This window comes from Schistocerca nitens, chromosome 1, assembly GCF_023898315.1.
Source record: "Schistocerca nitens isolate TAMUIC-IGC-003100 chromosome 1, iqSchNite1.1, whole genome shotgun sequence".
Lineage (NCBI taxonomy): Eukaryota > Metazoa > Arthropoda > Insecta > Orthoptera > Acrididae > Schistocerca > Schistocerca nitens.
Window position 1 is genome coordinate 988,961,820 of NC_064614.1, and position 72,089 is coordinate 989,033,908.

The window sequence follows — 72,089 nt, forward strand, 5'->3', positions numbered from 1 at the left end:
AATCTCTTTACCCGGCTCCGAAGCCAGAGACCTCATTCAGGGACATCCTTCCTCAACAATATATAAAACAATATTTTTCACCAGATTGCTCTAAATTACTGCAGTAAGAGCTATTTCCTGAGAGTGAATACGTTGTCTAACTTGCACACTATTTTTGTATTACAGAAATATTAGTTCCAAATTCATATGAAGTAGCAAAAAGTGTACTACCAGAGGAGAAAAATGGGGCTGAAGACACGGTCGGATGTCAATTTAACTACGTAGAAGTACACACCATGGGCAGGTATGTACATGATTAGAATTTTTCAGATAAGTTATGGGAATGCTGCCTGGTGACGACGTCGACAACAGCCGATATTTCGACAGGAGCAAACCCTACAATTCTCAATTAATAACTGGAGTAAGTAAGAGCTGTGAGATTGAATTTAAAACCTTGGTTTGCAGAGCATGGTGATGAATATATCGAGGTGCCACCAAAGCCTACGGTCTTTTTGTCTTACGCAGAGAGCATTTCAAAGGGGACTGGTTGTATTTTGCGGAAATATTATGTGAATCGTGTTTTCCGACCATAATCTGAGATGAGGGTTCTCTTAGGTTCCGTAATGGATGATCTTGGTTTGCATAAGGCTGTTATTTACCGTATTCCTTGCAGTTGTGGTATGTCATATATCGGTCAGACTATCAGGACTGTGGAGGGCTATTGTAATAACCATAAGCCGCACACACGCTTGCAAAAGCCGAGCAAATCAATCGTTGCAGACATTGTCTTGGAACCGGTAGTCTTATGGAATATAACAATATGGAGATTCCGAAACGCACTTCCGGCTGTTGGTATAGTGTTGTTAATAACTGAGTTGAAATTAAATTAGCTAATAATCATATAAATAGAGGTTGCGACTTATGTTTAAATTCTTCATTGGAATCTTGCTCTCTCCCTCGACCAAAAACAGAGGCACTGTATTAATGACACCTCATCTGTTGATTATTTATTTCACTATAGATAACTTTTGACGTCGGTCTTTGGTATGTGATGGCGCTAGTGTTTACAGTGTGTGTGTGTGTGTGTGTGTGTGTGTGTGTGTGTGTGCGTGGTATCTCTACGGAGTTTCAGTGAAAACTGAGGTATTAAGCCGTGCGGTTCTAGGCGCTTCAGTCTGGAACCGGGTGACCGCTGCGGTCGCAGGTTCGAATCCTGCCTCGGGCATGGATGTGTATGATGTCCTTAGGTTAGTTAGGTTTAAGTAGTTCTACGTTCTACGGGACTGATGACCACAGATGTTAAGTCCCATAGTGCTCAGAGCCATTTGAACCATTATTTTTGAGGTATTAAATTCACTTGGACAGTGCTTACTTGGTGCAGTTTTGCCATGAAAGTGGCAGGGTGTGCTCCTGTCGAAACATCGGCGATTGTCAACGACGTCACTCGGCTGTATTCCCGCAAGTTAAGTGAACTCTGCCTACGACGGGAGATGGTTCAAATGGCTCTGAGCACTATGGGACTCAACTGCTGTGGTCATAAGTCCCCTAGAACTTAGAACTACTTAAACCTAACTAACCTAAGGACATCACACACATCCATGCCCGAGGCAGGATTCGAACCTGCGACCGTAGCAGTCGCACGGTTCCGGACTGCGCGCCTAGAACCGCGAGACCACCGCGGCCGGCTCACGCGGGAGAAACTAGTGTTTCATGAAAATAGTTGTAAGGCAGAACAGCCTTCAGAGTGCATTAGTATTGTTTGTTTTTAGTGTTGTTACTAGACGCGGTAGGTTAGGTAAGTTGTGTGAGGAGCGTCCAACGCTACCACTGATAACGACACCTAGATGCCACGTCGGGTGAGGCAACGTTTTCTGCCCCAGAGTTTGAAAGCGGTTTCAGTGTGGGTCTCCATTTGACCGCTCGTCAAATGGTATGGTATCCAGATTTTTTAAGAATTAATATGTGGCGCGATTTTGACCGCTTGGAAATTTGAGAGTGGGTATACTACTCGTCAGAATTCTGATCGGCGGCGTCTCAACACCAGCAAGAAAGAAATATTCAAATGTGTGTGATATCTTATGGGACTTAACTGCCAAGGTCATCAGCTCCTAAGCTTACACACTACTGAACCTAAATTATCATAAGGACACACACACACACCCATGCCTGAGGGAGGACTCGAACCTCCGCCGGGACCAGCCGCAGCAAGAAAGATCAACGCGTTGCTCAGCAAGCACATAGTAACCCCTTCACGTCTGGGACTGCCATCCAGCAACACATAATATACTCCCAGCAGGATTCTATGACATCCCGCAGCCGGCCGCTGTGGCCGAGTGGTTCTAGGCTCTTTAGTCCGGAACCACGCGGCTGCTTCGGTCGCAGGTTCGAATCCTGCCTCGGGCATGGATGTGTGTGATGTCCTTAGATTAGTTAGGTTTAAGTAGTTCAAAGTCTAGATGACTGATGGCCTCAGATGTTAAGTCCCGTAGAGCTTAGAGCCATTTGAACCATTTTTGAACGTCCCACAGCCTTTTTAGAGAAGTACCACCAAATGTGTAGACTACTTTTAAGGTCAAACGGCTGCGTTTGGAGCGGTACTGTGACCGGGAAGCATGTACTGCTGATGAATGGCGTCACATTGTATTCAGCGATAAATCGCCGTTCTGGACCACCTTCGACGGCAAGACCAGGGAAGAGGTCCCATTCTATCACTGTTTTGCAGAGGCACAGCGGTGCTACTACTGACGTCATGATATGGGGAGCCATTGGGTGTGACTGATGGTCCCGGCTGAAGACTAAGAGACACAACGGTACGTCTCCGAACATCCTGCTTCCTCACGTGTTACCTCTCATCCAACAGTATCATGTTGCCAGTGTTAAACAGTACAGTGCTCGTAGTCGCACGGCAGGTTGCTCTATGAACATCTGCGAGATATTCAAGGTACTCCTGTGGCCAGAAAGACTTGCAAATTTTTGTCTGGTAGAACATGTCTGGGACCAATTCGGACCAAATCTGCATTCCGTGATATCAAGGTCCCGTTATAAGAGTTCTGGGATGTCTTGCCTCAGGACAGAACAGAATGTTTTTATGACAGCGTCACCGAATTGATCAGACCATGCATTCAGGCCAGATGGGAGGCCCCGCCATAACTATAAGTGGGCTCATACAGCCAAATTCTTTGTAAATTAGACTCGACTTTGTACTCACTGAAACAACAACACATACCCTCTTAATGAAAGAACTTCCATATCGTTTCCGCCTACCCTTCTAGGTATTTCACCTTTTGGCAGGTAGTGTAGTTATGGAGTTATGTTTGTGGTAGTATAGGTCCAATAGACAGTATGCGGTCCTTCCTGATCTCATTCCTACCTCTTATTCATCAAGCAGGACCGGCATACATTGACGGACCACAGCATTGTGATCGTTGCCAGTCACGAGACCGAGTGCTGATTGGTGCTCTTGGGGCACGGGAAGTGTTAATGAAAGTTTATAAGCGGTGTGGGGAGAGGGGGGCCAATTAGCTATTTTTATAGCGACGGTGCCGCCGTAAGCGGGAAATCCACTGTCATACAGCAGTTTGTTATGGCCCAACGCCTGGGAATGACTACCTCGGAAACGTCGAAATTTGTAGGCTGTTGGTGTGCTATTGTCTTGGACATCCGTGGGAAATGATTGGACGTTGAGACCACTAGCAGACGACAAGGTGTTGGACGTCCACTTGTTATAACAGAACGTGGGAACCGTCGGCGATCTTTAGCTATTCTGGTCACAGAATTAAACACTGGTAAATTTACAAGTTCGTAGGGTCTCACAGTTCCGCGCAGATTGTTAAATGGATCGTTGATGAGTGCGTGAATGCAGAAATGCATTCACATTTAATGTTGCCACAAAATTCTTTTCTCATTTAATGTCAAGTTCGAAACACAAAAATTCCTAAACACCAAAATAATACAAAAGTTTTGTAACCTGATGAATTTTATGAGGACAGCAGCGCTGCCCTTCGGCCCTGTATTCTGAATAAAAAAAGCAAAAATTCTTACCTCAATAAAACTGCAATTATATCTGCTCTTAATTAGTCATTTTTCGACACAGCTTCGTGCAATGCTGGCCTACTTTTATTTTTTTTTATTTTTGCAAGCAATGATAATGCATTGGAAATTCTTTAAATTGAAATGAATGCTTTTCTTTAAAAGAGTTGCTTTATATTATAAAAATTATTATTGGCGCATTTCTTAGAACAAATTAAATTACAATTAACATACATTATTAAATATGTGCAAGGCTGCTTCTTTACCTTCTACAACAATACTCATCCTCCAGAGTCCTGACCAGAGTCGCGAGCAAAGCACACAGCCGACACATGCCGACTCCCGCAGACTAATCCAGACTACACCAGACTACTACTCGACTACTGTCGACTCGCGCAGACAAGCGCAGACTAGCGACAAGCAACAACTAACGATAAACTACTCTCTGGTCAGAGATTCTGTCATGCCTCGCCCATCGCCGGCAAAGCATATGTCTTAGAACCAAGTCCCGTAAGAGTTCGAGTAATATGTGTGCATCCGCACAGAAGAGGAAGGTCATGGCAGGTACTGCCAGAACTGTATACCTGTAGGGGTATGGTGTCTGTTCTTTCGGACATGTCTGAAAGAAGAGACACCATATCCATATAAGTATATGAAGTTAAGTGCTGTCGGGCGTGGCAAGCATTTGATTGGGTGTCCATCCGGACCTGCAGAGCACTGCTGATTACCAGGGTCCACTCAACCGTTGTGAGGGCAATTGAGGAACTACCTGATTTACAGCTGAGAAATAGTGGCTCCCATCACGAAAACTGACAACGGCCGAGAGAGCGGTGTGCTGACAACATGCCCCTTCACATACGCATCCAGTGACGCCCATTAACTGATGGTGACACGACGGTCGTTCGGTATCACTGGGACTTTCGAGGCCTGTCCGGAAGGAATTTATTGTTTAGAACAGTGTTAATCTTTTAATAATATTCCTGCAGTTTGTCACAAAGTAGTTTACGGAAAGTGTGTAACAATGGACAACTCGTTGGTGTATTTACTTGTATTGTATGCGGAACAGATAAAATATTTCGTTTAAGAATCTGTACTGTTTTCTGCGAAGTTTGGCAGGTAGATGGCCGCACTCGACTTAGGTACTGTTTCACTTGCGTCACCGAAGTGGTTTGTTCCACAAGACCTATAAACTTCTCTATGTCCATAGGTCACAATTAACTGAAAAATACCCCTGGACACGAATAGCAACATGCGCTTGTTTCCGAGTAGTCCCTTTTCATTACTATCTGTCTTTGATGTATGCAGTGGGCACTAGCTAGTGACACTACATGTCTTGAGATTAGTCGGCCACGTACGTCCGTATCCGGCTGTCCACACAACTACGGTTTCAGTGGATGCTGAGCATTAGGCGTTAATGGTAGTGAAACGACTGATGCATAAGTGACCTTGAGCCCGAAGCCTTACGGCTAGACATCTAGCGGCCATCAAGTTTATTTCTACTCAACATGTTTCACAAACACCAAGTCAAGGATTAGACACTTCTTCAGGTCTTCAGATTGCAGCAGCAAACATCATGGTGATGGTATCTGTTGGTCACACGAAGGGAATAATCCAGATAATTCAGTGTCAACCAAATTATCCTTAGAACAGTAATTCAAAACAATGCACTCGAAATGCAGAAAACAGCCAAGTTACAAAAGTGCGGTTTGTGCTAGGTAAAAACGTAAGCACAACGCGATTCCAAGTCTCTTGCAACGGCCCGGTAGTTTTAGCTCGGAATTGACGACAGCGACCAGAAACATATGGTCCTGCTCCCCAGCTGACTGCGAATATCACAGGTTATCGATCTCACTGTCATATCACAGCGATACTGCACTTATGATAAGTGAGGAAAAATTCTACATCTAGAGAGAACAAATAACTAAAAATTTCATTCCTATTGTAAACAAAATTGTAAAGTTTATTAAATGTCAATGGCTCAAATGGCTCTGAGCACTATGGGACGCAACTGCTGAGGTCATTAGTCCCCTAGAACTTAGAACTAGTTAAACCTAACTAACCTAAGCACATCACAAACATCCATGCCCGAGGCAGGATTCGAACCTGCGACCGTAGCGGTCTTGCGGTTCCAGACTGCAGCGCCTTTAACCGCACGGCCACTTCGGCCGGCTTTATTAAATGTTTCGCTTCCACTAGACAGTAGTTAGTTTGGCGACTATTGACTAAAGCATTGTGTAGGAACATGATTTTTCTGTTTCAGTAGATGATGGTAGATAAGACTGTTTCCTTGTGGGTATAGGTATGATTCTATTTGGCTGGTCAAAAATCCTTATGATAGACTCTTGTTATAATTCAGAGGTAATTTACCTAGTAAAGTAGTACCGACTTGCTGGAAAGTTAAACTGATATCTTTGGGTGAATTCGGTAATTTATTAAAGCACTTTCTGTTGTGAGCAACCTACACGTTCTCGAACCAATGTGACTGATTATTGCAAACACGCGCATTAATTAATTTATCAAGTAGAGCTGCTGTAATTTCAAGTTTATGAGTATTCCGCTCAATATTAATGAAACGGTACGTGCTGATTGCGTAGATTACGCGACGACTAATTAAATCGGTGCTTCGTGAACTGAACTCTGAGTGACGGCAATTCTGGCGAGTAAACAGTGAAACGTGCCTTCTGTATGAGCCACCATCCGTCACATTGTGTCTAAATATTGATTTTAAAAAAATTTATCCTTTTTTTATAACTTGTGTTCAGTTATAAAGAAAGGACAATTGTGTCACATTTAAATTACCTTTTCTCATTACTTGAAACACCTTAGAACGTAAATTTACGTTATTGTGAATACAACTTGGCTTCCAAAGTTCGCTCAATGCTCACAAACCCTAATTTTCTACCCAAATGATAAGCATACCAGTGGGAAACGTTTCAAATGCCCTATACCTGCCGAAATCGCCACAAGTGAACAGCGTATGCTAATTACAAGTGTTACCATGCAGTCAGCTGCCATTTCTAAATTACGTATAAAGCCTAACAATGAGAGCTTAATACACCTACGACTGCATTCAGTTTTTAGCAAATGATAAAGAAATGAGTCTTTCTTTACAAAAATTTGCGGATGATAATAACGGTAGATTCGTAACCTTTCTATTTTGTTTCTTTCACTTCAGAATCTGATGCTGATGTCTTATAGTAAGTGCTTTGTTGTTGATGTCATATTGTTTAAATTCTTTACTATACTGCATAAGGACATAGCTTTTCGACACTTGGTTATTTAGATATCAATGTACACAGTGCTCTACAAAGGGTATTACGCTTTCTTCTGAATATATCAGTAGCAAATAATATTTTGTAAGTCTTTTTTTTATTCTGATTACTTGTTCCTTTGTCATATTGTTCAAATTACTTACTATAATGGATAAGGATATAGATTTTCGACACTTAGTTATGTAGATATCAATGTACACAGTACTTTACAAAGGGTATTATGCTTTCTTCTGAATGTATCAGTAGCAAATAATATTTTGTAAGTCTGCTTTAATTCTGATTACTTGTTCCTTTTCCAATGCTGAAGTAAAGTAATGTTCTCCAGTACTGATGGAAGGTTTTAAAATAACGAAGATTTTTGACATCTTTGGTTCTGCCGACGGCTTTGTGGATGAGCATTCGAAGTATGAGCCTTTGTGTAGTTGAGTTAAAATGGATACACTGCCATAAGGAACACGAAACGAAACTTAATTTTTATACAGTTTGTTTTTCGACCCGTTTGCCTACTTTCACAACAGGCTCAGAAACATCCAGTAGCAGGATTTTAGTAGCTAATGGAAGCTGTAGAGACTACAGGCAATAAGCAATTCCGTGTATTACGCCGTTTTGCCTCATCTAATAGATCTTTATTCCTGTTTTATGTCGGACGATTCGACATTTCTCGTAGAAACGCTTCTCCCTAGAGGTTAGCGTATGTTCGCCTAGTCTACTGACAAACTGCCAAGACCCTGCGGCTGTTAGTAATTTTCTCTCTTCCCTGTATGAGTGTTATCAGTTCGTGGTACGAGTTGAAAGCCGGCAGCTTCATGCACGTTATGCTACAGGAGAGTGTCCTGAGTGTCTTTGTTTTAATGTCACAATGACCAGTTACAAGGCCGATGTAACGCTTTGTCAAAATTTTCTTACTCTTATTGATTCTATGACAGCCGTTGGCGAACCCGTCTGTCACGTAAATTATATATTTTGCAGACAATTGCGCTACTTCGAAACACTAATAGTGATAAACTGGGCAATTCTAAAGAATCGAGAGAATACGTCGACGACATGATGATAAAGACGCGGCGGAAGGCTAGTATGTCTTCCACTCTGATACGCTTTTAAAAGTCTTAGATGAAATGTATCTGCGCTAAGAAATTCTCGAGATTTTTTCGTTAGAGTTCGCGGCGAAGGGAATTGTTGCCGATAAGCTGAACGCGTCGCGAGTGTAGCGCACTGAAGGACGCTTTTTGTTAGTACACCTGTAACAAGTAGATAAAGAGAACTCTTGTGGTTTCAGAGCTCGGGAGTGCTTGCTCAGAGTGTTACATTTGAACTGCTTTTTCAATAGACATTTCATACTGAAAATAATGCCTTCCCATTAAAGTTTGTGCCAACAACATGGAGACTGATAAGTTAGAAATTCACAGCAATAGTTAAATCGTGAAAAGGTTACTTAACCAGACATTGTGGTTACATAAATTTTATGAACAGTCAAATTAACTTCAACAATAAATAGACAAAATTTAATGATCGCTCTAACTTTTTTTTATTCTAAAAGTAGCCTGAAGTGAGCAAAAGTAAGTAATAATTATCGACCACTTCGAAATAGTTTCCATTCAGGAACTATTATCCCTGTATTTTGAACTAAAATAAAAACTAATGTTAGTTATCTTTTCACTCACAACTGTCTTGCATGTACTGAAGGGACTAAAACATTTTACTGTGAACCATTTCAATCAGAGTCATTTCATAATCATCGCATTCACGATGCAGTTAGCCGGCCGCTTGGCCGAGTGGTTTTAGGCCCTTCAATCTGGAATCGCGCGACCGCTACGGTCGCAGGTTCGAATCTTGCCTCGGGCATGGCTGTGTGTGAGGTCCATAGGTTAGGTTTAAGTACTTTTAAGTTCTAGGGGAGTGATGACCTCAGATGTAAAGTATCATAGTGCTCATAGCCATTTGAACCATTTTTGAGTGATGCAGTTAGCTTGTTTGTTGTTCTGACTTTTGTAACGTAAGTTACTCTGTTCGACTTACCAGCAGCTGGTATGTTTAGGTCTATGTTCTGATATTGTTTGCTCCGTCATTTGGCCTGCGTTTTTGTCTGATAGTTTATATAAACTTTTGGTCTGTTGTCAAAAACAGGGCTATCAGACACTTTACTAATACTGCTAGTCGTCTTGCCTAAACATTTAAATGCGAAGACAACACGAATCAGGCATTCTTTTGATTTAGTATATACGATGTAACGTTGCTTGCCATGAATTATAGGACAAGTGAATATATGTCCTTGTTTCGTCCGCTATGTTCCTTTTCCTTTAGGTCTGTAGTCTACTCCATGTCTGACCATACTTTCCGTCATCGTTTTTTTCCATACGTTTCTTCCGTTTTGTTATCCCGTAGTGCCATATCTCTATAAAGTATATTTAATTATTTCCTGATTTCATATTTCTTTATCTGGCCTCTCAGATGTCATCGTTTTACTGTATTAAATATTTTCGTTTCAATCGACTGTATTCATCTTTGGTCATTCTTAATTATTGCCCATGATTAATTTTAACATGTGAGCGTAGGTATTATTATTACTTTGTAGAATTCAGTCTTTGTGTCTTCCTTGTTTCTTTGGCTAATGCTCTATGTGTAGTACCACGTGTAATGAAAGATCGTTATCACATTCATAACTTATATCACATCATAATAGCTGAAAGTGCGACACCTGTTCAGCTAATTTTGCATGCAGCGTTATTTTCGATCGTGCTGGACTATTTCCTTTTAAAGCCATAACTTTGGATTTATTTTCTGCAATTTTAAACCTATAGATTTGCCTATGAAGTTCAAGGGTTCGTAGAGAAAATTGTAAATCATCCTTCGTCTTTTGTGAAATTAACTGCTCGTCAGCAGATAGTACAGCATTTAAATGTGTGTTTCTAGGAATTATTTTATTCCTGGGTTAACTTCCTGTTTCCATTGTCTCAATTTTCGTATTAAATAAGTGGGTGAGAAGCTGCACCCTTGTCGTACACCCTTGTTAACTGATACGGTTTTCTTTTCTCTCTTTCACTGTATTAATTAAATTTTCGATATTTAAATGAAAAATTTTTATCACTTGTATTAAGTGTAATGTTTAGGATAACCTCGCCTTTCCGTTATATTCCACTGCTTATACCTATTCACTCTACAAAGCTTTTCATAATCTACAAATGCATTGGTTCTCCAGATTTTGTTGTCGTCTCTATTCAGTTATTTGTGTCACTGCTTGGTGGTCCTTTCCTAAAACCATTTTGTTCCTCCAATAAGGGAGCGTCAGCTGTTCTTTTCAGTCTGTTTTTCATTATTCGTACATATGCTGTATTGCCAGTGTACAACAGACTTCTTGTTCTGTAATTTTGTCTAGCGTTTCTTGTTCCTTTTTTATTAAGTGGTGTTACTTCAACCACTCCCCAAGAATCGGGTATCGTCTTCCATTTCAACATTCATTTAATAAATTACCACAGCCTTATTTATAAAATTAATCCCTGCACATTTTACATGTTCTGCAACAATATCATAGGGTCCTCCTTCTTTTCTATTCTTCATCCCCTTTATGGTTCTTGTATATCCTCCAATGTAACAGCGCTCTCCTCGGTACATTTCATCTTTCTGTTCTTTGTCCTTCTCTGTTTCAGTTAGTTCAACTTTATCATTGTTTCCACAAATTGTCTTTGATAACGTTTTATCCAAGCTTCCTTGCTATTACGTGCAATCGTGCAGAATTATTTTCCTGCTTGTTGCATTGTTTCCAGAATTTATAAGCGATCTCTTGGCTACCACGTAGCTCATTTTTAATGATTGCTCTCATTCGATCACTGGATTTTTTATGGGCTTGTATTTTCTTAGGATAGCTACGTTTTCTTTATACTGTGCTGTCGTGTTTTCTGTATTGTGCTCTACTTTCGTAATGTACGCTTTTGGTTCTCTTTAGTTGCAGTTACTGTATCTTCACTCTATATTTTGACACCCTTCCTCTTCCTAAATTTATTTTCCTTCCTTGTTGCCTCCTTTGCTACTGGGATCATATTTACTTTAATGTTTACCCATTCTGTTTATATTGTTTTCTCTAAGTTTACTTTGCAAATAATACACGAGTCATAATTGAAATAGACATCTTACACTTACTTGTTGCAGAAGGTAGGCTTGGAAAACTTTGTCTCCGAGTTAACTTCTCGTAATAACTTATTCCCTCCATCTAGTAGTCAGGTTTACGTTGGCAATCGCCAGGAAATTATCTGACTCTATTCCCCTACCTCTATGAAATCTTACATCTTGTGCATGTACTCCGAGCTTTCTGCTCACTATGATATAGTCAATAATCGATTCATAGTCACTTGCACTCGGCGTGAATTTATAAATATCCGTCATTCAGAAGAGGCTATCATTTTCATTTAGTTATTTTGTTATATGTTGCCAAGTGAGGTAATTAGTGTCCATTACTATTCATTACCTGCTCTCCAAATGTTCATATTTTTCCTGGTACTGGTAAATTCTCAACACGTGCGTTAAGGTCCACCCTTATAATTAATCAGGTAACCTTCTTATGAAATTTATTCACAATTGCGAATTATTTCTGTCATTAACTGCATTATGTATGAAGATATTGTCTATCGGTGACACATGAAAATTTATGCCGGACTGTGACTCGAACTTCTTTCTTACTTTGAGCTACTTGTTTTTGAAGGTCTTCATAGGACAGCTTGTTATCTCTATCTTTTTTCAGAGGCATATACACTTACTATTAAGATACAGCTTCTCTATATTTTTAGCGCTGATGGGGTTGCTCTTTCATTTACAAAGGCATGAGTGTCAATCTTGTTCTTGTATCTGTAGTCAACCGAGGCTGCTACTCGAAAATTCGTTTTGATTATCACTCCACTGTATACACAGCCTTTAAATCCTTTTCGCTTTCAGTTACTTTCTTTTTCAGTGATTACTGACATACTGGTGTTTCTGATCCTTAACTCTTCTCTTTTCTTTTTACTATTCCTGGTAAATTCCAAATTCCCAATCCTTTTTCTGCATGAAATTTCATGTCGTTCCTCCCGTTATGTTTTGGTTATTTTCCTTGAGTTACACCCAGCTTTCTTTTTTGAAGATTTTGAGTGTGTTAAAGTTCCCCTTATTACAGAATACCCGCCTTTGCTACAATAGGCAGGTGGCGGTGCTGCCACCTTTAGGTTTCCTGACCTATTTCTTTTCTGCTAGCGTTTTCTCCTTCAGATGGGGGCCCAAGTTTTAAAGCAGCGGAAACTCGACTTTCACGGTCTACCATCCGCTACACTCCTAGTGAAAGTATGCATTGCCTAGGACCGATACGATTATCACGTTCTCGGACGTGAGAGTAGGATTTGGTGGTTGAGCAATCAAGTGGTCACAGAGGTGTTATCCGAGATTTAACTGCCTCAGTCTATTCGGCATTAGCAAGGAACTGCGAGAGCGTGCCAGCGTTTAGCCCCTTGTGCCAAACTGATGGGTGTATACTTACGGGAAAAAATCGCAACGCCAAAAAGTAATTAACGTACAGCAAGGAAGTTTCGCGAATAGATTTGTCTAGGCAACATATTAAAACGATTAACATTGCGAGGTCAAAGGTTAACGTAAGTGCGAGAAAAGCCATTGCAAATGCGAAATGCAGGTACATTAATAATCGATGTAACCGCTAGAATGTCGAACGCAGGCATGCAAACGTGCATGCATTATGATATCAGGTGCCGGATATCAGTACGTGGGATGAAGTCCCACACATGTCGCATTTGGTTTGCCAATACAGGAACGGCTAATGCTGGGTGTGGACTACACTAGGGTTGTCATCCGATGATGTCCCATATGCGCTCGGCTGGAGACAGATCTGGCGCTCGAGCAGGCCTAGGAAACATGTCGACATTCTGTATATCATGTTGTGTTACAACAGCAGTATGTCGGCGAAAGTTACGCTGTTGGAAAATATCCCCTTGAATGCTCTTCGTGAATGGCAGCACAACAGGTCGAATCGCCAGATTTACGTACGAATTTGTAGTCAAGTTGGGTTGAATAACCACGAGAGAGCTCCTGATGTCATCCGAAATCGCGGCGTAGACTATAATTCCAGGTGTGGGTCCCGTGCGTTTTGCACACAGAAAAGTTGCTTGCAGGCTCCCAATGGCTCTCTTCTAATCAACATACGGCCATTAATGGCACCGAGACAGAACCAGCTTTCATCAGAAAACGTAACAGACCTGCAAGGTGCCCTCCAATGAGCTCACGCTTGATACCACCGAAGTCGTAATTGGCTTTAGTTTGGAGTCAGTGAAACGTACGTTAAGAAGCTTCTCGTTCGGAACCGTCCTTGAAGTATCAGATTTTTAACAGTTGTTAGTGTCACTGTGGTGCCAACTGCTGCTCAGATTGCTGCTCTAGATACACTACGACGCGCCAGAGCCATACGCCGAACACGATGGTCCACCCTCTGGGTGGTGCCACGTGGCCGTCCAGAGCCCGATCTTCTTACGATCACACATTCTCATCATCACCGCTGCCAACAGTCAACTTCGGGGGCTACATTCCTGCCAAGTCTTTCTACTGTATCGTAAAAGGAACACCCAGGTTCTCGTAGCCATATTACATGACCTCTTTCAAAATCAGTGAGGTGTTGTAGTAGTGTCTTTGTGGCATTAAAGGCATTCTTGACTAACATCAACTCACCACGTCAAATTTCAGGCCCGCTACAGGCTGTGTTAAAGCAAACATGATTTGCATCCTCATAGTGGCTCTACTAGCGCCACCCTTATACAACTGGCGCGAAATTTTAAAAGACTTCACACTCCTCACAAATTTTCGTTTATGTCTCACAACTCCTTCTTGATGCTGCGATTTTTTTCCGACAATATGTTTCCACTTGTACTGCTAATTGTTCTTGGTTTTAATCACGTTCCACAGCAAAAGAAATATCTTCTAGGTGTACAATATTGAAAATATGTAAGGGTTATTAGGTATAGTGTCACCAGAGAAGAAATACATACTCTTTGGTGTTATTTTACTTTCATTCTTTTTACCATGAATCCATGTTTGCACTTGTGTTCACAATAATATTTGTGAAATGGTAATTAAATCAAGAACCTAAGCTGCCGACATGCGTTGATACACAGGGTGATTCAAAAAGAATACCACAACTTTAGGAATTTAAAACTCTGCAACGACAAAAGGCAGAGCTAAGCACTATCTGTCGGCGAATTAAGGGAGCTATAAAGTTTCATTTAGTTGTACATTTGTTCGCTTGAGGCGCCAATAAAGTTTTTGGTCCCTTTTCTTCGAAGGTGCTACTGTAACTGGACTACAGTATCTGGAGATGTTAGAGAATTGGCTGTTCCCTCAGCTCGAACAAGAAGCACAACAATTCATATTTCAGCAGGATGGAGCGCCACCACATTGGCACTTATCTGTCCGTAACTACCTGAACGTCAACTACCCGAGGCGATGGATCGGCCGCCAGGCAGCCCGTGACAGAGCACTTCATCACTGGCCTCCAAGAAGCCCTGATCTTACCCCCTGCGATTTTGTCTTATGGGGGTATGTTAAGGATATGGTGTTTCGGCCACCTCTCCCAGCCACCATTGATGATTTGAAACGAGAAATAACAGCAGCTATCCAAACTGTTACGCCTGATATGCTACAGAGAGTGTGGAACGAGTTGGAGTATCGGGTTGATATTGCTCGAGTGTCTGGAGGGGGCCATATTGAACATCTCTGAACTTGTTTTTGAGTGAAAAAAAAAACCTTTTTAAATACTCTTTGTAATGATGTATAACAGAAGGCTATATTATGTTTCTTTCATTAAATACACATTTTTAAAGTTGTGGTATTCTTTTTGAATCACCCTGTACATCAACGGAAACAGTTGAAAATGTGTGCCCCAACCGCGACCCGAAACCAGGATCTCCTGCTTATATGGTAGACGCTCTATCCATCTGAGCCACCGAGGGCACAGAGGATACTGCGACTGCAGGAATTTATCTTTTGCACGCTCCCTGTGAGGCCCACATTCTGAACTTAATGTCCACACACTACACTCGTAGGTCTAGATTTAATTATCGTTTGATTACAGAGATGCACGGTCACCGATGGTATCTGTTATTTCGGACATGTCCGAAATAACAGATACTATCTTCATTTATTGACATTTGTGTTTAACTTTGTCGTGCTTTATGATGTATGGTCAGTAATTTTTTCAGTGTTGCTGCTTATGGACGTGAAAACTATAGATACTACTATGAGAAATGATTGCTTACAGCAAACATTGCTCGTGTAGCTGATGATTATGAATATTTTGTAAATTAACTGAAGTATTTCATTTTCGTTCTCATCTATCTGTAGTCCTTACAGCTCTGTTCATTAATCACATGGAGATAAGGATTTTAACGTCCTCTACACACCAGTTGTAAGAAAAAGTGGTTGCTACTGTCCTTCGATCGAAAGGACAAGCTTGGTCATTTTTATCTTATGTATTGGGTATTGAAACGTTTCAGAGTTGTTAGCCACAGCCTGGTGGATGTTTATAGAATGAAAGTTTCACTCTACAGCGAGGTGTGCGCTGATATGAAACTTCCTGGCAGATTAAAACTGATTGCCGGACCGTGACTCGAACTCGGGACCTTTGCCTTTGGCGGGCAAGTGCTCTACCAACTGAGCTATCCAAGCACGACTCACGCCCCGTCCTCACAGCTTTACTTCTGCCAGTACCTCGTCTCCTACCTTCCAAACTTTACAGAAGCTCTCCTGCGAACCTCGCAGAACTAGCACTTCTGAAAGAAAGGATATTGTTGAGACATGGCTTAGCCACAGCCTGGGGGAGCTTCTGTAAAGTTTGGAAGGTAGGAGACGAGGTACTGGCAGAAGTAAAGTTGTGAGGACGGGGTGTGAGTCATGCTTGGATAGCTCAGTTGGTAGAGCACTTGCCCGCGAAAGGCAAAGGTCCCGAGTTCAAGTCTCGGTCCGGCACACAGTTTTAATCTGCCAGGAAGTTTCATATCAGCGCACACTCCGCTCTAGAGTGAAAATTTCATTCTAGAAACAATTAAGGGTCCTCCACAGTTAGTAGCGACTCTGCTCAGGAATATTTTACGAATAATTTGCACCACGTTTTAACTTTTAACAATCCAGCTGTCAACTGGTTTCGTTTCTTATGAGTCAGTATCAGAATCAGTATCTTGTTACAAAAGTATCACATCGAACGATCAGTTGGTCACTTGACATCAACAGCTACTGGCTGTTTCTAAGAATTTCGAATGTTTACTTTTACTTTTGTAACGAGATACTGGTGTTGATAAGTGTAAAAACCGGCGAACTGTTTCAAGTCCTTCTGATGCTCCCAAGACTACTGTGAATGAAACAATAATTTCGTAAGAGCTCGCATATTCCAGATCGACGGCGTCACATTTCATTTGACTGTCAGTTATTCGGTTTACAGCAGCGGAATAATTATGTCAGCTATTCTGAAACGAAGCAAAATTATAGACGCATGCACTTCAGTCAAAAACAGGTGGTTTTAGTCAGTGCTGCACATGTTCTGTGAAAAGTCTCCCTGCCGGCCGGTGTGGCCGAGCGGTTCTAGGCGCTTCAGTCTGTCCTTAGGTTAGTTAGGTTTAAGTAGTTCTAAGTTCCAGGGGACTAATGACCTCAGATGTTAAGTCCCATAGTGCTCGGAGCTATTTGAACCAAAAGTCTCCCTATTCTAAATTTATTGTGATATGTCCTGGGCAGAAACATATCCGACTCAGATGCTGTGAATTTTAAAAACTGCATACGGAGTTTTAGTTCCTCACTTTTATTAAAGACGATCAATTTAGGACTTTTATATGAACATCCTCGGGGTACAAAAATGTATTAAGCTACGCACTGCGCAACTGCGATCCCAATGAAACTTTTACAGTTTTCCATTCTTAATACCGCTGGCCATGTACGACAGTCATGTCACGTAAACGTCATATGCGCTTGTACCTGTCCTGTTATCTCGGATTAGGAATCATCATACTTGATGTTCACATGATATGAATGTTCTACACGACAATTTAATTAAGAATGGAACACTGTGAGAGTTTCATTGGGTACTACAGCTGTGCAAGCATGCGGTTTTGTGACCCGAGGATGGTCAGATTCATAATCGAAATCGATCGCCTTTGAATTAAGTAAAGAAGTAGAGCTGTGTATTATGGGATGCAGCTTTTAACATTTGTGGAAGTTGTCCAGAACCGTCTACGTGCTGTTCCATTTCAAACCGGATGAAAAATGAAAAGACTGACCTCGTATTTCCTTTACATCTACATCTACATCTACATGATTACTCTGCAATTCACATTTAAGTGCTTGGCAGAGGGTTCATCGACCACAATCATACTATCTCTCTACCATTCCACTCCCGAACAGCGAGCGGGAAAAACGAACACCTAAACCTTTCTGTTCGAGCTCTGATTTCTATTATTTTATTTTGATGATCATTCCTACATATGTAGGTTGGGCTCAACAAAATATTTTCGCATTCGGAAGAAAAAGTTGGTGACTGAAATTTCGTAAATAGATCTCGCCGCAATGAAAAACGTCTTTGCTTTAATGACTTCCCTCCCAACTCGCGTATCATATCTGCCACACTCTCTCCCCTATTACGTGATAGTACAAAACGAGCTGCCCTTTTTTGCACCCTTTCGATGTCCTCCGTCAATCCCACCTGGTAAGGATCCCACACCGCGCAGCAATATTCTAACAGAGGACGAACGAGTGAAGTGTAAGCTGTCTCTTTAGTAGACTTGTAGCATCTTCTAAGTGTCCTGCCAATGAAACGCAACCTTTGGCCCGCCTTCCCCACAATATTATCTATGTGGTCTTTCCAACTGAAGTTGTTCGTAATTTTAACACCCAGGTACTTAGTTGAATTGACAGCCTCGAGAATTGTACTATTTATCGAGTAATCGAATTTCAACGGATTTCTTTTGGAACTCATGTGGATCACCTCACACTTTTCGTTATTTAGCGTCAACTGCCACCTGCCACACCATACAGCAATCTTTTCTAAATCGCTTTGCAACTAAAACTGGTGTTCGGATGACCTTACTAGACGGTAAATTACAGCATCATCTGCGAGCAACCTAAGAGAACTGTTCAGATTGTCACCCTGGTCATTTATACAGATCAGGAACAGCAGACGTCCCAGGACGCTTCCCTGGGGAACACCTGATATCACTTCACTTTTACTCGATGATTTGCCGTCTATTACTACGAACTGCGACCTCCCTGACAGGAAATCACGAATCTATCGCACAACTGAGACGATACCCCATAGGCCCGTAGCTTGATTAGAAATCGCTTGTGAGGAACGGTGTCAAAAGCTTTCCGTAAGTCTAGAAATACGGAATCAACTTGAGATCCCCTGTCGATAGCGGCCATTACTTCGCGCGAATAAAGAGCTAGCTGCGTTGCACAAGAACGATGTTTTCTGAAACCATGCTGATTACTTATCAATAGATCGTTCCCTTCGAGGTGATTCATAATGTTTGAATACAGTATATGCTCCAAAACTGTACTGCAAACCGACGACAATGATATAGGTCTGTAGTTCGATGGATTACTCCTATTACCCTTCTTAAACACTGGTGCGACCTGCGCAATTTTCCAATCTGTAGGTACAGATCTATCGGTGAGCGAGCGGTTGTATATTATGAGGTATGAATCTCTCAATTGCAGTTGCTACTATATCTTTGAATTTGAGCCACATCTCGTCTACATTTGCATAGTCAGTTCGGAAGGAATGGAGATTGTCTCTTAGGAAGGCTTCTAGTGACACTTTATCCGCTTTTTTAAATAAAATTATTTTGCGTTTGATTCTGGTGGATTTGGAAGAAACGGCATTGAGCCTAGCTGCAACGACCTTGTGATCACTAATCCCTGTATCAGTCATGATGCTCTCTATTAGCTCTGGATTGTTTGTGGCTAAGAGGTCAAGTGTGTTTTCGCAACCATTTACAATTCGCGTGGGTTCGTGGACTAACTGCTCGAAATAATTTTCGGAGAAAGCATTTACGACAATCTCGGAAGATACTTTCTGCCTACCACCAGTTTTGAACAAGTATTTTTGCCAACATATCGAGGGAAGGTAGAAGTCCCCACCAACTATAACCGTATGAGTGGGGTATTTATTTGTTACGAGACTCAAATTTTCTCTGAACTGTTTAGCAACTATATCATCGGAGTCTGGTGGTCGGTAGAAGGAGCCAATTATTAACTTAGTTCGGCTGTTAAGTATAACCTCCACCCATACCAATTCGCACGGAGTATCTAGTTCGAGTTCACTACAAGATAAACCACTACTGACAGACACAAACACTCCACCACCAATTCTGCCTAATCTATCTTTCATGAACAGCGTGTGAGACTTCGTAAAAATTTCTACAGAACTTATTTCAGGCTTTAGCCAGCTTTCTGTACCCATAACGATTTCAGCTTCTGTGCTTTCTATTAGCGCTTGAAGCTCAGGGACTTTCCCAGCACAACTACAACAATTTACAACTACAATTCCGACTGTTCCTTAATCCAAGCTCGTCCTGTATTTGCCATGCACCCTTTGAGATTGCAGCCCACCCCGTACTTTCCCGAGGCTTTCTAACCTAAAAAACCGCCCATTCCACGCCACACAGTCTCCGCTACCCGTGTAGCCGCCAGATGAGTGTAGTGAACTCCTGACCTATTCAGCGGAACCCGAAACCCTACCACACTATGGCGCAAGTCAAGGAATCTGCAGCCAACACGGTCGCAAAACCGTCTGAGCCTCTGAGTCAGACCCTCCACCCAGCTCTGCACCAAAGGTCCGCAGTCGGTTCTGTCAACGATGCTGCAGATGGTGAGCTCTGCCTTCATCTCGTAAGCAAGACCGGCAGCCTTCACCAAATCAGATAGCCCCTGGAATCCAGAGAGAATTTCCTCAGATCCAAAGCGACACACGTCATTAGTGCCGACATGTATCACTACCTGCAGCTGGCTGCACCCTGTGCTCTTCATGGCATCCGGAAGGATCCTTTCCACATCAGGAATGACTCCACCCGGAATGCACACGGAGTGCACACTGGATTTCTTCCCCTCCTTAGCCGCCATACCCCTAAGAGGCCCCATTACGCGCCTAACACTGGAGCTCTCAACTACCAATAAACCCACCCTCTGTGATTGCCGAGACCTTGAAGGCTGAGAATCATCCTCTGAAACAGGGCAGGCAGCTGCATCTGGCTCAGCAAGAGACAGTACCTGAAACCTGTTTGTCAGACGCACCGGGGAGGCTTTCTGATCAGCCTCCGGGGACGTCTTTCGCTGCCTGCCACGCCTTTGAACGACCTCCCAATCAACCACAGGCGGGGGCTCAGCCCCACTGCGGGCAGCAACCGGGGCAACCCCAGCGGCAGACCGACCTGGGGACAGACGGGACGAGGTTGACATCCCCGTGATGCCCATGTCCGGCTGCCCACAGCCTGAAGCTGTGTGACCGAAGTCAGCGCCGCCTGTAGCTGTGAGCGAAGGGATGCCACCTCAGCCGTCATCCGAACACAGCAATCACATTCCCTGTCCATTCTAATCGATGTTGAACAACAGTTACTGAAACACGAGTCCGTGCCTAGATAACGCAAGGGAAACACGCAAAGAATGTATGAACTAACCTGTAAAAATGCCTAACGACTGCGCTACAATCTGACTGAATTTACGATTACAGTAACTAAATCTCGAAATTACACCTTCTATACGAAACTCACACGCAATGTAAGTGAGAATCTACGACGTAAACACAGAATGAAGCTATATACGTATCTTTCTGCGCTGTCGATGTGCACCAGCTGGGGGCAAAGGCCACACTGGTCTCTGAGAGCCTGCTAGACAGACAAGTGCCACTGACGTACGAAAACAAAACAAATGCCTAACGACAGCGCTACAATTATTACTACATGTGCCATTTACTATAAAATTAAACAACTTTGATAAAGTTATCTCATAAAAGTTCACTTGTTTACGAATTAAATTTCAGTAAAGGTTTGCATTGTTTTCCGAACGAGACATTTTGTCTGCCGGTTAACTCGAGAACCTTAATTCGAATTTCAGTGAAGGACGATTCATTCTGATGTTAAATGTGTGCTGTTTAAGACAGGTATTTAAAATAACATAAAAATAATTAATAAAATTTTTACAAACTTTTATTTCAAGTATTAAACATAAACTAAGTTTTCATAACGATTGAACTTATATAGGCTTGAATCTCTTTTTATTACACTTTGATTTCAATTTTAAGTTTTATGGAGACCTTCGTCTGAAAGAAGGAAAAAAAGTTGATTAAGTGATAAATATTTACACTCACTCTGTATTTAGGCTACGATAGGCTGCTGTCAGCTACTCAACATGGGATGTGCTCTCGCAGTATGGTGTTGCGTTATGCGGCGCAGTGCAGCCAGTGTGTTTTACCGCTATGTCTATTTACTATTTACTTTTTCTACACCTCCCTTTAGAAGATACCATAAAATGTTTAGTAACATCGTTTTTAAATCGAATGCTGAACAATGAGGCATGATTTTTAGTCCACTTAAAATAGCGTATTTCAGAAAAAATGTGAAACATGATGGAAATCACATTCAATTTAATTTCAAAAAATACCATAATACCACCTCAATCTATAAAATACAACATTCCCTTTGAATTTATTATAGGATTTTACTTTGAATAGTTTATGAACTACGAGTCTCAGAATCGCATGGTTTTTATTATACTGTGGTAACTTTAACCCTCAACAAACCCGAATACACTTTGTTATCGCAGCAGGAATTTTGAAAAAGATATTAGCTTAAACTTTACTCTAGAGTACAGAAAACTGAACCCAATACAAAAAAATGCAAGGTTTCCTGCTGTTCTAATTCAAATGAAACCGTTTCTGCGAGAAATATATATCATAAATCGCTATAAATAAGTAGGAGAGGGTTGAAATCGAGACGCTTTTAAAACAATCCGCTGCATTCAGAAAACATTTGGAGAGTAGGTGAAAGTTCAGAAAGCAGGTCGACGGGAATATGTATCGATTCGCAAGTGAAATACTGGGCATCACCTGTCCCAGTCAAAGCAACTCATTTCCATATCGCATAAATCACGAATAAATTTAAATGTCAGTTCCGACGAGGGAAGAGATGTCACGAGGTACATCGCGATCGCGGTCCATTCGCCGACACGCACGCGAGTCGAGTGAAAACAAAAGAAGGTGGACAGGCAGCGGAAGACAGAGAAGAGAAGGGGCGATGAGACGTGGTAACAGAAAGGGGTTTCGAATTGCGAAAGCGGAAGATAAAGAGCAATGAATATGCACGAGACAAATATATCCAAAAGTTCCCTTTTGTGCATTTATACTTTCACCACAAATCACTTCAATCACTGGAGGAAGAAGTATTGTGTCCTGGAGCTGTCTGGTATTGAATGTTCCATATATCACCGCCGGTGGGCGGTGCCGGCGCGCGGCCTGGAGACGTGCACAGCGCGGCAGAAGCGGGGGGCATTGATTCATATCTGCCGCACGCGGGGGCCGACTTGTTGGTGGGTGGCGGTGTGGGGGTGGCGCGCGGAGTCGCCGTGGGCGCAGGGGCTGCCTTCCAGCGCAGCGACGGCGGGCGCCCAGAAATTAACCCGCGCGCATGCGCCGGCTGATTTATTGCTGGGCCATTTCATCAAACACGTACGGCCGTGAACGATCGCTGACAGGCTACGTGCCGAAGCGAGAGGGGAGCACGGTGGCGCTTTGCAGGCCGCCGCCGGCGCACTTCCGCCGGAGGTGACCGCTTTATTATCGCGTGAAATATTAGCGATGCATATTTGCAAGGCAATAAATTTTTTAATGTCCTCCCATGAATGCAAAGGGCCGGGAGGTTATACAGTGCAACAGCAATTCGGGCGTCATTTTGATGGGTCGTAATTTGTCATCGCACTCTTTTCCACGTGTGCCGCATGTGATCCGTAACTGTGACAGCAAGGCGCGGAATTACAACTGCTGGCCATCGCGCGAGATCAGCGGAGTCGGAAGGGACGGATGAAGAGAGAGAGAGAAAGAGAGAGAGAGAGAGAGAGAGAGAGAGAGAGAGAGAGAGAGAGACGTGAGCGTCATCCTGTCGTTACTCCTTAACGTACAGGTAAAAAAGTCCTTCCCTGTGTCACGACGGCGTGGAAGTGGCACAACAGGAGGCACTGAGACAATAACGGACACGGAAAGCAAGTAACAATACATTTCTCACTGGCTGACTGCAGTATAGAATTTCATGACGAGAATTGTAATGTAATGTCGCAATGGATTGTAACTTTTTATTTTAATGTCTATCGATGAAAGCACTGAGGTATGTACAAAATGGGTTACACTCCATTGCACTGTCCACCTTTTGAACTTTGGTGTCACTTACGTCTCAGTGATTTAATTCTTTGACTCTAATGGGGTTGTATTGTATTGCATTGTATGTTAACTGGGGACCTAGAAACGACGGAGAGGCTCCCTCCCCGCCGCAGCCGCAGTGGTCCACAACCCCACGACGACTACCGCAGACCACTTCACCCCTCTGCCACCCCACACCGAACCCAGGGTTATTGTGCGGTTCGGCCCCCGGTCGACCCCCCTGGGAACGTCTCACACCAGACGAGTGTAATCCCTATGTTTGCGTGGTAGAGTAATGGTGGTGTACGCGTACGTGGAGAACTTGTTTGCGCAGCAATCGCCGACATAGTGTAACTGAGGTGGAATAAGGGGAACCAGCCCGCATTCGCCGAGGCAGATGGAAAACCGCCTAAAAAGCATCCATAGACTGGCCGGTTCACCGGACCTCGGCACAAATCCGCCGGGCGGATTCGTGCCGGGATCTGGGCGCTCCTTCCCGCCCGGAAAGCCGTGCGTTTTAGACCGCACGGCCAACCGGGTGGGCCTGATGGGGTTAGCATGAGACTATTCAATGACGGCTCAACTCGAGTGCTGCAGGGCTAGAGGCCGCTGTCGATCGGGCAGACAGTCCGCGCCACTCTTCTGGACTACCGGTCGTTGCTTCCTTCAGAGTACGCCGCTCGCCTTTCGACCGAAGCAACAGTTTGCCTGAGCAACGTCACGTCTCCAGCAGTTCACTATCGTCTTTTTCATCACCGCTGTAACTAATTTCAAAACAGTCTTTCTGGAAGACTGTGGTCGCCAGTTGCATAACTCTTGGTACCTTTTGCTGATAGTATTTCCTCAGTAGTTTCAAGACTATTACGGAGATATAAGATCATAAAGGCATTTATGTCACCGTCTAAGATTAGAGCCCTTCTCGGATCAGTAAAGGGTGACTTGGGCGTGCAAAATTCTTTGTCACTGTGGATTGGTTTATTTTGGCCAAACTATCCGTATTATTCAGGGCCGATGTGTAGAACACAGTCGGGACACTCGTCTGCTCCAGCCGGAGAAAACCACAGTGGTAGACCACTGTCTTAATGAGGAACATAAGATGACGTCTAATGAGATGCAAGTTATCGCTCCTGCTTTCCACCGCTTGGAATGTGTTCTACAGAAAACTGTTGAAATTCGATTAGTTGATAATATTATTGAAATGAATAAGCGTTTCCCTTTATGTAAGCTGTAGAATCTGATTTTATCTGATCTTAAACAACAATGATCAAGCTTTCTCGGCGGATGTGTTGTGGATAGTCTTCACGGGTTTGCCGCCGGATCACGTTGTGCAAATTCCACAATATTTCCTCGGAGGAACTGTCCGACATCTTCAGGTGGTTCAACCTTGATGGTGGCTAGGTACGGCTGACGGTATCCGCACGTCGGTGCTCCGTTTATAGAAGACGCACGCGAAGAAGGCGCAGCCACGGAAATCGCGCATGCGCAATGATTTGCCATATTCAAACTCCCTCTGCGGAAAATCGCAGAGCGGCTCTCCCGCGCGTGCGCTGTTCGCTGCGTTTGTCAACAGTGCGGCCAGACGTTACTCACCAACGGCCGTACTAGGCCAGTTTTATGGCGGGCCTGTTATCGAAGAATCTTGATCTTCGCGTCGTAATTTAATAGCAGCCAATGCAGGGTTCCAGGCTGTGCTCAGCAGAAGTACCTCATCCTTGTTGATGAGCTTATCGGCTGTACGGATATGTATTGCTTCCTTAATCACGCAATCCCAGAAAGATGATGCCCGGGATAAAACCTCCGTCTTTTCATAAATCATACTATGTCCTGTATTCAAACAGTGTTCCGCAATTGCCGACTTTTCCGGTTGACGAAGGCGTGTGTGACGCGGATGTTCATCGCAGCGTTCTTGTACTGTGCGGCGCGTCTTGGCCTATATACGCTGCCCAACACTGGCAAGGAATCTTGTACACACCACATTTCCTCAGGCCAAGGTCATCCTTAACCGAACCAGACAGGTTTCTCAGTATCTGCAGATGGTTGAATAACACACTTGATTCCATATGTTCCGAGGACTCCTCCGGTTCTCGATGACATGGCACCAAAATACGGCAAAACTGCCAGAGTGGTGGGTGTCGTCGTATCTCCATTCTGCTCCATAGATTGAACTCGCCTGGGCCTGAATGCATTACCTATCTGTCTCTCAGAATAACCATTTTGTCGAACACTGTCTTCAAATGTTGTATTTCACTCGACAGTCTCTCAGGATCAGATACCACATGTGCTCTATGAACTAACGTCCGTAATGAACTACCCCATTGTGCAGGATAATGCCATCTTGTGGCCTGCAGAAATAGATCTGTATGCGATGGCTTGCACTAGACGCTCTGTCTCAAGGTTCCATCTGCTTTCCTTCGTACCATGACATCAAGAAAACGTAAAGCACCATCTTTTTCCACTTCCATTGTGAAGTTTATATTCGGATGAAGCGAATTTAGATGCTGAAGGAACGTAGAGTATCTAGTCCATGTGGCCATACCACGAATGTATCATCCACATACTGCAGAAAACAAGAGAGTAACTGACTAGAAGGCTTTTTCTTCAAAGTCTTCCATAAAATAATTGGCCACCACAGGAGACAGAGGGCCTCCCATGGTGACACCGCCCCCTTGTTCAAAAACCGAGCGAGGTGGCGCAGTGGTTAGACACTGGACTCGCATTCGGGAGGACGACGGTTCAATCTCGCGTCCGGCCATCCTGATTTAGGTTTTCCGTGATTTCCCTAAATCACTCCAGGCAAATGCCGGGATGGTTCCTGTGAAAGGGCACGGCCGACTTCCTTCCCCATCCTTCCCTAATCTGATGAGACCGATGACCACGCTGTCTGGTCTCCTTCCCCAAACAACCAACCAACCAACCTTGTTCAAAATGTTGCTCATGAAATAAGAAGAACAATAATCATTTCGATCAGCGGATTCTCGTAATTAGTGTTCTGCGAGTAATAAGTCTTCTTGCTTATTTCTTCCACAGGTGCGCTGCTAGTTCGCTTGCGCTTGAGGTAGCAGCTACTCCTCGCGCATGCGCGATGGGCCGGCAGCGGTGTACGGAGGAGCCGCTAGTTCTTTTGGAAGCTCAGCACAATCGCCTGAAGACGGCGGCCGGTTGGTCCGTTAAGATACAGCGTCAAAAGGACTATATTATCCGGCTGCATATCCAAGAATATTACCAATCATTTCGCTAGGAAAGTCTACGTAATCACAGTTGCGTAACTTGTTTACGAAAGATATGCACATTACAATTACTACCACGCTAAGCAGCTTATTTGTGAGCATGCGTTTAATGAAATCCTTACTGGGATGCAGTTCACATCGTGAGGTTTTTCTCCGTTTGCCGAGAGACCGAGATAGTTTCTCAAACTGTTGTAATATCTCAAAAGGTTTTCTGTGACATCGAAGAAAGATTTCTGGTCCTCTGCTTACAGATCAGTCACCAAGTCCTTCGAGATAGCAGCACTCGGTAGATATTTAAAATAGATCCTACTGAATACCTGTGCCTGAGACTAAAGCTTGTAAGTTTTCAGCAATAGAAGGCACAGTTGATTGTGAATCCCCGTGAAATGAAGCACGAAGATTGTCGTCACTTAAACATGACAGCGTGGAGTGACCACTTTTTGGAATTTGCCATTAGGATGAAGCGACTCTTTTGTGGATGGGTTGTTTTCCAAGAGCAGATTTTTAATGCGAGATCAACGATCCTGTATACGAAACTGAAATTTAATTGGGAAGTCTAGTTTTTAGAGGTGAGCGTTGTGATTCAATCCGTGCTATCTTAACGTTTAATATCTGATCCTTCATACGCTATGGAGCTAAGTGATCTGTAATCATCTTGTTTCAAGAAACTGAGTTGTTGAAGCTCACTAAATGGGAGCAAAATAGACTTTTCGTAGTGCTTAAAGTGCTGCGTTGGTTGTGACTATTTTGTAATCTGCGGGAGAGTGTGATAAATATGATGCAAGCAGACAGCTTGGAGCCGATGAAATTTCGGGCGGTTATTTTTCTAGTTGTAAGCAGCTAACCATGTCTCGAGGATCATTACCTAGCTGGAAACATTAAAACCTGCAACACTTTTTTCTCTGCCAATTTCGAGTGAAGGACTGCGGAATTTGCTGTGAGACATCGTGAAGTACTCCCGCGTCAGCGTCTATAGTTTTATGAAATTTCGGTAGGTGGTGGTTCTGTACGTAGCCTTCAAAATGGCGTCTGTAACGGAGGTGTGCTCCAAGCAGATATCTGTCGTTGAGTTTCTTTTGGTGAAAACCAGAATGACGCATATGTTCATAGGCACTCGTAGCATGTCTACGGCGACCTGGCTGTGAACAAAAGCACGGCGAGCCAATGTGCGAGACGTCGGTCACCATCGCAACAAGATCGTGCAAACGTGTCCGTTCTCCCGAATGCCGGTCGGCAGCACTCAGCTGACTCTTGCAATACTGGAACGTGCCTACACTCTCATTCCACGTGATCAACGGATCACAATCAAACAAATCCCTGCACAACTGGATGTCTCTGTTGGCTGCGCTGACACCTCGTTCACCTGTTGGGGTACTCAGAAGTTGTGTGCCCGATAGGTTCCTCGCCGCCTAACAGAGGACCATAGTGAGCAGTGTACAACCATCTAAGCGGAATTGCTATTCCGTTAAGAAGCTGACCGTGACAATTTTTTGTCGAACTTCTTAGCTGGTGATGAAACATGGGTTCATCTCTTCGATCTGGGAAGAAAACGGCAAACCTTGCAGTGGCGCCACATCACCTCCCCTCTAAGGAAAAAGTTCAAAGCTGCGCCCTCAGCCGGTAAAGTCATGACGACGGACTTTACTGTTTGATGTCCTCCCTCATGGTACGACGATCAGTTCTGAGGTGTATTGCACTACCCTCAAAAAACCAGCGTGTTCATCGTCACAAAAATATACAGGTACTTCTCCTTGTCCGTAACAACGCACGGCGTCGCAATTCTGCGTGTGCGTGTTGAAGGTCTCAGAAAATGGTCCAAAAAGGAGAAAAAAGCCCATAGACTGCTGTTACTATGATATGGAGGAAGCCAAGAAATCATTCTGATGCTTGCTACTTTTGCGATGTTGATATTACTGGTCATAATTCGAAAAACATGAAGGAAATAAGCTACCCGAACCTTAAGTCCACCATCCGACCAGTAGGACATGGTGCATATTTGCCGGTTCCTGAACCACCAGATGATTTAAATTCAATTCCAACAGAAGTATTTTCTGATGTACAATCTGATTTAGATGAACCAGATAATGACGAATTCCATTGTAATACAGAACGTCTAGAGCCCAAATTGTTTACTCAGACCGAGCGTAACGATTTGGTTAGGGATCTGGGCATAACGAAAGGAGAAGCTGAATTACTTGGCTCTAGACTAAAAGAAAAGAACTTATTGGCAGTTGGAACCAACATAAACATGTACAGAAAGAGAGAGCAGCAATTTTCCAGGGTTTTTCAACAAGAAGGTGATTTAGTGTACTGCTCAGACATTCCCAGTCTGATGAATGAGTTTGGTATTATATACAAAAAGGAAGACTGGAGACTGCTTACTGATTCATCCAAAACTAGTTTAAAGACTGTTATATTACATAATGGTAACACGTATGCATGTATACCTGTTGGACATTTGGTACATATGAAAGAAAGCTATGAAAACCAAGAAATAGTGCTAAATAAAATAGGCTATTCTGCTCATGGCTGAATGATATGCGGCGATCTAAAAGTAACATGCTTGTTCCTTGGTCAACAAGGTGGCTTTACCAAATTTCCATGTTTCTTGTGTGAATCGGACGGTAGGGCTAGGGATCAGCACTGGTGCAGAAATAACTGGCCTGTGAGGGAGTCTTTAAAACCTGGTGAGATAAACATTCTACTCAAAAACCTTGTAGATCCGAAAAACCTACTCCTACCACCTCTACATATAAAGTTAGGCCTAATGAAACAGCTTGTAAAGCCTTTGCCTAAAGATGGACCATGTTTTAAGTGTGTCTGCCAAAAGTTTCCACACCTTTCAGAGGCTAAACTAAAAGAATGCGTCTTTGTCGGACATGGCATTAAAAAATTGATGTTTGATGTTAACTCTGAATCCACAATGACCTTACATGAGAGAGAGGCATGGGTATCATTCAAGCAAGTCGCTGCTAGACGATACAGGCGAGTTCGTCCTGATCTGCGTATCGTTTAGGCCACTGACCAGTATTGTTGAAATCACGTCATATACTCCTTTTTGGCGGTTTTGCGACGTCGCAACGCCGCAACACTTTATGACCGACGAAGCAGTAATATACGTATATTGTAACTCTGAAAACGTTCATGCCACAGAAATCCCTCACGTTGCAAATATGACCTCACTTAGCAACTCGTGCTCTGTGCGGAGCCTAGAAGCAAGCCAGGGAAAGGTGGTGGGACAAGTAACATCCAACAAATTCCCCCCCCCCCCACTCCTCTCCCCATTTGCCGGTCGAACTGTGACAGAAGCGCAGCAATAAGTAATAAATAATCGAATTGAGCGGCTTAGAGTATTTAGTCGTGCCGTCATTCTGTCTGCAACTTGAACCTGAGTGAATGTTGATCTGTTGAGTTCCAGAAAAACCGCAGCTAGCACCTTGGTGATGAAGATGATGGCTGCCTGCTCACTGATCGACTTGTTTAGTGCCAACTCGAGGCATGCCACATCAGAGCGTAGCAGCAGCAAACGTCACCGACGTGGAAGCTAAAGTGCAGCCTGCCTCGGCCCTCTGAGGAACCTTGTCCAACAGACTGCTAGCGTCTACAGAGCGGTTGGGGAAGGTGCGCCCTTGTGGCCTGCTAGTCACCTAGACATCATTGGTCAATATCGTGGTTGACCTGCGATGTGACTCGGGGCCACTGCTGCTCGGCACCGAAGAGCTAGCGTTGGCTGTCACATACAAGTGCATGGCATGGGGACAACGTGTGATCACGTGGGTGCGGAGCTGACAAAGTACAGGAGACCCTGAGCTGACAGCGACCTTATCTTTACATGCTTGCGAGCCAACATGGTTGCAGTAGCATCCTCTCACGACTCATGGCATGGGACGTCACGGCAGAAGTCGGCATAAGCGCATTCCGCAACTGGCTGTGCGTGCACGAGTGCTGGGCAACTTAGAAGATGGCCATCACAGTCTATATAGCCGATAGCAATAAATTTACGTTAACGCTACCACTGTTTCACTGCGCGCTGCAGCTTATATCAAACTCCACTACACCAAATTTTCTCACCTATTCTGCTGTGTTGTTGCACTGAATAGGCCGGATGGCCATAGTTGCTGTCAGAAGTGCTGGTTACATTTCCGGACGCAACAGGTTGTGCCTAGAAGTGTTCGTTCAACGTCCAAATGTTATGGCTTGGCGGGAGAAGCGAATGCTGGGGAACCCTCAGAAACCAACGCCGTAGTCTGGTGCCGAGCACTGGTATTGATACTTAGCAGATCTCCAGTTCAGTAGTATCAGCTCACAATGTTGTTGGGTGAGTTTCACATTGTTTATGTTAGATTCTGCATCTGTTCTCAGTTGTTAGAGTTAATTTATGTGCGTACTGGATACATTATCTTTAACTACTACTAACGAACCTGTTGCTGCTCTAACAGAGATAGTGCGTGTATTAACTGATGAAAATTCTCGGTAAGATAAGGAGAATTAGTCTTTGGAAACAATTCGTTTCAATAACAGTCTGATTCAGGGTGAAATAAGGCAAAGTTGGGGGTCCGTTCTGTATTTAGGTTAAGTTTGTTAATAGACACGAGCATCCAGTGCCATATGGGTAGACGCAAATAAATAAAGCTACTCAGCAACTGAGAAGGAAATGCTAGCCGCCATATCTAGTATTACGTATTACCGGTGTTACTTATATGGTACAAATTTAAAGGTGTCACGGATCATACATGACGTAAATGGTTGCTTCGTCTGAAAGACCCATCTAGTCGTCTAAATTATCGGAAATTATTGTTCAGTGATTTTGGTTATGACGTTATCCATAAGCCAGGTAGGAAACAGATGAACACAGTAAGTCGAAAAGTAGCCATTTTAAGTACATGGGGCAAGAGAGTGTTAGAATGTCAGCAACCACAGGCAGACGATAAAGATTGTAAGTCACAGCCATACGTTATCGGACATGAGGATTTGTTGTGCAGAGGTGCCGATCATGTGCCGTGGTCTCAACAGCTGTTCAAAGGGGAGTGCTACAACAGGTTCTTGACCATGTTTTGTTGTAATGATGACCGATGATAAACAGATAGATGTATTGTGGAACAGTTTTGGTGGAGAAATAGAATGCGCAGTGTTGAGCAGTATGTCAAGGGCAGTGTTCTATGCTTGCAGAGACTGGATATTTTACATCAGAAAATCCCTAAGCAGAGTTTATCAGAGGTGTCAAGGCCATTTCAAATGCTTTTGATCGACTTCCTTGGATAGCTCAACAAAACACCTGTGGGGGAAATGCTAAGTGCTTATGACCATCGACAGTTTTCACAGTTTCCAGTGATGAAAGCAATTCCAGACCAACAGGTCTGTCCTGTAGCACAGGCATTACTTACATGTTAGATACTGAAGTTTGGAGTAGCTGATAATTTAGTCATGGATCAGGCTATGAACTTCGTTTCAGAATTTATGAAACAAGTATGCAATGTGTTACATATTTGGAAGTTACAAACGAAAAATGTGTGTGAATTCCTAAGGAACCAAACTGCTGCCCTCATTGGTTCCTACACTTACACACTACTTAAACTAACTTTAACTAACTTACCCTAAGGACAACACACACCCATGCCCGAGGGAGGACTCGAACCTCCGGAGGCAGGGGTCGCGCAATTCGTGACATGGCGCTTCTAACTGCGCGGCCACTCCGCGCGGCGGTTACAAACGAGCCTGTTCCAACCTTAAGCCAGTGGGAGAACAGAGCACAGGAAAGTGCAAGGTTAATACTATGAGTTATAGCTCAGCTATGGTAAGTTAAGGGCACAATTGTGAGAGCTGATGGATATTATAGCGTGGAAAGTTACTCGGAGGGAGAAAGACTGGTTGAACGCAGGAAGAAAATTGCTAAAAACGGTGTTCGGGATGAGTGATGAGCAGGATGTTCAAAAATTAAATCATGCAGTGGGTCAGGTCCAGCAAATGGCAAGCTCTACCAAAGTTGTCCAGAATGGCACACAACGTGATTGTCTAGTTTGGAGCAGGGAGAATTGAAAAATGAAAGGGTAATACGAGAGTTAGTGGTGAAATTAACATGGTTTACTAGTAATATGAAGAAAATGGTGAATAGCGATCTGGAGAAGCTACAGAGGCAATGAAGTTCATTAGCTAACATATTGGCGACTGTAAGCTTGTACTGTATTGTACTGTATGTTAACCAGGGACCTAGAAACGATGCAGAGGCTCCGTCCCCGCCGCAGCCGCAGTGGTCCACAACACCTCAACGACTACCGCAGTCCACTTCACCCCTCCGCCGCCCCACACTGAACAACTCTTTCAACGTCTCATACCAGACGAGTGTAACCCATATGTTTGCGAGGAAGAGTAATGGTAGTGTACGCTTACGTGAAGAACTTGTTTGTGCATCAATCGTCGACATAGTGTAGATGAGGCGGAATAAGGGGAACCAGCCCGCATTTGCCGAGGCAGATGGAAAACCACCTAAAACCATCCATCGACCAGACGACTCACCGGACCTCAATACAAGTCCGCCGGGCGGATGCGTGCCGGGGACCAGGCGCTGCTTTCCGATTCGGAAAGCCGTGCGTTAGACCGTACGGCTAACCGGGTGGGCGATTGTAAGTTTACTCCGTCCATTGGCAAATCTGCTTGGTTTAAGTAGGCGCGAGCTAGCGGTATTGCTGGAAGCAGTGTATCATGTGGTAAACGGGAAGCTCAGTCTGGTTTTGATACCACTCTGGGAGCTTATATTAGGATTAAGCCTCGCAGAGAAATAGTTCTCACCAGAAATAAGACACAGCAGAAATGCCAGAAAATAATTTAGCAGTATTTTCCCATATGACTATTCTCTGTTCATAGTAATAATAAACCTGATGCAAACAAACACGAACGCGATGATTGGTCAGAAGCAATAGCACACGCACACTGGTGTAGTTGCGCTTTTGGAAGAAGGTCCTTCTTACATATTACATGGCTGAGTGTTTGTGTTCGTCATCACCATCATTTGTGACAGTGGCTAAATTGAACTGTGTAAAAAATAGGGACTTTGTACGGGCGCTGATGACCGCTCAGCTGAGCGCCCCACAAACCAAACATCATCATCAACTCCGGGTGTATAGCAGAAATCGGTAGCGCAGCAGATTTATAATTTCGTGCAACTGATGGAGCGCTAGTAAAGTCTCGCCTTGAATATCCTTTTTTTAGTTCAATTTGAGATGCATATATCTCGTAATTGTGAAATTCATAATCATTTTTTGTGTGAATAATGCACGTATTCTTGTTTCCAATTACAAATTGGAAGCGAAATTCCTGTTTTCATTTCAAATATAAATTCTTAACTAACGATACTCTATGTAAGAGTGTTAATAAAAGTTGCTTAAATTAAGAAAACTAAACAATTTGATCTTTTAGGACAGAAATGAAGAACCCAATACTCATTATTTAGACTATGTTCAGTGTTTTATACCATAGATGTAGTCTGACACGAACAACATAAAACACACCATCCAAATGTTGCATTTTTACAGTTGCCACTGTCACATTACAATACGAACCGAACAGAACTGATCTGGAGCTAAGTTAAGGGTTTTGTCATGTGAAATAACAGGAGTGTTTAGCTGCCAGACGTATTCGAATTAACTCACGCAGCTTTTTCGCACGTCACTGTCGAACGCTGGTGGGAGGTAGAACGGCACGTCATAAAGGAAGAGGAGAAAATGCGGCGGCTGGATGGCTTCGTGGATTATGTTGTTGATCGACTCGATATCAACGTAGCAGATGACAGTTCAAGAACAGAAATATTTTTCCCTGATTCAGATAAGGAAGGAGCTAAGAGGTTACCAGATGACTGATTGGAATTAATGCCTTGATTGGCTTCAGCATTTAAACCCCTGCAGTATGCTCTTGCATCAACTCAGAACAACTCTGTGTTTAAGTTAGGAATCTTCGTCACTCTTGTTTGTAATTAGAAAACTGTTTTGGGTGAGAACGAGAGCACTTTATGCTTTCTGATCACCTAAGAAGCGTGCGGTAGTGCTGGAGTTTTGCCGAATATTATTTCATTCTCTTTTTTAAAATTAAATTACATTCGTAGCTATATTGTTTGTCAGCTCGTCTGAACTGCAGCTGCTAACGTTATGGCAAGTTAGTTGTACCAGCTATCTGGCCAGTGCTATCCAGGTTAAATGCGCCGGTAAAGCTGTTGTCCCGCATTATCTCTCAGTCTATGTGTGTCTAACATAGTGTAAACGTATCCTTATGATCGTACTTCACTGTACTGGACACAGCTTGGCTTCCACTCCAAGTGAAACGAAAGTAAATGAGATTCAGACATATGCGGAAGATTAAATGCTGTAATTTTTACGTCAGGTTTATTCTTATGATGATCACAGTATAGCGTAAGTGAAAGAACGGATGGAGCAAGTGTGTATATAGCAGTGCACATACCAGTAGTAGGAGTTATTGAGACATTTCAGTGTCTCATCATTCAGAAATACCCACTGGAATGGGGGTAACAGGGAAATGAATATGTATAAAAACGCATTAAGTACTGTTACTTCCCGACAATAGACAGCTCATGTAGTTACGTAGTTAGGTGATATGGAGAAATGCATGCAACGGAGTACAGACTGATGCGGACATGTCAGACGAGTATGTTAAATGCATGCAATGGAGTACAGACTGATGCGGACATGTCAGACGAGTATGTTTTTGAAGAAAATGAGATAAGACGTGAAAAGCACATTTTTCCCCCACGGTCTTGCTCCGGAAATGTAGGAATACATTGGGCTTACTCGGTCCTCTCGCCAGAAGCTGCGTTGAGAAATTGCTATGTAAAAGTGAAACCGAGGTGTTGAGAAAATTAGTTACAGTTAAGCTGTGTTAGCATTAACAGTAGAGGTTGTGAGATTGTCAGGACGGGTTTTGGTCTTCCGGCTGGGCTTACTGGTACGACTGTCATGACACTCATGCGAAATACGTTGTATCGGCCATAAAGGTCACTGAAAGTACTAACTACCCAATATTCAGGTCACCTTAATGCCACCCTAAACTCTGAACTTATGCATTCATTTATCGAGTCACAGCAGGGGAAAATTTTAATGGAGCATATGTTACAATCAGTTCATAATTTCAAGAAAATCCTCACCACAATATTATTTCAGTAAACATTTCAGCTGCCAGTTGTGGGGTGTTTCTATTAGGTATTTGCATACTTTATTTCTGTAATAAATGTAGACATGCAAACTCTAAAAAACTACCAAAGCATCATTTCCGTCACTCAAGTGATTAGCCAGAATAGTCAGTTAATGGAAGGAAAACCACTGTATTTAATTAGTGTAAAGTTGCATTTTAATCTGGATCTGGAAGTCAAGCTCATGTTAACAGTAGATAAGGGACATATCCCATGTAGGATATCTTACTGTTCAAGTTGAGTCTTGCTGTCAGAACACTATATAGATTCAAGGTTAAGAATAATTGACTGCCGGCCGCGGTGGTCTCGCGGTTCTAGGCGCGCAGTCCGGAACCGTGCGACTGCTACGGTCGCAGGTTCGAATCCTGCCTCGGGCATGGATGTGTGTAATGTCCTTAGGTTAGTTCGGTTTAAGTAGTTCTAAGTTCTAGGGGACTTATGACCACAGCAGTTGAGTCCCATAGTACTCAGAGCCATTTGAACCATTTTTGAAGAATAATTGTAAAGTGAAATCGTCTTGAAAGATTTGGGACGCATCTTTAGAAGCGAGGCGTGCTGCACCCAAACCAAGTTCGGTGCGCGAATTGTAAACTATTTTAAAGTTTTATTCCGGCCACTGCCAGGCAACAGAAGCCAGCTCGACCCAGCGTGATAATCAAGTAGGCTACTGAACATTATTGCTGGCATTATGTCAAACACTACAGATGGACAGGTTCCCAAAACTGCCCATGGGCAATGTGCGTAGTACAGCTAAGGATGCAACATGGTGTGACCGACATATTTTAGCTCTAAGCAACTGCGTGCTGCCGAAATCTCGTATGTTGTAAATATTACTGCACGTAGCAACACGTGTTTGACGTGGGGCCCGTCAGAGAGCCAGGAAAAGCTGCACAGGGCAAGTAATGTGGTAATGTGGAATAAATCCACTCCCCCAACCCCACCTAACACTATGTCGTCGGCCACTGTGGGCAAGCGGTTCTAGGCGCTTACGTCCGGAACCGCGCTGCTGCTACGGTCGCAGGTTCGAATCCTGCCTCGGGCATGGATGTGTGTGATGTCCGTAGGTTAGTTACGTTTAAGTAGTTCTATGTCGAGGGGACTGATGACCCCAGATGATAAGTACCATAGTGCTCAGAGCCATATGAACCATTTGAACACTACGTCATATGCGTAGCAATAAGTGTATTTGTAATAGAGTCTAGTAATCTCGTGAGTTCGTTTTCTTTCTATTTGTTTCTATCATTGGAAGTATATCTTTTTGATATTGATGTTTAAACCGGCTTAATGTTTCTTTGAGTTATCTGTCTTTGTTTTGTGAGTTCCAAGTAAGACTGTTCTTTGACTAAGATACCTTAACCAGGCGTAGTGTCTATCTTCCACTGTTTTATCACATTCGTCATTCCACGACTGGTGTTTTTTCCTAGGATTTATTGGGGCAACTTGTTCAGTTATTTGTTCCAATCGGGGAATCATTTCATCAAGATCATCTGTTATTTTTACATTCCTAGTTTGTTCTTCATATTCCTTGTTATTTATCAATTTATGAGAGTCATAGGTTCTCTTCTTTTTTGGGTGGAATTTCTTCTTCCTCAGCGGGGTGAATTTACCTTTTATTTTTATCAAGTAATGATCTAATCCGGAGTCAGTTCCTTTCGGGACTTTCACATTGTAGATTTCTTTGTGGTAGTTCTTATCCATGCAGACATGATCCAACTACCATCCTCATTTGCTCCAGTCTGGGTGTTTCCAGGTTTTAAGTTTATTAGGTCTTCTCATGAAGTATGTTGATTTTGAAATCATGTCATGTTTCTACAGAATTCCACCAATCTCATGCCATTCTGGTTTGTTCTTCGTTGTGCTAGCCATTTCCCTGTTACATCTCTGTATCTCTTTTCCCTTCCTAATTGGGCATTAAAGTCTCTATTATAAATTTTGGTGTGATTTTTGTTGATGTTTGCTGCTGTCAGACCCAAAAGCTCCCAAAATCCATCCACATCTTCTCTGTGGTCTTTTCTATTATTTTTGTCAGTTGTTGGGGTATGGGCATTTATTATTTCCTATATTCTATTTGCCTCTTTTATAGTTAATGTGATTACTACAAAACATGTAGCAGACAACTCCAAAGATATGATCCCCCAACACTAATGCTAAAAGATAAAAACAATAAGATAGCCCATAGTGATAAAATAGATTCAGAAATTTTATCAGAAATATTTAACGAACTTCTAAATTGCAAGGATCCTCCTGAGCTTCTTGAAATAAACACGGAAACTCCAATAAAAACCCCACCAGAAAATATAAAACCACCAACAATTCAGGAAGTCTACAAAGATTTGTGCGACCTCAAGAACTAGAAAGCAAGTGGAGAAGATCAAACAAACGCAGAACTGTGGAAATGCGCAGCAGAATCCATGAAGATATCATTACATAAATGCATAGTTAAAATCTGGATCGGAGAAGAGCTACCAGAACATTGGACTACAGCTATCATACACACATTACACAAAAAAGGAGAAAAATAAAATCCGGACAACTAAAGAGGGATTTCCCTATTGGATTGCACATATGAAATATTGTCAAGAAGTCTCTACATTGCTGTAAAGATCAATTTGAAAAGGAGCTAGGAGAATATGAAGGCGGATTTATACCCTGGAGAAGCTGCCCAGAACAGATCATCACATTAAAATTAATTATGGATGATTACAAACGGAGACAGAAGCAGCTAGTCATAACCTTTATAGTCTTCAAAAAAGCTTGTAAGTAGGCTGTTTAGGTTCTTATATTGGTAACGCCACCGCCACGTAGCGCTCTGTATGAAAATCACTGGCTGTGCTGTGTGCAGTCTGAGGCTGGTCGGCATTGTAGCGTTGGGCTGTTGGCTGTTAACAGCGCGTAGCGTTGCAGTTGGAGGTGAGCCGCCAGCAGTGGTGGATGTGGGGAAGTGAGATGGTGGATTTTTGAGAGCGGATGATCTGGACGTGTGTCCATCACAAACAGTACATTTATAACAATGGATATCATGAACTGCTATATATATTATGACTTTTGAACACTATTAAGGTTAATACATTGTTTGTTCTCTATCAAAATCTTTCATTTGCTAACTATGCCTATCAGTAGTTAGTGCCTTCAGTAGTTTGAATCTTTCATTTAGCTGGCAGTAGTGGCGCTCGCTGTATTGCAGTAGTTCGCGTAACGAAGATTTTGTGAGGTAAGTGATTTGTGAAAGGTAAAGGTTAATGTCAGTCAGGGCCATTCTTTTGTAGGGATTATTTAAAGTCAGATTGCGTTGCGCTAAAAATATTGTGTGTCAGTTTAGTGTTGATCAGAGTAGGGAAAGATCGCAATGTCTGAGTACGTTCAGTTCTGCTCAGCTGTTTGAAAATCAAATAATGTAAGAGGTTTATCAGCACAGTAATTCAATAATTTTTCTAAGGGGACGTTTCAAGCTTATGGTTGCATCCACAGATCATCCATGCTGGACATATTAAGAAATTTAGGACTTCATCCCAAATTAATAAAAATGATAAAATTAACCCTTACAAACACCAAATCCAGTGTAAAATTCAGAGGTGAACTATCTGAGCCATGTACGATTAAAATGGGGTTAAGACGAGTAGAAGTCAATCACCACTGCCCTTCAACTGTGCTCTTGAATACTTTCTGAGAGAATGGTACAAAGAGAATCCTAAAAACATAACAATTGGAACCAAGAAAGATGATATAAACCTGAATTGTTTGGGATTCGCAGATGACTTGGCATTACTAGCTAATAATGTACAAGAAGCCAGAAATGAATTAATGAGCCAGCAAAATACAGCGCAAAAAGTAGGACTCCAGATATCTTTCGGAAAGACTGAGATGAAGGTATCCGCTAGTAATAGACCACGTAACAGTAGACAACAGGAAAAATAAAATAGTGAAGCAATTTAAATTTAAATAACTAGGAGAGATTATAACACACAACTTGGATAAAAAACCTGCTTGACAGGAAACAACCAATAAAATGATAAAAGCTCAGAAACTAACATGATCTACATACAATAAGAAATGTCTATCAATTCAATTCGGTGGTTAAGCCAGAGGTGACATACGCAAGCGAGACTCTTTTTTAAAGTCACTCAGAGAAATAGAGTTGACAAAATACTAAAAGTAGAGAGAAGAATAGCTAGAACATGCATAGATAAAAAATACCAGAAGGAAGGATAATGGCGGATAGTGCTGAATGAAGTAGTGTACAGGGAACTGGAGACCATCACAGACACTATTCATAAAAAGATACTATAGGTAAAAAGAGGATTTATTACTTTGGCCACATAATGAGGATAGCAGAAACCAGACTAGCAGGAAAAATTATGCAGGAACTGTGTAATCTGAAGCAACAAGTAGGATGGATGAAGGAAATTAAAGAGGATATGGGAGAACTAGATGAAAGCTTGGATGATCTGTAAAACAAGACATAAAATCCTAAGAAACTGAAAGACAAAAAAATAAGATTTAAACCAAAAGTAGACAAACGGCACACAGTGAAAAGGGTATTCACAGATGAGAAAAGACAAGAAAGATCAGAACGAATGAAAAGATATTGGGCAGTTAAGAAAAAATGAAACATGCGCTTATTGAAGAAGAGGACCGGGAAATGATTGACTAAAGTGTTCCAATGAAGCCGTAAAAGCAAGTAATATAATAATAATAGAGTCTAGGGGACCGGGATATTCAGCCTTGTTGCCATCCAGTCTGTGTCATGAACCACAGGCAGTAACAATTGTTTACTTTCTGAGCAACCGCGATTAACACCATGGTAGTGAAGATCTGCTGGCTGCCTTCCTACTGATCAGCTTGTCATGCTCCAGCCCGAGGCACACCACATGTGTGGTGCAACACTTGATGGATTTGGAAAGTAATTAGAGAAGCTGGTGTGCTGCCAGCCTCTGTCCTCTGAGGGACCTCAGCTGACAGACTGCAAGGTGGCTACAAACAGATGTAGATGTAGATGACCGGCTCCATAGATACTCGGTATTAAATAGCTAGTGTCTGCTATCGCACTCAAGCAGACAACATGGTGATCACGAATAAGAGCCTTGGTGCATTGCTGGTCAAACTCCAGAGGCCCTATAGAGTTGTGTCCGTTTCTTCGTCTACTCATGGGCCACAAGGGGCCGCAGTAGCATCCACCTAATTTAAGGGCAACGGACGTCACCAGCGCCGTACGCATCAGCGCATTCCACTGTACATTGATGGTGGAAATATACACCTGTTAATGCTACCACTGTTTCACCGTGCATTACGGTCTAGATCAACCTCTCCCTCCCAACTTCTCTCACACATCCTGGTGCATAATAGCCTTGAATATACCGTGTTGCTACAGTTGTGACACTGGGAGTGTTCGTAATAATGACTTTAGTAATAGTCTTGTTGTGGAACGGAACCTCTTAAGGAAGATCAGTAGCGTGATACAAGCTGCTGTCAGTGCAGAATGGGGAATCCAGCATAAATGTGAGCTGAATGAGATCTTGACAACCAAATGGCCTTAGTAAACAAATAATATCAGATGGATGAAAAAATTTCGAGGGCCTTTAAAATCTATGGATTTTACTCCTCGTGCTTGGTCACTGGATAGACCAATAGGAAGGTAGACATATGGAATCCACGAGGAGTTACTACAGTTTGGAGTAGTGGATGACTACCGGCAGAAAACAGATTCCAGTGGAAGTGGAACCTTGTAGCTGAACGCAATCTCCTACGCTTGATATTGTAAAGTAAGTGCTCCACTGCATTCTAAATACTTAATTCTTAAGTAATTAATGCTTACAGAAAAAACTGATTCCAGTAGCATTCTAAATACTTAATTCTTAAGTAATTAATGCTTACAGAAAAAACTGATTCGCAGACACAATGTAAACGTTTTATTGAATAACTGATACAATAATAGAAGGGTAGCAATTTCTAGAGCTGGGGAAAATTACTGCTGGTGACTCAATAAGTTCAGCCTTAGGACCACATATATATAGGGTAACGTATTTAAAACTATTTTAAATTATAAATCTGATTACAAAAAGATTGTCATAGAAGTTGTTCGTCCCGTTGTGGGACACTCAGTGGCACCAAATGCGATCACCTGTCCCACTAGAGGGGGCAGGAGGTGGGTCGACTTTGAAATCTGAGACATGTACCCCGTTTTGTTATTGCGGATCCTGATTCTCCGGGAAAAAATACCTTACATTAATATTTGAAATTGCTGTCGTTGGGTGAAAGATGGCTCTGTACAAAAATTCAGAATTGTTAAAACTGGTGAGAAATGATAAGAAAATTTGTACAACAATTCAAAATGGTTAAAACTGGTGAGAAATGATAATCAAATTTTCGAAATGACGACGATTTTCTGCGATACACGTGTTTACCGTTACAACTGACGTTCTAGGAAGGACGGACTGCCATCATGAGTCGCAAACTGTGCTCATACTCTCACTGTATACATAACACTTCCAGTTTCGAGGAAGTGGTTCATAGTTTGGATTCTCTTTTCCAAGAGAATCCAAATCCCCGAAAAGAAAATGGTGGTTCCTATTTAAGATTTCAAAGTTCACCCCACACCCGCTCCTGGGAGATTGGGGTGCGGAAATGAGTTTGGTGTCTTTGGATATCCCACTAGGAGACGAACAACTTTTCTCACACTTTTTTTAATCATATTTGTAGTTCTCCAAATCTTTCTAAAAACAGATTTAAATGCCTCAGTCTCTACACAGGGTATCCCAGAAAAGATCGACAGCGCTTAGTGTGTTGTACGATAAGGTAAACTGATCGGTTTTAAAGAAGGAGCCCGTATCGGGGAACGCATGGTTTTGGGCTCTGGAGAGTGTCGAAGTCTGAGAACGACCGGTTGTGACACTTCGTTCCGATCTTATTTTGGTGTCGGAATACGGAACCCTTTAGCAATCTATGTTCTGCGGATGGTCGACCTGAGCCTAGTAACATTCCAGCGCATGCGCCACATTTCGCCACACACCTCCTGTGCGCATTCTACTGCGGACCTTGCCGTGGACTGCCATTGCAGTATCATCGGTGACAGAAATGTGACATGTGCCAGTACACATTTGCGGAAATGACCGTCATGGTGTTTGCAAACGAGAAAGCGGATTGGGAGAGCTGCTACAAGATTGTATGCAGAACGTTTTCCATAACAGACGTACCCCATTTCATTCTACGTTCGCTGTCATCGATAGACGCTCCAGAGAAGCCGAAAAATTGCACATAAGTATTTTCTGCCAGCGGTTTACCTATGGACAATAAAGTAATAGCAGTTTGTTTTTGGTTCTTGAGTATAATATCCTCATTCTACTGTTTGTCCTTTGGTAGGTGACGAAATGTGATACGAGTCTTCCACGCTCGGCTCGAACTCTACATTTGAAGGAAGACGTGCTGGCATCGTGAGAATAGGACCCAGTAAAAGTGCCGTGTGGCGTGGTGCCCATGAACGCCGGCACGATCCATATCATCTGCCGACGTTCAGGCATTACGAGAGGAGTGCTTCCCATCACGGGTACTCTTTGCGCAGCAGTGGTATTTACAATGGTGTTTACCTTAGTCACAATTCCCGAGCTCGCTGCTACCCACGGATGAATGCGCGTTTACTAGGGGCGGAATATTAAAACTGTACAACATGCAAGTTTGGGCGGATGAAATTCGACGTGAGCCGCTGATTCAAAATCGCCAACACAAGGGCGATATTAACATTTTGGCCGAGATAGTTACTGACTATACCATTGACCCATATCTACTGCCAAACAAACTAACAGGACCAACCTACCTCAAATTTATTAGAGATGTTTTGTCTGTCCTATTAGATGTAGTGCCATTAAATGTTCGGATGGATATGTGGCTGCAACACGACAGAATTCCAGCACACTTTGATATCGATGTGCAGAATCACCTCAATAGTCGCATATACCAATCGATGGACTGCAAGGTGTGATCCAGTATGCATGTGTCTGTGTGTGTGTGTGTGTGTTGAAACGTCCCCTTTTGAAAAATTATACCTGACTGTGCTTAAACTGACACACAATATTTTTAGCGCAACGCAATCTGACTTTCAGAAATCCCTACAAAAGAATGGGCCTGACTAACATTAAACTATACCTTTCACAAATCACTTACCTCACAAAAATCTTCGCTACTCAAGCTACTGCAATACAGCGAGCGCCACTACTGCCAGCTAAATAAAAGATTCAAAGTACTGAAGGCACTAACTACTGATAGGCATAGTTAGCAAATGAAAGATTTTGATAGAGAACAACCAATGTATTTACCTCAATAGTCACAATATATATAGCAGTTCATGACAAATTTCAAAACTCTGCCATCTCTCACTCCCCACATCCACCACTGCTGGCGGCTCACCTCCAACTGCGCAACGCTACGCTCTGTTCACAGCCAGCTGCCTAACACTACAATGGCGAGTGTTACAACAATGCAAAGCAGCCACAGACTGCACACAGCACAGCCAGTGATTTTCATACAGAGGTGGCTTTACCAATAAAAAAACCTAAACAGCCTACTTACATAGCCCGCATGCTCCCCACAAAAAATTTTACAAATTGTTTTGGGCACTGGGCAATACATATTTGTTAAAATTTTTCATAATCGTAATTACAATAACAAAGAAATCAAATGCACACACTTATTGATACAATGTTGGTCAAAAGCTAAAATTTTCTCACAGTCCATAAAGATAGTTCTGATCATTCATCATAATAGTAATTACAGTTTTTTTTTCACAAAGTCTCATTAGTAAAAGAAATTGCACACAGAAGTAGTGGATTTCCATGCAGTCTTGAAGAAGTAGTGTTGTCCTTCCAACGGAAAGACAGTGCTGACTCTTGACATGCTGACAGGTAATGGGCCACAACAGAGCAAACCCACAGCAGAGTCAGTCGAAGTTTTGAAGAGTATTGGTAGGTAGGTCATCACAGAGCAGACCCACTGTTGTCCTGGTAGAGATTACGGTACTGGTGGGCCACCAGAGGTGCAGACCCACTGCAGTCCTTGTAGAAATAATGGTATTGATGGATCATCAAAGATGTAGACCCACTGTAGTCCTTGTAGAGATAATGGTACTGGTGGGTCATCAAAGATGCAGACCCACTGTAGTCCTTGTAGAGATGGCCAGCAGCCATCTGCTGCGACTGTGCAGGTGCACAATCACCATCGAAGAGTCTTGCAGACAATATAGCAAGTCCATAACCACCACTTGTGCACTCACAAAGTTTTTGGAATTGTCCTTAGAACCAACAATGCTGTTATCCAGTCCCTTGCTGAATTATTAACACATGTGCAAACACTATCAGTCCCTACTACTCACATATTGTCCATATACTATGACCAACAGAAATGTTTGCAGTGAAATGAATGCTTACAAGTTACTTAATTTGATGAACTGGTGTCAATTACAATTTTATAACATAAGAATACAATTACAAAGGTACAAAATTCATCATTAAAGAACATAACAATACAGATAACATTTGTAGTACAGGCTTTACAAAAGAATCAAAATAACATATACAACAGTGTTACAGGAATTATGACATAAGTAAATACATAAAAGATCAGAATAATTATTGAAACATCAACTTCACACATGAGCATTGAAACAAAACAGAATTAATAATGTCTATAAACATCTTTACAAAGAAAATAACATATTATTAATGCAAATTATATTTGAGGATAACAGTATTCCTCATCATAGTTCATGTAGCTGAGTATTAGAAAAATTCAACAACATAAGTCTTATCAGATAAACATATAAAGACAGGAAGAACATAAATACACAAGGGTACACAAACATATAGCGGAATAATACAAGGAAAGGACAGGGTTTGTTTTACTGCAGTATTTTGCGAACAAAATCTTTTTTTGTTCTTGGAGATCTCCCTTCATTCATCATTATTCCCAAAAAGTCCTATCTATACCTCCTTTTTGTATTCCAACCATATTTCTTTCAAAATAATTATGGCTCATTGTACAATACTCATTTTGGCCCAAAACGTTTTCATATAACTTCTCAATGCATTTCTTCCAATTCATCACAACGCAGTCTCTTATATAGTCTACCCCCTCTTAAGCTAACTTAAATCTACTGAGCTCAGATGCTAAACTAAGGGACGAGGCAATGCAGCAGCACAGAACAATTAACACAAACAGCAACAAAAAAAATGGAAATTTGCAAAGCAAGCTACAGTAAATCTAAATTACCAAGCAATTCAACATTACAACTAATATGAGGCAATGCACAGCAAACAAGAAAAATAAATCTGGCTTAGCAGAGTGATGCAAATTAAAATTCAGTAGCACTATGCCTGGCAAACAGCAGAAGCAAAGGTAATAAATTATATCTAAACATGACAAAGTTCAAGCAGAAAAATCTTACACTAAATATGGCCATGTCTAATACCTATGTCACATCTTAACACTAGAGTGATGCATCACGAGAACTTACACTAGCAGATAAGTTACCAAATCGTAAAGAAATTATTTATGCAATTCCTGTGAAGGAAAATGTCTTTTTTGTGCTCCCTCATTTTTTTGAAAAAAAATTATTATTTACTCGATCTGTAGACAGAAAATATTTATATTAGTACATCTATAAAATTTTATTTTAACCAATGCTGCAGTGCAGCTAGAAACTAGATATTAAACAAAATAGGTGAAGCAAGGCGTGAAACGTCATTCACTAGCCATATGGGATTTCATAATGCAGTAAACAATCTTTCAACTAGCAAGACAATAGACATAAAATGTTTCTCATCATTTCATTTAGGTAAATATCATAAATTAAGAACGCTACAGTATAATCATGTTTTCAAGTTTGAGCGTGTCGTATTTGCGATGCTTTCTACAAAGGCATGTCAATAGTGAGGTTAATGGTCTCTTTTTTTCTGCGCCTAATGGCTTTTTCTTCTCCACCTGCGCCTCTGGCACACACTAATGACTTCTTTCCAGGCGACTGTCGCCCATCTGGGTGCCCACGACGCATTACGTGCAGGTGGTCACTTAACTTTCTTACGGAAATATTTACGACAGCAGTTTCCGCTACAGTGGCAGTCTCATATAAAAAATTTCAGAGGTCGAGAATTTTCGTTGCAAATGTGTAGATACAAAATCCTATGAATATAACAGTGTTCAAAACGTTTTCGTCGGCATTGTGATACATTCATGCATTTACACACATTTCATAACTCTTAAAGTACGATTCTTGGTTACCAACAACCTTTTTCACAAATCAGCGTCCCTAACCACTACTCATTATTTCTTACCTTATTCGTCGACACTTCTTCAATATTTCATCATTACAGGTATGTAGCATAATCAAATAACTCATATAGCATCAGCTTACTGATCATAAACATCCCGCAACAGCATAATACACATCATCATCGTAATAATAACATCATAAAACCTCAGCCAAATCTCAAAATCGTCGTAGCTTCCTCCAATAGTTTCAAAACCTAAAAAAAATTTTCTGCTCTTTTCAAAAGTGTCATCTACCTGAAACATACTTTAAAGATCATGCTCCCTTACCAAATACATCATTCAAAGCTCTCATAGTATCACAATGGTTCCGAAAAAATATGAACAGTTCACAAAGTACAGACAAAATACAATTTCATAAGTGTGAAGTTACCCAACTGTGAAATTGCGTAAACATGTGTCACTGATGTAGTAAGAAAGTTTGTCTCTCTCAGTTAAATGATCAGATAGCTGTGTAATTATGTGTGTTAGAGAAATATGGTACCGATGTGAAAAGTTGTATAAGCAAATACCATATTAGCTAGGGCTCCTTGTGCTTGCCAAACACATGGTACACAAAGTAAGCGTGTACCCCTCTGAGGATAAATGAATAATACCCTCAGGTGTTACAGATTACAGCAATGGAATGAAATGTATCACGGAATACCTTTGTATCATTGTACTTCAAATATCTTTAAAAATAAATATTTTAAGTACAAAATTAATCACTCAAATGCGTGTACTGTAGCGCTAAACTGTGCGTCTTGTTGTAAGATAATCTCTGTGGAAGTGTCGTAGTTATCGTCTTCCGAAAGCTAAGTTCTGCAGAAGTCAATGTACTTACCTCACGATACACAAAAATGAAATGCTTTGCGAATAGATATCTTAGTTATTACGCTTATTGCCGTGATGAAGAAAGTACTGTGCTGTAACATATTGTTGTGCTACGGAAAAGGCTGTCTCATTGTAGCTATACCACAAAAGTTACTACTAAAACATGTTTTTCTTTCCAGAAGAATTCAGAAAACTGTGCAGATATAAAACAGATGCACCGCAAAAGCAACATTGTAAATTGTCACTCATTAGTAGCGTCGTGATAAAAATCGTGTAGCTGTCACATAAACTAACCACTGTGTCATCTGGTATCTCACTGAAAGTACTTTAAATCCAGAATGTATTTTCAAGTAAACCAAAATGTTGCATTAAAATCTCATTAGCAGTACCAGTATGTGTCCTAAGTATGTAACCCTTATAGTCGTTACGTAATCGAGCAACTAACAAGCAAGAAGTACACACACAATAACTCTGTGTCGTCTGTTCACAATAACAATGCATTCGTAATTTCTGTTTAAAAATGTTCCCTAGGTTCTAGACTGGATATTTAACTTCAAACATTGTTGCATGTTAACAGTTTGTAAGTGTGACAAAGCTTACTAGTAACTTGAAGTGAAAAGTTATATGGCAAAGACAGAGTTAAAAAGCAGATTATCTTTCAATAAACGGTTTTACATGTGAGATGTGGTGTAAACCTTTACTCTTCCTAGTACGCAGACTTTCAACTGAAAAGCAATTGTCATGTTTTATACGTCGGTAAGGAATGCTAAATCTTTTCTCAAGGTTAGCGTCTGTGTTATTTTTCTCTGAGCCAGCCGGCGCACGCGGCTGCCTGCTGTGCGAGTCATTGTCTGTCTCTTTGTTGGCGTGCGTCGTTACTGGGATTTGGAGACCTAACTTCTACAAATTCACGTTGTCGAAAATTCCCTGCTCTGTTTGAATCCCGCCAGTTCTGATGAAATTCAGGTCTGTCGTTATGATTATCTCGTATGTCGTCATGTCGGTAGATTTCATAATTTCTTTCTTGTCGGTCATGTGGTGGAGAATTTCTTCCTGAATCGTAACTGCGCGCTGAACTGTTGCGTCTGAAGTTATTCTGTCTCCCTTGATAATAATTATTTTGGTTCCCATATTGTCTGTTTCTCTGGTAGTCTCTGTGATAGTCATTACTATGGAAATGCGATCTTTCTCTGTAATTATTTTTACTCTGCCAACGGTTGTCATACGCGTGGTGTCTGTTTTGGTCACGATTTGCGTTGTAAGAATAGCCTTGTGGTGTCCAGTTATTATTTCTGTCGTCACGGAATTGTGACGGATGTGACCTGTAATGATTGTTTTCCTGTTTTCGCATCCCGCAATTGTCAGTGTCAATTTCTAATTCTTGTAACAGTCCCTGAAAAGCTTCAATGTCGTCTTTGCAACGTCCTGCTAAAATAATATGTCTTAAATGTTCAGGTTATTTGATTAAGCAAATGCGGATGAGTTCTGAGGGGCTGTATGGGTTTGACAGGTACTGATTCTTGTGCAACGTGTCTTCAAAATATTTGACAAGACTGGAAAATTCTGATTGTTCAAAGTGTTTCATCATCATGATGCTATGTTTTACTCGGTCTTGTGTAGCTTGAGACCAATATGCTGAGAGGAAGGCATGATAAAATTCTCCTTCGCTGTGGCAATCATGAATGACCGATCACATTCTTACAGCTGGTTCATTCTCTAAATAGCCACACATAAATTCTAATCAGTGCTCTAATGACCAGTTGGGAGGAAAACAATGAGAGAATTGATGGAGCCATGCTTGTGGATGAATGTCGTTGCCAGAATTCTTAAATGCTTTGAATTTACGTGTAGTAATGAACAGCTTATAGTCAAAGTCATCATGTCGGCGAGTAACATATCGGTCATTGTTACGTCGTGTCGGCGGTTCCATCTCAAAATTCGGTGCACCTTGCCAATTTCTTTCATAATTTCCGAAATGCCCTGTGTTATTATTTTGTGGCTGTTCCGTATTTCTTTGTCCCTCTTCCAGTATTGGGGCGCGAGTGTCCTTTGAAATACGTAATTCTTGTATTACCTGTGTCAGCTGATCTTGTACTTCCCGGATTTCTCTTTGGTGTTGCGTATTAATTTGATTCAGATTTTGTTTCAGTTTCCTAATTTGTTCGCACTCTTCTGTGTCATTAAAGACTACCGGTTTTGTGTCATTCAGATTATCATCTACCTTCGTAGATAAATTATTTAGCTGATCCGAAAGTTCAACTACTTTCTCTGATAATGAACTAATTTCCTCCATGTGTCTTTCAGAACCAATTTTCAGAGTATCTACTGTGTCCTTTAAGTTTTCCTGAGTTTTTGCAAGTTGCGTAACCGAATCGGTAGATGCAACTGAGTCAATTTTAGCTTGCAAGGTCTCATGATTTTCATGAACAATAATTTGCAGTTCTTTTATGGCTGCTTCGTGATTCTGTAATGCATTTTCATGCCGCGAAAAAATAGGTTGAAAATGCTCACAAATTTGTGTTTTTACATCATTACAGACTTTTTGACATTTCGATTCGATTTTATGTAACTCGGTAGTTAAATCTTCACGTGTTTGTTCAAGCTTATTTTCCACTAACTTTTGAAGCTTTTGTTCCATTGCGTCTAACTGTTGCCGTGTTTGTCTCTGGTGTTGTTCCATTGTGTCTAACTTTTGAAGATTTTCTTCCATTGTGTCTAATTTTTGAAGCTTTTGCTGTGTTTGTCTCTGATTTTGTTCCATTGTGTCTAATTTTTCAAGCTTTTGCTGTGTTTGTCCCATTTGTTGTATTAATTGTAATAACAATGCATTGGTGTCTGAAACATGTTCCTCAGTGCTTTTCGGCAGTGAATTTGCACCGGAAACACTCACATTTTGACAAGCGGAAAATGTGTCTTGACTCATTTGAGAAAACGGTGAGAACCCAGAACCTGAGTCTACAATATTTGCAAAATTGTGTCCTGTCATTCCCGATTCCTGAGGCGGGCTGTTATCGACCGACCGATCGATAATGCTTCCCTGCTCACTAATTGTTTCACTGTCTACGCCATTGTTGGCCGCCCGCTCCATTTCCCTATGCACAATTACCAAATTACTACTTTGAACATCAGTTAATTCATTACTCGGTGGCGCTAACACACTGCTTTCGTTTTCACTGTCATTTCTCAGTTTACTTTGGAGCCTAGTATTACGTTTTTCACACGCCATTATTGTCACAGTATTTCACACGACAACACAGAAAAACACAATTTGAAGAGCAAAACTAGGGGAAAACATTAACATAGCACTGAAAATAATATCTAGTTAATTGCAAGCGCAGCTACGAAATACTTGCTGCAAATCTACATGCATGCCACAACTGCTTTACTGTACAAAAATGAAAAACTACAACTACAAAGGAAATTCTCTCTATAATTACGCGCTAGCAATATACAAAAGCTACACTAATTACACAAACTACAAGAAAAAATTCAGAAGATTCCAGTGAGGTATCCTCGGCTAAGGGTCGACATATGAAACGTCCCCTTTTGAAAAATTATACCTGACTGTGCTTAAACTGACACACAATATTTTTAGCGCAACGCAATCTGACTTTCAGAAATCCCTACAAAAGAATGGGCCTGACTAACATTAAACTATACCTTTCACAAATCACTTACCTCACAAAAATCTTCGCTACTCAAGCTACTGCAATACAGCGAGCGCCACTACTGCCAGCTAAATAAAAGATTCAAAGTACTGAAGGCACTAACTACTGATAGGCATAGTTAGCAAATGAAAGATTTTGATAGAGAACAACCAATGTATTTACGTCAATAGTCATAATATATATAGCAGTTCATGACAAATTTCAAAACTCCGCCATCTCTCACTCCCCACATCCACCACTGCTGGCGGCTCACCTCCAACTGCGCAACGCTACGCGCTGTTCACAGCCAGCTGCCTAACACTACAATGGCGAGTGTTACAACAATGCAAAGCAGCCACAGACTGCACACAGCACAGCCAGTGATTTTCATACAGAGGTGGCGTTACCAATAAAGAAACCTAAACAGCCTACTTACAGTGTGTGTGTGTGTGTGTGTGTGTGTGTGTGTGTGTGTGTGCGCTCGCGTTTAGTGCTTACGGACGCTCAACGGTGAGGTTATCAGCGCCCTTACTCACATTAAAAGTAACGAATATGGAGAGAAGTAGTAAAATGTGACCACACACGTTATACATCAGGAAAAAGAAAAGATGCTGTACAGGAGGATAAAATACAAGTAAAACAAAAAAGGCCCTAAAACGAAGGCACAGGAAAATGTCACTCACTGGCCACTTACTTAAAATGTGGGCGATCCAGTCACGCCATGAAAATATTAAAACCATCTCCCTAAAATCTTGGTTAAAACGTTGGACAATTCACAAAACTTTAAAAGTTGAACTACATTAGTTTGATCATTATCTAAAATAGACGGCAGATCCGTCGGAAAATCAGCCGCGTCCCGCTGGTCGGAAAATAAACTGCGGCCTAATAAAATGCGGCGCACAGTGATCTGTCCGCAATAAACACCACAAGCTGGAGGGTCCTCTCGCCGGAGTAAAAAGCCGTTCGTCAAAGTGCTACGGCCTATGCGAAGGCGAATGAGGAGAACCTCGTCCCACCGACGTGGCTGGAAGGAGGTACGCTACGGCCTCGTTGTGGGCTTTACAAGACGGTTTTATTGACGGTTACTTCCAGCCACTCAACCTCCCACCGACGCAAGACTCTGGAGCTGAACAGCGACATCGTAGCACGCACGGGGATAGCACAGAGAACGACCTGAGGATCAAGGCACGCCATCTTCGTTGCTAGATCCACCCTTTAATTTCCCACAATTCGCTAATGCCTTAGTACCCAGCAGAAGACACCTCCTTCGCCAGCCATTGTAGGTGGAGGAGGCCACCCTGGATAGTCTGGACCGTTTTATCTGCTGGGTACAAACGTTTCAGAGAATGAAGGACATTCAGAGAATCGCAACAGACAAAAAAAAGTAGCACTTCAAGAAAGTCTCATTTGCTCCAGTGCCTGCAAGATTGCGTACAGTTCTACATCAGAGACAGTAACGGCTTGAGGCAGTCTACCCTTGACGACGCGACCTGGGAAGACAACAGAGCAACCAACGAAATCCCCACTGTTTCGAGCAATTCCTGAAAAGAGGAACATAGTAGTGGTGCTCAGATAAAATGGCAGAAAATATCGCATTAAACGCGGAAGCGGGAGTGCTGTCTCTCCTGGACCACACCAAATCTAAAATCACTCTGAGTCTCTTCAGTAACCTGGGCAGCAGACAGTTAAAACCCTGGATTTGGTATTGTACTAGTTCCACAATGAGTAACTCCAGCACTCGCTGCACGCGGATCCCAAAGGCATTGTGGCTCGTGGATGGTTGGAAAAAAGGCCTACGGCCTACGGCCTCGCATCCGACACACGGCTAGCAGTCATTCGGTCGCGAGGCAACTGAACTGCCTGACTGAGCAAAGGACAGAGATTTGAACTTTCTATAAAATGCCTACTTCACCAAGAAAAAAGCCAAATTAAAGCTGCGAGACTTCTGTGTCAGTCCTACACCAAGCAAACAAGACAGATTAGGAGAATTTCTTCACATTCATGAACAACTTATGAGACAAACGGTAAAATTTTTCAGCTAGTGCGGATGAACATGGAAATATCTCAGTATATCCTTACCACTATCCAGCATGTAATTACGAAATGGTCACTGTACAGTGTGGGCCAACGGCTTTGTTGCAGAACTTAGAACTACTTAAACCTAACTAACGTAAGGACTTCATACATATCCATGTCCGAGGCAGGATTCGAACCTGCAACCGTAGAGGTAGCGCGGTTCCAGACTGTAGCGCCTGCCTACGGGACTTGTCCGATAAGCACCGATGGCCAGCCGAATCCCCTCATGGAGGACAGTGTCAATCATCCACAAATAAGAGGCCTCACTGACCCATACACCGTGCACCCTTAGTCCAGCTGCAGATGCCCTATAAAACTGGAGGAGACGCGCCCTGTCTGCCCCCCAAGACCTATGGCTAAGGCACTTTAAGATATTCAGTGCCTTCAGCGTTCTGGCTTTCAGATCTCTCAGGTGTGGAAACAACGGCAATATGGAGTTAAAAATGAGGCCCAGAAACCTCACCGAGTCTCTAAAATGTACAATGGCGTCCCCCATATTGAAGATAGGTAAATTAAAAAAAGACCACGAGAACAATCAAAATGAACACACAGAAACTTTTCCGCAGAAAACTGAAAACTCGTCTTTGCAGACCACTCCTCTAACCACTGCAGAGTAAGTTGAAACCAGAGGCTCGCTGTTGCAACACTGGAGGAGGAACAGAAAACAGCAAAATCGTCTACACGTAAGGAGAACTGTACAGGACTTCTTACTGTAAACGTGGTACTGTTGATGACAATGGCAAAGAGGGTAAGACTTAAAACACTGCCCTGAGGGGCACCGTTCTCTGATTCAAAACGATCTCACATTGAGGCACGAACTTGGGTCCTAAAATACCAGGTCCTAAAAAATTGGTGAGACAGGAAAGACCTTATGATGGTGGAGAGGTGGCCACCAAAGCTCCCTTGATGCAGTTGTGCGAGAATGCAGTGTCTCCAAGCAATGTCATGTGCTTTACTGATGTCAAAGAAGATACCAATACAGTGATGGTTGCGTAGGAAAGACTGCTGAATAACCGCCTCTAGCAGGTTCAGGTTGTCGACAGTGCACTGAAAACTCCAGAAGCCACAGTGAGAGCGTCTATGAAGTTGTCTGGTCTCTAATAACCAGACCAGACGCTGGTTAACCATTCGCACCAGGGTCTTTCCTATGCAGCTCCTTAAGACGATACTCCTGTAGCTTCTGGGACATGTATGGTGCTTTACTGTTTTCAGGAGAGATATTACAACTACATCGCTCCACGAGTTCGGTAGTTGTCTGTCTGTCCATATAAGATTGAAACATTTCAGGAGGATTTCCTTTCACGCCGCTGGCAAACGGTGAAGCATGCAGTACCGGATTTGGTAGTGCCTGGGTGCAGTATCATGAGTCTCAGACAGTGCTGATTCGAGTTTCCACATGGAGAAAGGAAACTTGTAGGCCTCAGAACAGAGGATCTGAGGTACAACTTGCCCCTCTCGACAGTTTCACGGTAGCGACTAAATGCTGGATCCTGGCTTGCATCGGTTTTAGTATTTGCAAAATGTTCGACCAGCGTCTGAACAATGGACTGGGCGTCGTTTGGAGACACCCTTGTTTCAGCACTGCTGCTATTAGTAAAGGACTTAGTTTACTGGATATCCTCCGGATGGCTTCCCATACTTATGTAGAACAAATGGAACGGTTGATGGAGTCCGGAAACTTTTGCCATAGCCGTTTTTTGCTCTCCTGAATGACGTGGCGAGCCTTGAGTCTCGTGATTCGAAAGGGTGTGAGGTTGCCTGCTGTTAGGCAGTATTTAAATTGTCAAAGAACCACGCGCCTGTCATGGATGCTGAACAGCACTCTTCTGTCCACGGAGGTAAAGGTCACCTCCTACGAGGACCGAAAGACTTTGTTGTGGATAGGTCGGCGGCATGATGGGTCACACGCATGATGCGGTCCACGCATTCTAAGACGCTTTCAAAAACAGCCAACTGGTTGAATAACCCGCAGTTAGCCCTGCCAATCATCCATGTTGGGGACTTCTATTCCAGCAATCCACCATCCAGTAGGTGAATATGGATCAGGCAATGGTCACTGGAGTTAGCGAGGGCTGGAGAGCCAAGAAAGAGGTCGATGGCCGAGAATTACCCAGAAATGAGTTGGAGTACCAATCTTTAGGATGCACAGCTCTTGAGATGACAGAAAGCTCTCCAAACCTCGACCCAGAAGGCAAGTAGAGGTCGAGTCTCACAGGACATGGTGGGCACTGAAGTCTTCCAGGAGGAGAAATTGTCAGGGAAGTTATTCCATAAAATCTGTCAGAGCGTCTGGCATCCAATGGAGGTAAATAAAGAGTGCAAACTGTAATCCTTTTACGTGCATGAATTTCAGCTGAATCTGCCTGCAGGTCTTTATCCTGGGGAAGAGCAGATGAATGGTTCCTGTTGCTGACAAACATAGCAACCCCTCCTTTGGCCCTTTCCCCAGTCGGCTCATCCTTGCCATATAGTGTCTATCCCCATAACAGAGGGGCATCAGATACTTTTAAATGTGTTTCCTGCAAACACAATCACAGGGAGTGGTGCTGTGCTAGGAGTTTCAGTTCCTCCAAATTTGTCCTGAGTCCATTTATGTTCCTCTATACAATGGGAGCCATCTATCACGGGGGTAGTACTCTTACCCTGACTTTCTACCGGGGAGGGGAGCCGACAATGGGTGGAGGCTCAGTTTTGGGGCGAGATGACTGCCCCAGTGTGACATCAACCTCCATCACCTCTGAAGAGGATTCGAAAGAGACGTTAGATAGGATGACATCGACATCATCGGACAGCGTACCTCCTGTCTCCTTTAGTCGGCGATTCTTTGCCATCAAGTTCGATTTTTTGGCCTGAGGTGGCTTTGGAGCCACAACCTCAGAACTGGTAGTGGTTGTAGCAGCACTGGGCGGTGCACAAGACTTGACCTGTGGAGGAGCAGAAAGGTCTATCATGTCAGGAACCATGACGTTTTCTGAAGTTTTGAGGGGAGGGGCAGGCTTTAAAGGAACTGCAGCAGCACAACGCAGGTACTAGTGCTGACAGTAGCAATCTCCATTTGTGTAGCAGCATCAATTTCCAGGACTGGCTGTTTCAGAATGGAAGAAAAGGAGGCAGTGAACGTGGATGACTGCAATAGCTTGTATAACTTCTTGGCATGCGCACTGTCGTTTTGATCCTCTGGATCTTCCATTCCTCAAGGAAAACTCTGCAGTCCCTGCACCACACAGGGTGATCTGTGCAAGAGGATTCTCCTTTGCAGGCAAGAGCAGTGTGCCCAGAGTGTTGGCATTTAAAACACTGCATTGGATATGAGCAGTAAGGCCATACACTTACGCATAGAAAACCTGCCTCCTCATGTTCTGGTAGTTTGGTGCTGTTACAAGTAAGGGTAAAGAAGTCTGATTTTACGAGATCGGCATCTACCCGTTTCATAATGTGTTGCACGTCGACAATGCCTTCCCAGGACCATTCGGCTTTCAGTTCTTCTCGGGACATGTCAATTAGATCCCTGCAAGTCACAACAGCTTTGCTGTAGTTCAAGGTGTTGTGCAACTCAGTTTCTATCGCGTTTTCCCCGAGGCATGAAGCTCTCTGAAGGCTCTTGACTTGTTGGGAGCTAGATGTTTCAATCAACAGGGTCCCATTGTGCAACCGCTTAACAGATTTTGACATGCTAGCAATGCCTTCTAAGCCTTTCTGTATGTAAAATGGAGACACTTATTCAGAACTACCCTCTCTTCTTTTAACTATAAGAAACACATCCTGCGAAACAGCATATATTCTGTTACTACTGACTGCATCAGGAGGACTGGTTACACGAGCCCTCTTGTTAGACTGGGTGTTGGTACCTTCCACTGTGCCACCCATTCGACTGGGAGGGGATATAAATTTAGGAGGATCCATTTTGGTCCCACGAGTGGCTGGGGAAATAAGGATCCAATAAGACGGAGTCCCCCATGAGTTCAAAATTTTCTAGTTCTCTGTATTGAGGTAAAATGTATTGATTTATGTCAGCTACCTCTGCTGTTTGCATAATTAATAGAGTTGGAAGAAAATTCTACCGGTATTGTATACCACTCATTAAATTTTGATTTTTTTCCTCGGATACTTATCAGAAAGAAAGTGTTGATTTCAGAATAGAGTTTGGTTGGTTCTTCTTGCATGCATGCATCTTTAAAACATATCTATCCATATAACCCAAATAAATTCGCCATAAGTATAGTTATAACAGCAGCTGCTTGACAAGGACAAAAAATACCTTCCGTATACGTACCAAAGGGAACCGCGAGGCATTCAGTATGAAGCCGCAAAATTATTTTATAGTTTTTGGCAGTAACACAAAGTTCCTGACAAGTAGCTAGCCACGTTTTAAATGTAATTTAAGATAGTTTCAACTAGACAACTGCTATTCAAAACATATATTTTTATCGACAGCTATCAGGACTCATAACTTAGAAGACTAGCGTGTTTGTTATGCTCTCCAAAAACAGCATTTTTGCTAGAGCTAAAAGTGTCAAAATCTGGCACTTTTTAATTTTCATGTAGCCCACAGTGTTGTCTAGAAATCTGTAAATGTCGAGCATGTATCAACCGACACAAACAGATCCTTTCTATGTACATCATTTCGATACAGCCTCAAATTATAACTCCAAAAGTATGACGAAATGAATAACGTGTACTTTTGTAAGTGAGGTCACCTTTTGTTCATTGAACGTCTTGAGTATATAAACCAACAAAATTAATAGATCTTGGCCATATTGTACATAAAATCTAAATGAAGACCTCATTTATTAAAATAGTACTGACGAGTCTAACGAATACTAGTATACCTCCGCTATCCAATGAAAATGGCGAGATAGAATATATTATTTGCAGATCATAGCCTTTACAACCATTTCAGTGCAAGAAGAGGAAACACTGAACGCAGGTTTTGACCATGCATAACGTTTATAAAATCTTTACTGTGTTTCAGTTTTGGTTGAAATTTAATACAGTAAGCTGTCGCAGCTGTTCCTCTTACATACAGCACCACCTCCCCTACACAGCATGCTTCTTTACGTATTTAATTGGCTGGAATTCATATGCCCACAAGATAGACGGACGTGGCGCGTACGTCACAGCACTTTACACTTGACGCCTTACGATCGTCATCAGCCGTCTATGGCGAGGAGCGAGTAACTATTTGAGACGAGTTTAATCATTCTTATCTGTACTTTTAAATACATGCAAGCTCTCAACAGGACACGGAAATGTTAGAGCTTTAGTGGGTACCTTTTCAGTGACGTATTGACTTCCCATGGCCCGTCGACGCAGCAGAGCATCGTGAAGCATCACGTGCAAGGCGATTAGGATGACATCACAAGCTCGTCGTGGGGCCCGTATTTCTCGAGGCCCCCACTGGTATTCAAGGTATCGTAGTCCTTGCATCTCAAACGTTATCAGTCACGTAGTTCGGACATTCCCAATTTAAATAATGTTCGAGAACAGCAGGACTGTCACAGATCTGTTATTTACAAATTGTTCTTCAGAAACACATTAAATTACATCCTTATTAAAGATAAAAATTACCATTAATGGCCGGCCAGAGTGGCCGAGCGATTCTAGGCGCTACAGTCTGGAACCGCGCGACCGCTACAGTCGCAGTTTCGAATCCTGCTTTGGGCATGGATGTGTCTGATGTGCTTAGGTTAGTTAGGTTTAAGTAGTTCTAAGTTGTAGGGGACTGATGACCACAGCAGTTAAGTCCCATAGTGCTCAGAGCCATTTGAACCATTTTGTACCATCAATGTAAACAAATCTTGATGTGTTTCTTGCCTCACAAGGTCGCACTGTTTACGCTATGTTTCGGGAAAGCGACTGTCTTTTTCCATCTTCTGTCGAAGTACCAGTATGCCGCTGTCGGTTCCCTCATTCAGGTGCTGGTGGCGAGCAATTAAACCTCTCTGTAGCCGCCCCACAGCAGTCTATAAGTGGCACGTCCCATTGCTTACGCAGCTGGCAACCCGTATTCGCTGTCCATCGCTGCCCTATGCTACATAGACTGTTGCCTCTCCCGTCTCAATGCATATAATGTTGATTGCCAAGTTCTGCTAAGGACAAAACCCATGTATCGATTTACAATACTCATCGACGCTCGCATCTCGATTGTCTCCTTAATCTACATCCATACTGAAGTGACAAAAAGTGACTGGACAGCAATATGTACGTATTCGGATGGCGTTAGTATCACGTATACAATGTATAGGAGGGCAATGTATTGTCGTAGCTGTCATTTGTAGTCAGCTGATTCATTTGAAAAGCTTTCCGCCGTGTTTAAGGTCGCACGACGGGAACTAACAGACTTTGAACGCGGAATTGCAGGTGGAGGCAGGCGTATGGGACATTTCGTTTGGTGATTCGTTAGGTAATTCAGTATTCCGAGATTCACAGTGTCAAGAGCGTGCCGAGAATACCAAATTTCAGGTATTACCTCTCACCACAGACAACGCAGTAGCCGACGGCCTTCATTTAACGACCGAAAGAAGCAGTGTTTGCGTAGAGTTGTCAGTGCTAACAGACAGGCAAAACTGCGTGAAACAACGGCAGAAATAAATGTGGGAGCTATTTACTGCAGAATGATAATGATTTATAAAAAACCACATAGCAATTTAATGCTTTAATAGCGGTATTATAAACAATGCTGTAACGTACCTCATATGACACAACAATGGAATTCCGACTACGCTGTCCTGCATAATGGTTTCCAGTTCTTTGTGGTTTTGGAGATGTAACCTTCATGTTGTAAGTGAGCCTGCGGTGTTGTTCCACTTTGTTTCGTAAGCTGTAGACTTTTTATTTTATTTTATTTTTATTTTTTTTTTTTGCTTTCGTCAGGTAGAATACTTGGATGTTCCCACACTTGAATCTGCATTGGCGTTACAAATCTCACTGAAAATGATCAGTCGTAAAACAAACCAGACTTTTTACGAGCTGAGCTTCCTTTTCACCCTGTCCTTTAGTTTTCGCAACTGTAATTCTCATTCACCTTCCTTTCGGTCGCTCTCGCAAGGGTAAATAGGCCTCGATGATGATCTAAAGTGCAGTCATGCAATCAACGCCACACTGTAAACTGCAAGATGAAAATAGTGGGTACAGCCAATAGACCAGCTGCCTAATAACGAAGGCTGGGAAATACAGCTCGAATATACGCGTAATACCATCTGAATCGTCGGCTGCGGTGTATCTAATACGATCTGGCTCAGTTCTAGATTTTCCGCATTACATTGCTACGGGAAAGAACACAGAATGATTTTATGTGACTCAACAGCAATAAAGGGCAAACCACAGTTGGAATGAAAACGCATCAAACTGTATTTTACCGTCCTCTGCATTTCAAATGTTTTGAAACGATGCTCCTCAGACATTTAATCGAAGTTCCTGTGTCAAGTTGCATTCTATTAATGCTGTATTCGAAAGATGCGAGACTAATTTTCCTATTCATTCGCGCTAAACTGCGTTTTTCTACATTTAGAGCAAGCTGCCATTCATCACACCTACTAGCAATTTTGTCTAAGTTATGTTGTATATTCCTACTGTCAATCAACGACGACTCTTTCACGTTACACCATCAACAGTAGTCTTTAATGCTTAATGATTGTGTCAATTCTGACCCAGAAACCGTTACTGAAGAGACGAAGGAAGTTCTTTTCCATTAAGATGTCCTCAGTCAATGCAGATTTTTTTTCCGGTGTGAGTCTTACGTTGCCTATTTATCCTGTGCGACGTAGGCAGAGACAACGGTCGTTTCTCTGATGTAAGATTTCCACATTCGCATGGAATGTGATAGACTCAAGCTGTACGTACTCCATATCTCACTGTGTACAGAACGTTCCTTATTAGCGCAGGTGGTAGAAATCTGAGAGTGATACATTTCTTAGAAAGACCTCTGTCGGTTTTCTAGTGAAATCTGTAACGATATATGGCAGAAACGCAATCTTCTATTCACTTTAATAGGTTTCTCCTTCTTTGCTCTTGTCGTTGTGTCTCCCTTTCCCCAGCCCCTTCTAACTTATTTCATTTCTGTAGATGGTGGGAGCGAACGTCTTTTTCTGGCTGTCATCACGTATGGTTTTCGCTCTGTGCAACATCGTCGATCTCGCTACCATGAGTGGTGGATACATGTTCGCGTTAGTGGGTTTCCTGTATACACCATGTTCCAGAGTACCATGAGATTTTGTTTGCACTTGAATATTCAAAACTGAGGCAGTTGTTTCACTGAATCTTCTTGAGGTGATCAGTGAATTCGTCTACAGAGTCCCTCGCATATTTCCACACCACGAATGTGTATCGACGTATCTGTAGGAATACTTGGGTGGGTGAGGTGTTGTCCTTTTTACAGTTTCTTCAAATTGTTCCATGTAAAAGTTCACCATAACAAGTGGCAGAGATTACACCATCGGAATCCATCGAACTATCCGCCATACAGGAACTACGCTGTTAATCAGAATAATTTTACCATTTGATGTTCAAAACTTCGTTGTTGTTGTTGTTGTGGTCTTGAGTCCAAAGACTGGTTTGATGCAGCTCTCCATGCTACACAATCCTGTGCAAGCTATTTCATCTCTCAGACCTACTGCAACCTACACCCTTCTTAATCTGTTTAGTGTATTCATCCCTTGGCCTCCCTCTACGATTTTTACCCTCCACGCTGCCCTACAATACTAAATTGGTGATCCCTTGATGCTTCTTCTAGTCAAGTTGTGCCACAAGTTTCTCTTCTCCCCAGTTCTATTCAATATCTATTCATTATGAATGAGATCTACCCATCTAATCTTCAGCATTCTTTTGTAGCACCACATTTCGAAAGCTTCCATTTTCTTCTTGTCTAAACTATTTATCTCCATTTTTCACTTCCATACATGGCTACTCTTCATACAAATACTTTCAGAAACGACTTCATGACACTTAAATCTATACTCGATGTTAACAAATTTCTCTTCTTCAGAAACGCTTTCCTTGCCATTGCCGGTCTACATTTTATATTCCCTCTACTTCGACCATCATCAGTTACTTTTCTCTCCAAATACCAAAACTCATTTACTACTTTAAGCGTCTCACTTTCTAATCTAATTCCCTCAGCATCACCTGATTTAATTTGACTACATTCCATTTCCTCGTTTTTCTTTTGTTGGAGTTCATCTTATATCCTCCTTTCAAGACACTTCAAAACTTTTCTCTAGTAAAAAACATCAGACCTCACCAATATATCTCTCTTGGATCTAGTTTCTCTTAACATGTGGGAGCGGCAATGCTCCACATGGACACCTTGTACTGGAGTCAGATAGTTTGTCAGGGCATACATTGGTGATGCAATGGCACTTACAATGGGCCTTAATGGTACACCAGCCTCATACAATTTAGAGGGACCGTACAGATGTAGCGCCTGTGCTTGTGGTTTCATCCCCTACCTGGTTAGTTCCGCAGTTATTCCTAAGTACCCAGGATTATGGTTGTCTTCCTTGTGATGACAAATGTGCAATCTTTGCAAATTTTCCTGTGAGTTGACCTGAACGAAACTGTCACAATCCTCTACATGTAGTCTGTTTTGGGGAGAAGAACGGTTATGTCCTCGTTCTCGCGCAGCTCTTTGACGACTGCTCCCCCTCATGTTGAGACGTTACGTGCGGAAAGCTGAGCGTTACTGAGGATGTCGTGTGTCGTCTGACGGATTCCTCCTTCGCTTTAGGTGAAAGTCCTACTCCAGTGATCGCCTTTCCTTTTGGAAGCGCCCTAGCTCTTTGAGCTAAGGTCGTACCCCTCGCGAGAATCAAAATCTTCCGCTGTATTTGATTCTTCTTCTGGTCAAGCTCACGACAGTCACTAGCTGTTGTAACTGCGACCGGAACGGTCCGCGAACAACAAAACGGGAGAGGACGGACACGACCAACGAAGGACAGAACGAACAACAAGAAGATCGAAACAACGGGGTCACAAGAAAACCTAACAACCACGTCCACTCGTACACTGAACAAGAAAGCAAGTAAGCTGTCTAACGCGAGGCAATGCGTGCACAGACGTACCCAAGATCAGACTTGCTGGCTGAGTAAGAGGCAGGCGCTTAAATACTCTATCGAGGGTGCCGCTATTGGCCGCTGGAACAATGTGTTCCACTGTGGCGCCCTCACACTAAATGCAGGCCAGGACGCGCGCGCCGCCACAGCTTACGGCGCGTCTAGGGGTCTTCGACGTCCAAGACGCCTGGCGGGAATCAAATTCCGCGGTGCGCCCCACCAGACTAGCTGCGACGACCCTTTGGTGCGCTGCTCCATAGAATGGTGCGCAATCTCAGCAGCCACGTTGTCGAGCAATCGCCCCCCATCGTCGGAGAGAACTGGATTAGACGACCAGGAAGTTGCTACCTCGTCACCTGCAGTTCTGAAACGCGCTGTCGCCTCTCTTATGGAACTGTGTAAATGCAGCAAACATGACTTAAGGCCGTCTGAATCTGACAAATCCACTCAAGCAGCAAACACAATACTTCGCACTTCTCATAACAAATTCCGATTCCTGGTGGTAATAGTTCTCTTCTTGTATTTCATTTAGAAAAAGAAATCTCTCATCATTTAAAAGGCAGAAAATAAATTTAAATTTTTTGTGTTATTTTCCATTTAATTCATATAGTAGTTTGAGAGCGTGCACTGCGTATTGCACCGTTAACTAAATGGTTTAAGTAGCGACATTAAAATTTAGTGTGACAACGGAAGCAAGATTTCTCATTGTTTCTGTGTGAAACATTCAAAATCAGTGAATAATTATACTGTTGCTTTTTATTTTGTGCTGTATCACGTACAAAACGTTTCCCGGACATATTCAGTTACTGAAATTAGTGCTGTCATCGCTCCATTCAATCACAATTGCACTTTGACCTTCCATTCCTTACATCTTTATTGCGTGATGGCGCAGCCTCCTCCGTCTTTCTGTTAACATCGAGTTCTTCAGATGTAAGGCCTGCCCTAGCTACGTGTAAGCTGATAAAAACTGTAAAAAAGGAACTGGACCCACTGCTAATGTGAACAAGTTGCAAAGTGAGTTAATGCCATTAAGTTTGGTCGTAACTACTAAACGAAAAAAGATCCTTGCACAAAATATCTATTATACTAGCATTGCTTTTAATAACTCATACTGATGTCTGCAGTATTCTGTCTCTGGTATGTTTATGTTACTCTCACAGCCAGGCTAGGGCCATGAGTTACTGCGTGTCGTTATAAAGCTTTTTTCAGATTTTCTACCGGCGATATATATTGCTGCGCCTCAATTGTTTTCTTCTCTAGCCTCGATATTAGCTTTTCTCACTTGCCTAATTCAAGATTTGATCAATCTAAAAATTATACTGATCTATAGAGACAATTGTAGGGTTTTTTGACGTATTAGTGTGTAACCTACAACCATAAAATGTGTTAACAAATCTACGTCTATGAGATACGCATCAATTTATAATACATTTCTAAACTGCACACTTGCTGATTAGCAACAGGAAGCTTAGCGATGAGGACCCACAGGCATCTGAGTTCTGCTGTTGACAATGTCACCTGCGGAACTGAGTACGCCTTTCCATAAAACGGTTAAGGATGTACAAACATTTGATCGAGTGAAGATCCGCAATTGAGGGACGTGTTTGTAGAATAAAATCGGCTTTAGTTGACAGTAATTTCTTAATTTACTCCACGACCAGTTTTGAAGCCTAAAGCTCCACTATCTGATACCACCAACTGCGAACTAGAGGAGGGGCTACTACCGTACAAGTAGTATGGGGTTGACATACCGAAATGAAAGTGATGTACTTACATAGAAAATGTGGGAACATAAATGTGTGGAGACTCGGCCAGTCAGTCACGTGTACATTCTTATTATGATGCGGTTATCGTTTTAATTCAAACTAAGCCTTTTACATTAAGACGATTTTGCTCTTTAATGTGAATTTATACGCGAGTACCGATTCTAACAGTTGACATTATTCTCCCACCAGAACTTACTTCTCGTTGTCTTATTGTTCAATTTTTAGATTTAGTTTCATGTAACATCCGTTTCCATTGTTTTAGTTGTGTTTTCATCTTATATTTCTTTCTACATCTACATCTATACTCCGCGATCCACCTTACGGTGTGTGGCGGAGGGTACTTATTGTACCACTATCTGATCCCCCCTTCCCTGTTCCATTCACGAATTGTGCGTGGGAAGAACGACTGCTTGTAAGTCTCCGTATTTGCTCTAATTTCTCGGATCTTTTCGTTGTGATCATTACGCGAGATATATGTGGGCGGTAGTAGTATGTTGCCCATCTCTTCCCGGAATGTGCTCTCTCGTAATTTCGATAATAAACCTCTCCGTATTGCGTAACGCCTTTCTTGAAGTGTCCGCCACTGGAGCTTGTTCAGCATCTCCGTAACGCTCTCGCGCTGACTAAATGTCCCCATGACGAATCGCGCTGCTTTTCGCTGGATCATGTCTATCTCTTCTATTAATCCAACCTGGTAAGGGTCCCATACTGATGAGCAATACTCAAGAATCGGACGAACAAGCGTTTTGTAAGCTACTTCTTTCGTCGATGAGTCACATTTTCTTAGAATTCTTCCTATGACTCTCAACCTGGCGCCCGCTTTTCCCACTATTTGTTTTATGTGATCATTCCACTTCAGATCGCTCCGGATAGTAACTCCTAAGTATTTTACGGTCGTTACCGCTTCCAATGATTTACCACCTATGGCATAATCGTACTGGAATGGATTTCTGCCCCTATGTATGCGCATTATATTACATTTATCTACGTTTAGGGAAAGCTGCCAGCTGTCGCACCATTCATTAATCCTCTGCAGGTCTTCCTGGAGTACGTACGAGTCTTCTGATGTTGCTACTTTCTTGTAGACAACCGTGTCATCTGCAAATAGCCTCACGGAGCTACCGATGTTGTCAACTAAGTCATTTATGTATATTGTAAACAATAAAGGTCCTATCACGCTTCCTTGCGGTACTCCCGAAATTACCTCTACATCTGCAGATTTTGAACCGTTAAGAATGACATGTTGTGTTCTTTCTTCTAGGAAATCCTGAATCCAATCACAAACCTGGTCCGATATTCCGTAAGCTCGTATTTTTTTCACTAAACGTAAGTGCGGAACCGTATCAAATGCCTTCCTGAAGTCCAGGAATACGGCATCAATCTGCTCGCCAGTGTCTACGGCACTGTGAATTTCTTGGACAAATAGGGCGAGCTGAGTTTCACATGATCTCTGTTTGCGGAATCCATGTTGGTTATGATGAAGGAGATTTGTATTATCTAAGAACGTCATAATACGAGAACACAAAACATGTTCCATTATTCTACAACAGATTGACGTAAGCGAAACAGGCCTATAATTATTCGCATCTGATTTATGACCCTTCTTGAAAATGGGAACGACCTGCGCTTTCTTCCAGTCGCTAGGTACTTTACGTTCTTCCAGAGATCTACGATAAATTGCTGATAGAAAGGGGGCAAGTTCTTTAGCATAATCACTGTAGAATCTTAAGGGTATCTCGTCTGGTCCGGATGCTTTTCCGCTACTAAGTGATAGCAGTTGTTTTTCAATTCCGATATCGTTTATTTCAATATTTTCCATTTTGGCGTCCGTGCGACGGCTGAAGTCAGGGACCGTGTTACGATTTTCCGCAGTGAAACAGTTTCGGAACACTGAATTCAGTATTTCTGCCTTTCTTCGGTCGTCCTCTGTTTCGGTGCCATCGTGGTCAACGAGTGACTGAATAGGGGATTTAGATCCGCTTACCGATTTTACATATGACCAAAACTTTTTAGGGTTCTTGTTTAGATTGTTTGCCAATGTTTTATGTTCGAATTCGTTGAATGCTTCTCTCATTGCTCTCTTTACGCTCTTTTTCGCTTCGTTCAGCTTTTCCTTATCAGCTATGATTCGACTACTCTTAAACCTATGATGAAGCTTTCTTTGTTTCCGTAGTACCTTTCGTACATGATTGTTATACCACGGTGGATCTTTCCCCTCGCTTTGGACCTTAGTCGGTACGAACTTATCTAAGGCGTACTGGACGATGTTTCTGAATTTATTCCATTTTTGTTCCACATCCTCTTCCTCAGAAATGAACGTTTGATGGTGGTCACTCAGATATTCTGCGATTTGTGCCCTATCACTCTTGTTAAGCAAATATATTTTCCTTCCTTTCTTGGCATTTCTTATTACACTTGTAGTCATTGATGCAACCACTGACTTATGATCACTGATACCCTCTTCTACATTCACGGAGTCGAAAAGTTCCGGTCTATTTGTTGCTATGAGGTCTAAAACGTTAGCTTCACGAGTTGGTTCTCTAACTATCTGCTCGAAGTAATTCTCGGACAAGGCAGTCAGGATAATGTCACAAGAGTCTCTGTCCCTGGCTCCAGTTCTGATTGTGTGACTATCCCATTCTATACCTGGTAGATTGAAGTCTCCCCCTATTACAATAGTATGATCACGAAACTTCTTCACGACGTTCTGCAGGTTCTCTCTGAGGCGCTCAACTACTACGGTTGCTGATGCAGGTGGTCTATAGAAGCATCCGACTATCATATCTGACCCACCTTTGATACTTAACTTAACCCAGATTATTTCACATTCGCATTCGCTAATAACTTCACTGGATATTATTGAATTCTTTACTGCTATAAATACTCCTCCACCATTGGCGTTTATCCTATCCTTGCGGTATATATTCCATTCTGTGTCTAGGATTTCGTTACTGTTCACTTCCGGTTTTAACCAACTTTCCGTTCCTAATACTATATGCGCACTATTTCCTTCAATAAGCGATACTAATTCAGGAACCTTGCCCTGGATACTCCTGCAGTTTACCAATATTACGTTAACTTTTCCTGTTTTTGGTCTCTGAGGACGGACGTTCTTTATCAACGATGCTGATGTTCTCTCTGGTAAGCCGTCAGGTATTTTATCGTTTCGCCCAAGGGGGGGTCCCTCTAACCTAAAAAACCCCCGTGTGCACGCCACACGTACTCTGCTACCCTAGTAGCTGCTTCCGGTGTGTAGTGCACGCCTGACCTGTCTAGGGGGGCCCTACAGTTCTCCACCCAATAACGGAGGTCGATGAATTTGCAACCATTATAGTCGCAGAGTCGTCTGAGCCTCTGGTTTAGACCCTCCACACGGCTCCAAACCAGAGGACCGCGATCGACTCTGGGCACTATGCTGCAGATATTAAGCTCAGCTTGCACTCCGCGTGCGATGCTGGTTGTCTTCACCAAATCAGCCAGCCGCCGGAAGGAACCAAGGATGGCCTCAGAACCCAAGCGGCAGGCGTCATTCGTTCCGACATGTGCTACTATCTGCAGCCGGTCACACCCAGTGCGTTCAATAGCTGCCGGAAGGGCCTCCTCCACATTACGGACGAGACCCCCCGGCAAGCACACCGAGTGCACACTGGCATTCTTCCCCGACCTACCCGCTATTTTCCTGAGGGGCTCCATAACCCGCCTAACGTTGGAGCTCCCTATAACTAATAGGCCCGCCCTCTGTGACTGTCGGGACCTTGCCGGAGAATCGGCCACTGGCTCAACAGGCGAGGCATCCTGTGGTGGCTCGGAAACGATGTCATCACCACTAGGAAGCACCCCGTACCTGTTGGAAAGGGGTAAGGCAGCTGCCATGCGGCCAGATCCCACCTTCGCCTTTCGGCCAGGCACGCGCGAGCCCACCACTGTCCGCCATTCACCCTGGAGTGATGGCTGACCGGTAAGATGCTCACTGCCGGAAGACGCAGCGACATCAGGGGTTCCATGTGATTCCAAGGCCACCGAAGTAGGCATAGGTCTCACCACAGTTGCCCCAACGCCACTACGAGCCGACGCCTGCGCCTCGAGCTCGACGAGCCTAACAGACAAAGCCTCCACCTGCCCCCGAAGAGTGGCCAATTCTCCTTGCGTCCGCTCACAACAACCACAGTCCCTACACATGACTATGTTTACCCTACTCTATACGGTGACAAATTCCCAAGATAATCTTCTGATGAGCTACTCTGATAATCAAGAAACACTCACTGAAATACGAGACGCGAAAACTACGCTAGGTTTTCCCAGAAAAACTATTTAAAAGCTAAGCGCAGCAAATAAGTAGAAAATAAATTTCTCTCCTAACGATCAAGAACTGTTAGTTTCTATGCAGAGCAGATAAACACAAATAGAATCCCTTCCTTAGTGGAAGGTCGTAAACAAAATGCAAAATAAACGCTTTATACAAACAGTACTCGCTGCTGCTGGTGCTCTCGCTCTGGCTGTCACAAGACAACTCTTTGATATACTCTGTCATGTTTTTCACACAGTTTTTGCCGATTCCTCGTGCTTGTATCTTATTATACACCAAAGAGCCAAAGAAACTGGTATCCCTGTCTAATATCGTGTAGGGCCCCCGCGAGCATGCAGAAGTGCCGCAACACGACATGGCATGAACTCGATTAATGTCTGAAGAGTGTTATTGGAGCCACTCTATAGCCATTCTGCACTTCTGGGGTGTCGCATTGTCCTTTTGGAATTTCCCAAGTCCATCGAAATGCAGAATGGACATGAATGGATGAAGGTGATAAGACAGGATGCTTAAGTACTTGTCACCTGTCAGAATCGTATCTAGACGTATCAGGGGTCCCATATCACTCCAACTGCACACGCCCCACACCATCACAGAGCCTCCACAAGCTTGGTTCAAAATGGTTCAAATGGCTCTGAGCACTATGGGACTCAACATCTTAGGTCATAAGTCCCGTAGAACTTAAAACTACTTAAACCTAACTAACCTAAGGACATCACACACACCCATGCCCGAGGCAGGATTCGAACCTGCGACCGTAGCAGTCCCGCGGTTCCGGACTGCAGCGCCAGAACCGCTAGACCACCGCGGCCAGCTCCACAAGCTTGAACAGTACCCTGCTCACATGCAGGGTGTATGGATTCATGAGGTTGTCTCCATACCAGTACAATTATACACATTCGGTGCAATTCGAAAAGAGACTCGTCCGACCAGGCAACATGTTTCCAAGCATCAATAGTCCCATGTCGGTGTTGGCGGGCCCAGGCAAGGCGTAAAGTTTGTGTCGTGCAGTCATCAAGGATACATGAGTGGGCCTTCGGCTCCGAAACCACGTATCGATGATTGAATGGCTCGCACGCTGACTCTTGTTAATGTCACAGCATTGAAATCTGCAGCAGTTTGAGGTAAGGGTTGCAATTCTGTCACGTAGAGCGATTCTCTTCAGTCACCTTTGGTTCCGTTCTTGCAGGATCTTTTCAAGGCTGCAGCGATGTCGGAGATTTGATGTTTTACCGGATTCCTGATATTCACAATACACAATACACTCGAAAAATCCTCATTTCATCGCTACCTCGGAGACGCTGTATCCCGTCGCTCGTGCGCCGACTATAACACCACGTTCAAACTTACTTAAATCTTGCTAGCCTGCCATTGTAGCAGCAGTACCCAATCTAACAAGTGCACCAGACATTAGTTGTCTTACGTAGGCGTCGCCGACCGCAGCGCTGTATTCTGCCTGTTTACATATATCTGTATTTGAATACGCATGCCTACACTAGTTTCTTTGGCGCTTCAGTGTGGTTATTGTTATGTTTGTAGTTCTATTTCGTGTCGATCTTGCGATGCAGACTTATGTAAGCGGGACTCCGTTTCCCCGCTCTTTTGCGGTTATCTACTTTAGTTCCCCACGTCACTGGTTCCTAAGTCAGTCGCTTCCTCCGCCGCTGTCAGCTGTGTCTGCTCCGACTAGTCACTTACTTGTCATGCTGTCCAGGCGAGCGCTGTGGTTTCTGGTCCTACTTGCAAACTCAGTTGCATTATTACCGAGTTCATTTCAGTGCGAAATGCTTCCCAAAGCTAGCGTTTTTGTTCCAGTCACATGCATTTGTTTCACGAACTGTAGCTTTCATTCTGGCATGTCAGCCCCATATCACTTGTAGGCCAATAGCCCCTCCTCTTGTTCGCAGTTGGTGGCAACTGAGGACGGAGCTTTATGCTTTGAAACTGATCGTAGATAAATTAAGAAATTACTTAAAACTGAAGCGGAATTATTGTTCTATAAATATGCTTAAGG